Source organism: Coregonus clupeaformis, chromosome 7 (assembly GCF_020615455.1).
Source record: "Coregonus clupeaformis isolate EN_2021a chromosome 7, ASM2061545v1, whole genome shotgun sequence".
NCBI lineage: Eukaryota > Metazoa > Chordata > Actinopteri > Salmoniformes > Salmonidae > Coregonus > Coregonus clupeaformis.
The window spans coordinates 6,657,821-6,711,620 of NC_059198.1; the positions used below are offsets into that span (position 1 = coordinate 6,657,821).

Here is a 53,800-nt window from a genome sequence, read left to right on the forward strand (position 1 = left end):
TTTTTTCTCTGTCTTTGTAGAATTTTGACACATTTTGGGTCACACTAAATCGTGTGCTCTCTACTCCGACAATCCACAGATAAAAGGGGAAACCTAGTTAGTTTCTAGTAATTTATCCTCCTTCAGGCCTTCTGCTTCTGTGGACTTTACATGGCGGTTGGCAACCAACTAAGGTGCATTACCACCACCAACTGGACTGGAGTGTGGACCTCAGTTCATCTTTCAATCACCCACGTGGGTATATGCTCCTAATAACCAATGAGGAGATGGGAGAGGAGGGACTTGCAGCGTGTGAAGCGTAAAAAATATAACCAAATTCGATTTTAGTGCCTAGCTACGCAGACGCTCGTTGACGTGCTCGAAGAGCTTGGATGAAATGATTGAACAACGTGTCAATTTATCGTGCACCTAACGCGAGCAGTGTGGTCAGCATGTCAGCACTCTGATTACAATGAAGAGCATGACGTGCTGCTCTGTTCTGGGCCAGCTGCAGCTTAACTAGGTCTTTCTTTGCAGCACTTTATGTCTGGACAATAATCAAGATAAGATAAAACTAGAGCCTGCAGTTTCACTCAACAGCAATGTGGAAGAATGGAAGCAGAATCTAGTTTACCACTGTACAGTTCTCATTAACTTGCTATACTAAGTTGAGTGTGGCTTTGGTGGCACCCTTCCATCCCTTCCCTGCTCCTTCTGTAATCAAGCTATAGGCCTACTAGCTAGCTACATGGCTTTGTTTTGTGGTGTCCATTGTGTGGCTCTCACTAACTCCTTTGTGTTGTATCCACTCATTCGAGAGGCTGTGTGTGTGTACTGTTCACACAAACTTTACAGTATGTCCAGCCAGGCTTCCAGCTTAGGATGCTCCTCCATTGTTCATTCATTCATTCATTCACTCACACACACACACACACAAACACTCAACATGTACATTGGTATCCACCTGAACTCAACCCTGTTGATGCTGTCCTCTATTGATTTGAACATGTTCTTTACTGAAGCTGGGTTGTGTTCATTAGAGCACACACCATAACAAAACGTGTTGCAACGAAAAAACCGAAACAAGCATTTGATATTGCACAAGTTCAGATAGTATTCTACCTATTTCACTGTGTTTTCTTTTGTTGTGCCTTATGAACATTACACTGTCCTTTCCTGACTTCTTCTCTGTCTGTCTCTCTAGTGGCCTATTTCTCGTATTGTTGTTTGACGATGTTGTCCTCTGTTCTTATTTCCCCAGCGGCCTGGCTGCGTTGGGCCAGGCTGTGAGGTGGTGGTGATCTCTGGGTGGTGGTCTAGGCAGAGAGGCAGAGGCAGGAGGAACCTGCAGTGGAGGAGTGGGTGTGGGTGTGAGGTGATGCCCGTGCCAGGCCATGTCCGGGGGCTGAAGAGGGCCGAGTAGATAGTAGCTAAGCCGCTCTGCTCTGCCCTACAGACACTGGTAGGAGGCAGCCTCAGCAATGGCAAAGGACCCAGGACAGGTGAGGAATGGATGAGGGGGGACGGCACACAGATATACACTCATTGGACAAAACATTATGAACACCTGCTCTATCCATGACATAGACTGACAAGGTGAATCCAGGTGAAAGCTATGATCCCTTATTGATGTCACTTGTTAAATCCACTTCAATCAGTGTAGATGAAGGGGAGGAGACAGGACAAAGAAGGATTTTTAAGTCTTGACACAATTGAAACATGGATTGTGTATGTGTGCCATTCAGAGGGTGAATGGGCAAGACAAAAGATGCAAGTGCCTTTGGCGGGGCATGATTTTAGGTGCCAGTCGCACCAGTTTGTGTCAGGAACTGCAACGCTGCTGGGTTCACGCTCAACAGTTTCCCGTGTGTATCAACAATGGTCCACCACCCAAAGGACATCCAGCCAACTTGACACAACTGTTGGAAGCATTGGAGTCAACAAGGGCCAGCATCCCTGTGGAACTTCTTTTGACACCTTGTAGAGTCCATGCCCTGACAAATTGAGGCTGTTCTGAGGGCAAAAGTGGGGGGTGCAACCCAATATCAGGAAGGTGTTCTTAATGTTATGTACACTCAGTGTAGAGAAAGCGAGAGAGAGAGATACACACACTTGGACGGGTTACAGTACTGTACTACAACATGCAGGGTTAACATCCCCTCCATAAACACACACACTTTGCTTATTTTTGCAAGGGTCATTCCATGGGAAATGAAATGTGTAAGCCTATTTGATCTAACCCCCTTTTGAGAAAAATGTTGAAGTTCACTATGAATAAATTAAATAAATTAGTCATTTAGCAGACGCTCTTATCCAGAGCGACTTACAGGAGCGATTAGGGTTAAGTGCCTTGCTCAAGGGCACATCGACAGATTTTTCACCTAGTCGGCTCAGGGATTAAAACCAGCGACCTTTCGGTTACTGGCACAACGCTCTTAACCACTAAGCTACCTGCCGCCCCACTATCAGTCTGCAACTACCATAAGACGGTCATATCTTCTTTCTTCCCGTCCTAACTGTGATGTAAGACACCTGACTGTGATGTAAGACACCTGACTGTGATGTAAGACATCTTCTTTAACACAGTGTTTCCCAACTCCGGTCCTCGAGTAGCCCCAACAGCACACATTTTTTTGTAGCCCTGGACAGAAACCCCTTATACAATTCATTGAGGGCTTGATGATTAGTTCACAAGTTGAATCAGATATGCTTGTCCGGGGCTACGACAAAAATGTGTGCTGTTGGGGGTACTTGAGGCCTGGAGTTGGGAAACAGATGAGATAATTGTGGACTACATGAAAAAGAAGAGGACCGAGCACGCCCCCATTCTCATCGACGGGGCTGTAGTGGAGCAGGTTGAGAGCTTCAAGTTCCTTGGTGTCCACATCACCAACAAACTAACATGGTCCAAGCACACCAAGACAGTCGTGAAGAAGGCACGACAAAACCTATTCCCCCTAAGGAGACTGAAAAGATTTGGCATGGGTCCTCAGATCCTCAAAATGTTCTACAGCTGCACCATCGAGAGCATCCTGACTGGTTGCATCACTGCCTGGTATGGCAACTGCTCTGCCTCCGACCACAAGGCACTACAGAGGGTAGTGCGTACGGCCCAGTACATCACTGGGGCCAAGCTTCCTGCCATCCAGGACCTCTATACCAGGCGGTGTCAGAGGAAGGCCCTAAAAATGGTCAAAGACTCCAGCCACCCTAGTCATAGACTGTTTTCTCTGCTACCGCACAGCAAGCGGTAGCAGAGCTGTTTATTATCTATGCATAGTCACTTTAATAACTCATGTACATATTACCTCAATTACCTCGACTAACCAGTGCCCCTGCACATTGACTCAGTACCGGTACCCCCTGTATATAGCCTCGCTATTGTTATTTTTACTGCTGCTCTTTAATTATTTCTAACTTTTTTTCGTATTATTTTATATTGTATTTTTATGTGTGATTTTTTGCCCTGTATTCTTTCTTAAAACTGCATTGTTGGTTAAGGGCTTGTAAGTAAGCATTTCACTGTAAGGTCTACACCTGTTGTATTCGGCACATGTGACAAATAACATTTGATTTGATTTGGGAAACACTGATCTAACATAATAGAGTTTAGGTTCGTCAAATAAATCAGTGATGTGACAGGGGGAGTAGAGATGATTTACCTTGTCTGAAATACTTCCCCTGAGGGGCAAGAAGGAATGGCACAGAGGAGGAGAGATATCTTCCACTGTTCTGTGCTAGCCACAACATGCTCTTCCGCACATTCTCTCTCACACATTCCTCGCTGCTGAGTCCTGAGTCTGCCTGAGTCCCAGTCTGTTTGTGCCATCATGCCAACTTCTTGTCACTCATGGCGATGCCAAATGTTTGGCTTGACAATGACAGCAATGGAGTTGGTAAGAGCACAAATCTACCTGAGTCTGAGCTATAGTCCCAGTAAGGAGAGTCAAACTCGTATTCAGCCTTCAGAATCTGCTCATAGAGCTTGGCGTCGTTCTCGTCGTAGAACAGAGGGTATCCACACAAACTGTGGTGAGGCAAGAGCACAGAGGCATTGTGTGAGATGTGACATGTTTGAATTATTTTCAAAATGAATCCTATCTTTCTTTCTCCTTTCTTTGATGTAATCACTGATCTAACATGAGTTTACTGGTGTAAGTGGACAGTAAGGATAACCAAGGCACCATAAGTCTGCGGGGGGTGGCTTGATGGCACAAACAGTCTGGGACTCGGGCTACAGTGGCGAGGAATGTGTGTGAGTATGTGTGTGAGAGAGAGTGTGCGGAAGATTATGTTGTGGACAGAACAGTGGAAGATATCTCTCCTCTTCCTCTGTGCCATACCTTCTTGCCCCTCAGGGGAAATATTTCAGATAAGGTAAATAATCTCAGTCACAACACTAATTTATTTGACTAACCTAACCGCAATTATGTTAGAGCAGTGTTTTCCAACTACGGTCCTCCAGTATCCCCAACAGCACACATTTGTTTTTTAGCCACGGACAAGCACACCTGATTCAACTTGTCAACTAATCATCAAGTCGTCAATGAGTTGAATAAAGATGTTTTTGTACAGGGCTACAACAAAAATGTGTGCTGTTGGCGGTACTCGAGGACTGGAGTTGGGAAACGCTGCAACAGTAATCAGGAGTATTCTGACTTAACTTGTGGAGTTGCCAGGTAACAGCATTTCTATGGAGACCAGCGGCACCACTAATAGGCTGTGTACTGTGAGTGATGGAGGTTCCAACGAATGGGTGAGGGTAGAGATTGTAAGAGGTGGAACTAGGTGATAATTTGATCAGGTGACTTGGGTAAACCAGAGGACAGGCATATTCAGGAATTTCCAACTCCAAACACAGTGAACAAACAGCACTGCCATTCAAACAACAAGTGACTAAGATTAATAGATTAATAGATTAACAACATTCCCATATACAGTGGGGGAAAAAAGTATTTAGTCAGCCACCAATTGTGCAAGTTCTCCCACTTAAAAAGATGAGAGAGGCCTGTAATTTTCATCATAGGTACACGTCAACTATGACAGACAAAATGAGAAAAAAAATCCAGAAAATCACATTGTAGGATTTTTTATGAATTTATTTGCAAATTATGGTCGAAAATAAGTATTTGGTCAATAACAAAAGTTTCTCAATACTTTGTTATATACCCTTTGTTGGCAATGACACAGGTCAAACATTTTCTGTAAGTCTTCACAAGGTTTTCACACACTGTTGCTGGTATTTTGGCCCATTCCTCCATGCAGATCTCCTCTAGAGCAGTGATGTTTTGGGGCTGTCGCTGGGCAACACAGACTTTCAACTCCCTCCAAAGATTTTCTATGGGTTTGAGATCTGGAGACTGGCCCAACCCCCAACTAAACCCCACTGGGTTAAGGGGGCGGCACCGGACTAAGGGGCAGCACCGGACTAAGGGGCAGTAACCGGACTAAGGGGCAGTACCGGACTAAGGGGCAGTACCAGGCTGAATGGCGGATACTGGCTGGACGGCTCTGGTGGCTCCCGGCTGGTCGGCTCTGGCGGATCCCGGCTGGACGGCTCTGGCGGATCCCGCTGGGACGGTTGGCGAGCTGGCGGCACTGGCGGGTCCCGGCTGGCGGCTCTGGCGGGTCCCGCCTGGACGGCTCTGGCGGATCCCGGCTGGACGGCTCTGGCGGATCCCGGCTGGACGGCTCTGGCGATCCCGGCTGGACGGCTCTGGCGGATCCCGGCTGGACGGCTCTGGCGGATCCCGCTGGGACGGCTCTGGCGGATCCCGGCTGGCTGGCTCTGGCGGATCCCGCTGGACGGCTCTGGCGGATCCCGCTGGACGGCTCAGGATCCCGGCTGGACGGCTCTGGCGGATCCCGCTGGACGGTCTCTGGCGGATCCCCGCTGGACGGCTCTGGCGGATCCCGCTGGACGGCTCTGGCGGATCCCGGCTGGACGGCTCTGGCGGATCCCCGGCTGGACGGCTCTGGCGGGTCCCGGCTGGACCGGCACTGGCGGGTCCGGCTGGACGGCTCTGGCGGTCCCGCTGGACGGCTCTGGCGGATCCCGCTGGACGGCTCTGGCGATCCCGGCTGGACGCTCTGGCGGATCCCGGCTGGACGGCTCTGGCGGATCCCGGCTGGACGGCTCTGGCGGATCCCGCTGGCTGGCTTCTGGCGGATCCCGGCTGGACGGCTCTGGCGGATCCCGGCTGGACGGCTCTGGCGGATCCCGCTGGACGGCTCTGGCGGATCCCGCTGGACGGCTCTGGCGGATCCCGGCTGGACGGCTCTGGCGGATCCTGGCTGGACGGCTCTGGCGGATCCTGGCTGGACGGCTCTGGCGGATCCTGGCTGGACGGCTCTGGGCGGATCCTGGCTGGACGGCTCATGGCTGGCTAACGGATCTGGCTGCTCACGGCTGGCTGACGGATCTGGCTGCTCATGGCTGGCTGACGGATCTGGCTGCTCATGGCTGGCTGGACGGATCTGGCTGCTCATGGCTAGCTGACGGATCTGGCTGCTCATGGCTTGCTGACGGATCTGGCTGCTCATGGCTGGCTGACGGTCTGGCTGCTCGTGGCTGGCTGACGGATCTGGCTGCTCATGGCTGGCTGACGGATCTGGCTGCTCGTGGCTGGCTGACGGATCTGGCTGCTCATGGCTGGCTGGACGGATCGGCTGCTCATGGCTGGCGACGGATCTGGCTGCTCATGGCTGGCTGACGGATCTGGCTGCTCATGGCTGGCTGACGGATCTGGCTGCTCATGGCTGACTGACGGATCTGGCTGCTCATGGCTGGCTGATGGTGCTGGCTGGCGGCTAGCGGTGAGCCGGACCCCAGCCTCGGATTGCAGTCATCACCTCCAGCAGGGCGGCTCCCATCCGCATGAGCCGCTTCCTGCCCGTCACGAACCCGAGCCTCCAGTCCAGCATAGGCTGCGTCGGCTCCTGCTGATTCCATAGCAGGTGTATGATTCTGTCTGGCGGAAGGCTCTAGCGGCTCCGGTCTGGCGGACGGCTCTGAAGGAACAGGCCGGGCTGGGCTGGTGACGCACCCCGTAGGATACGTGCTAGGAGCAGGAACAGGCCGTCCGTGCAGGGAACACACACCACTGGCCTTAACTGGGGATCAGGAACGGGCCGGACCGGACTGGTAACACACTTCAGTCTCTCATGCCGTGCGACAACAACTTCCCCTCCCTCTACTCGCCAATGGCTCCCGTAGAATCCGACAGCCTTCTCTCCACATCTCCCTGTGGCAGCCTCCTTCGTTGCCCGGGCGGTGTGTTTGGGATCATTGTCATGCTGAAAGACCCAGCCACGTTTCATCTTCAATGCCCTTGCTGATGGAAGGAGGTTTTCACTCAAAATCTCACGATACATGGCCCCATTCATTCTTTCCTTTACACGGATCAGTCGTCCTGGTCCCTTTGCAGAAAAACAGCCCCAAAGCATGATGTTTCCACCCCCATGCTTCACAGTAGGTATGGTGTTCTTTGGATGCAACTCAGCATTCTTTGTCCTCCAAACACGACGAGTTGAGTTTTTACCAAAAAGTTATATTTTGGTTTCATCTGACCATATGACATTCTCCCAATCCTCTTCTGGATCATCCAAATGCACTCTAGCAAACTTCAGACGGGCCTGGACATGTACTGGCTTAAGCAGGGGGACACGTCTGGCACTGCAGGATTTGAGTCCCTGGCGGCGTAGTGTGTTACTGATGGTAGGCTTTGTTACTTTGGTCCCAGCTCTCTGCAGATCATTCACTAGGTCCCCCCGTGTGGTTCTGGAATTTTTGCTCACTGTTCTTTTTTGCTCATCATTTTGACCCCACGGGGTGAGATCTTGCGTGGAGCCCCAGATCGAGGGAGATTATCAGTGGTCTTGTATGTCTTCCATTTCCTAATAATTGCTCCCACAGTTGATTTCTTCAAACCAAGCTGCTTACCTATTGCAGATTCAGTCTTCCCAGCCTGGTGCAGGTCTACAATTTTGTTTCTAGTGTCCTTTGACAGCTCTTTGTTCTTGGCCATAGTGGAGTTTGGAGTGTGACTGTTTGAGGTTGTGGACAGGTGTCTTTTATACTGATAACAAGTTCAAACAGGTGCCATTAATACAGGTAACGAGTGGAGGACAGAGGAGCCTCTTAAAGAAGAAGTTACAGGTCTGTGAGAGCCAGAAATCTTGCTTGTTTGTAGGTGACCAAATACTTATTTTCCACCATAATTTGCAAATAAATTCATAAAAAATCCTACAATGTGATTTTCTGGAAAAAAAATTAGCAGTTTGTCTGTCATAGTTGACGTGTACCTATGATGGAAATTACAGGCCTCTCTCATCTTTTTAAGTGGGAGAACTTGCACAATTGGTGGCTGACTAAATACTTTTTTTCCCCACTGTATACAAAGATAAATGCACCAAAGGCACGGTCAATATCAGCATTGTATAGCTGGCTCCCATATGTATTTCCTCCTCTCTTTCAATACATTAATCCTGCTTTATGTCTCTAGCCCTGAGGCTGTCTGGTTCTAGTATCACTACTCACTGATGTTTCTGAGCCTGGGGTTGATCTGTATGAGAGGAGGGACCAGGGGAGTTTATCTGAATGTCTGTCATTTGTCTTCATGTTGAGGCTCTGCTACTGTCACAGGACACTGTCTTCATGTTGAGGCTCTGCTACTGTCACAGGACACTGTCTTCATGTTGAGGCTCTGCTACTGTCACAGGACACTGTCTTCATGTTGATGCTCTGCTACTGTCACAGGACACTGTCTTCATGTTGAGGCTCTGCTACTGCCACAGGACACTGTCTTCATGTTGAGGCTCTGCTACTGTCACAGGACACTGTCTTCATGTTGAGGCTCTGCTACTGTCGTCGGCCGGCCAGATAGGATGGTGCTAAAGAGCAAATTGTACTTGAATTTTAATAAACAGATCATAAAAAGTAATTGGGAGCCTGCTGGATGGGATCTGGGACCTGATAAACCGGACAGCCACATCCAACAACAGTCGAAAAACTGTCAAAGGGATACACTAGTAAGAATCTTCTCACGGACCTGGTAAGACAAAAAACATGGCTCAATTCGCAACACTGTATTATATTTCAGATGCTAGCTAGTGGACAGGGCGGGTTAACTAAGTCATTGTAATTGACATAGGCTACATTTCCATGTATCTTTTTCATATTTAGGGGTTTTGTTATTGTCTGAATTATTTTATATTTTTTCTCCTTGAAACGGTCAAATAACTCAAGCATAGATAACTATTGGTAACTATTTTTCTAATTTGGCACACAGGAACTAGAGGCCATGAGTAACTTGGTCAAAAATAATGTCACCGATTGGCCTATAAGGGTCGCTGTTATAAGCCGTCTCACTTAAACCCTCATATCTGTCGCCCCATTTGACCTATAGACTTGAAACTTTGTATGTTGGGGTCTTTCATGCTGAACCAATTGCCACAAGGACCCATAAAGTCCGTCAGGATAGATTTTCCATCAGGATAGATTGGTTAAATCGACCCCAGCAAAAACAATCGGCTTTTCATTTATCTGACTTTCATTTATCTGCATGTCCAGTCCTTATATTAGCCTCACAAAGAAGTGTTTTACAATTTCACATAAACAGTTGCAATCATGAGTTTTATTGACAAATGTCAATAAAAAATAAAGAAATCTGCCAAAGCAAAAACCTGATGAAAATGAATTTAGATTAATGCTGTAAGTACAGAAATTGTTTGCTCAGTGGGAAATTATTATCCAACTAGTCAGTGAAAACGGTGTAGAGTTTGGAGTTTGTTACAGCAACTATGTGAGCTGTAGCTCAAACACACACTGTTTAAAAGGGGTTAGAAGTTCTAACTCACGCCGGTATTAAGAGATGGCTGAGTTATCGATAAATTAGGAAGTTAGATTTTATGTGTCCATTTAAATCCTTTGTAAATCCACTCCACAAATGCATTTTAACTTGAAACATTTTAGGGTCATCAAAAACATTACCATGTCATAGCATAGGTTTGGCATTGATATCTTAAAGGTGGCAATATGTAATTTTTTGGGCGACCCGACCAAATTCAAATAGAAATGTGAGTTATAGAGCTATCATTCTACTTGAAAGCAGTTCTAAGAAAAAACTGACTGTACATGTCCATTTAAACCACTGTAAATCCACTCCACAGTGGCCTATCAACTTGAAACGTATCACTATCATGGATGGTACCTAAGATGAACCACACTGAATTTGGTATTGACATCTCGATTTTATTTGACTATTAACCACTCATTCATTGCATACGTAACGGTAATGCTAAAAATAATCTGCAATCATCTTCTTCTCATTAACCATATGTCAGATTCACTCCAGATTTTGTATTTAGACTCATTACATCAGTCTTTAATGGTTTTGAGAAAAAATTGTTGCTGCATTCAAATATGGCCACATTGTACCTATAGATGCATGTTAGCACATATGCTAATGAAAAACAAAAAAAATACATCTTCTTCTCATGAACAATAAATCAGATTAACACCAGTAAGGCTTGGCACCAACATAGAGCTGGACGGATCACAGGCTCCTCTGCACACAGGGTTATTCACACATCACTGGAAGAACCATCCCAAGCACTTATTAAAGACATCTGCAAAAGTCGATTAGTTGACAACCAACTCAAAACGCAATGCATTCTATGGGGCAAGGACCATGAGGTGGATGTACAAATATGCATTAGGCCTGAGTGCTGCCATATCACAAACCATTACAAAGATATGAGTATCAGACCAGGTATACAAGACACACATTAACTTGAAAGTGGAAAAGGCAGGCTTTAGAATTTTTTATGACATGCGATATAGTGCCGTTTCTTGTGAGTGCTGTGGCAAAGGTGTACTTGAGTCAAAGTGTCCTTTTAAATGGGCAAATGACCACTCAACCGACCACTGGACAGAAGACAAGAGAGGACATCTCAATACTTTATTTTCCTTGAAAACAAAGCACTCCTACTACACTTGGGTATGGTCACTGTGCACTTTGAATCATATAACCATTATATGTCAGTGTGAAAGCATCATAGAAAATTAAGTGGAATTACACTTTGTCCCTAGCCTGAACGTCAGCCCTATGATAGAGCCTATACTGCTAGGCAATCATGGGGCTGAGATGCATGCTACTTTGTACTCTGTTTGTTTTCACAGGTGCAGCTGCAGATGTTTGTCTGTCATGCAGGCTATTTTGATGATTTGATCACCTGGACCCCCCAGCAAAGTGTAATCTTCCGTGTCCCACGAGATGAGGATTTCCTCATCAAGGCGGTAGACACCATCAGCAGATTCTGGGCAAGGCACATTTACCCTTGGCTTGTGTGAACTTCAGCCAATGAGATGGACCAGGGGGTTCAGGTAAAACAAAGTGGTTAAAAGAGTATTCAGTATAAATAGAAAATGTATTAGTCACTTAAAACGTGATTAAGTTTTTATTGAAATTCATTGTTTTGTCTGAATCACATGACAACATAATAAATTATGTCACAATTCATGTTTTGCATTCTCAGGAGATAGAGGCAGAGTCTACAGACAGTGCAGCGTGGAGAGCAGTTCAGTAAGGTAGATACTGGTACATGTATTAAGTCAATCATATCAACACAAATTCATGTGTCTAATGAGCTAACAATAACAGCTGATTTAGCTTAATTGACTTGGTTGACCAGGTATACAAGTTCAGATTTTACTTTCAATTCAGCTTTTGAATTAGGAGGCTGGACACTACCCATTCCCCAACCTGTTCTTGTTGAACACCACACTTGCTGACATATTTATCAAAGCTGCACACATATGTAAAATGTTATCAATTGTGGCCACCTCCCTGTTTTACATTTCATCCCGCAGAATCTTCACAAACTGAAGAGGAAGTGGCCCATCAAGAATATGGAACCTCCCCTTCAAGACGCCGATCACCCGCTCTATAACAAAATGCACATTAATATTCTCATAATATTATTTTGGTTCATGAAATATGTCTTATAGCCTTTCAACATAGTTTTGTCTTTCTGAACTACGACAGCCGACGCTCCGTTCCTGTTCATCCTATAACTATCCTGACTCTTCTCCTCCACTCTGCTGTTCTCGGGTGCATTCAGCAGGATGCAACGTTTTAAAACATTTGTTTGAAAACATTTGGTGTAGCTGCATTCAGTCATTATGGTCCAAGCCATGAGGTCGAAGGAATTGTCCGTAGAGCTCCGAGACAGGATTGTGTTGAGGCACAGATCTGGGGAAGGGTACCAAAACATTTCAGCAGCATTGCAGGTCCCCAAGAACACAGTGGCCTCCATAATTCTTAAATGGAAGAAGTTTGGAACCACCAAGACTCTTCCTAGAGCTGACCGCCCGGCCAAACTGAGCAATCTGGGGAGAAGGGCCTTGGTCGGGGAGGTGACCAAGAACCCGATGGTCACTCTGACAGAGCTCCAGAGTTCCTCTGTGGAGATGGGAGAACCTTCTAGAAGGACAACCATCTCTGCAGCACTCCACCAATCATCACCTTCCAACAGGACAACGACCCTAAGCACACAGCTAAGACAACGCAAGTCTCTGAATGTCCTTGAGTGGCCCAGCCAGAGCCCGGACTTGAACCCGATCGAACATCTCTGGAGAGACCTGAAAATAGCTGTGCAGCGATGCTCCCCATCCAACCTGACAGAACTTGAGAGGATCTGCAGAGAAGAATGGGACAAATTCCCCAAATACAGGTGTGCCAAGCTTGTAGCGTCATACCCAAGAAGACTCGATGCTGTAATCGCTGGCAAAGGTGCTTCAACAAAGTATTGGGTAAAGGGTCTGAATACTTATGTAAATGTGATATTTCATTATATATTTTTGGAAATTTCTGAAAACCTGTTTTTGCTTTGTCATTATTATTATTGTGTGTAGATTGCAGTGGAGGCTGCTGAGGGGAGGACGGCTCATAATAATGGCTGGAACGGAGGGAATGGAATGGCATCAAACCATGTGTTTGATGTATTTGATACCATTCCACCTATTCTGCTCCAGCCTTTATCATGAGGCCGTCCTCCCCAATTAAGGTGAAACCAACTTCCTGTGGTAGATTGATGAGGGGAAAAAACTATTGAATCCATTTTAGAATAAGGCAATAACGTAACAAAGTGATAAAAGTCAAGTGATCTGAATACTTTCCGAATGCACTGTATTTTAGCTGTCATCTTGTAAAAATGTTGGCCAACTTACTTTCACCTTGTGCAGAGCTTCGGATTGGAAACACATGCTGGTAGGTAGGTCTGGCCGGCCGGGTAGGTAGGTCCGGCCAGGTAGGTAGGACCGGTCGGCAAGATAGTAACAGTAGGCCTGCCAGATAGATCCAGTCGGCCGGCTAGATGGGACCAGCCAGCCGGACAGATAGTACCAGTCAGCTGGCCAGATTGGACCAGTTGGCCGGCGTGCCAGATTTGACCGACCGCCCGGCCGCCCAGATAAGACCAGTCGGCCAGATATTAACAGTTGGCCTGCCAGATAGGTCCAGTCGGCCGGCCAGATGGGACTGGTTGGCCGGCAGATGGGATCGGTTAGCCGGCAGATGGGACCAGTCGGCCAGATATTAACAGTTGGCCTGCCAGATAGGTCCAGTCGGCCGGCCAGATTGGACCGGTCGGCCGGCAGACCATATATGGTCGACCGGCAGGCCAAATGGGACCATTCGGCCGGCCAGATAGTACCAGTTGGCCAGCCAGATAGGACCAGTCGGCAGGCCAGATGGGACCAGTCGGCAGGCAGACCAGGTATGGTCGGCCGGCAGGCCAAATGAGACCGTTCGGCCGGCCAGATGGGACCATTCAGCCGTCCAAAAAGTGAATACTGGAACAATATGTCTAAGATAAGAATGTGGGGAATGGTCAGTGGGGCCCTAAAGAATAATCATGTCATATTGTTTATTATTTTGTGATGTCATTAAGAATGGTATCAAGAAAATATTGTAACTTGGAAAGTATACACACTGTATGTGTCAGGTTTTCATCCTTTACGTTGTGTAGAAGATATGAAAACTGATGAGAGTATTTTTGTTTTCTAATGAGATAATTGTTTTTCATATAAGCTTTGCACCAGTAAGTAGCCACACCCCGAGTGAGCTCAGAGATCGTGTCAGCATGATGGAACGCCCCCCTTTTAGTGTATAAAGGATGAGTTAAGAATTAACATAGTAGACCAGAAAGACGTGGAGTGGTCGCTACACGTCTGAAAATGGTTGGAACGTTGAACCTCAACACAAGGTGAAGAAGATCACCTCTCAGACTAGACTCGAACATTGCCAGGCTGCAGCTGTGTGTGTAAGGTGGTTCAAACTCTAACTAACCACACGAGGTGCAGAAGAAAGCTCCCCTCTCAGACAATCACTGGGACAGCTAAGTAGCTGTTCTGGAGAGACTCCACTACAGACCAGGACAACTAAGAAGAAGGACATTGTGACCTCTTGTGGACAAGACTTGAGTCTTACAAGTGACCCACCGGAGACCCAGCCAAACCCTTTTAAAGAAGGCTTAGTCCGACAGAGATAAACGGCGAACGAAGGCATTCAAACTAAATACATTCATGATTTCTTACTCCAAATGGGCGGTGGTTCGTGTGCAAAGTAAATGATTACTGTGAGCGTAGTTTCCAAATGTACGATAAGTGTTGTGTCTCTCTTTCTTTCTCTCTCTTGCTCACTACCCCTCCCTCTTTTGGTAACCAAGCAGTCATGTTGTTGTTAGTCCACAAGGGTTATTCTGTGTTATTAGTTAGTTAGGTAGTAAATAAATTATTAAACCAATTTGCGTAGTGCTGAATCATAAGTAAAGCTTGGGTTCTTGCAGATCCAAGAAGTCTACGACCATTCAGAATGACGACTGATAAGTGGTAATGATTAATACATTGACTGTTTTATACATATTGATAGGTAAAGAGTTTAATTCGGGTAAGGACTGTTATAGAGCAGGCACCTGGATAGGTAGTGCTTCTCACAGGTTTGGTCCCTCTGTGCTTCCTCCTGATCAAAGATGATGCGTACATGTAAACAATGATCTTCTTCGCACACCTAGATTAGATGCTAACTGCGGTCATCTAATTTGCTAAACAGAGATGCTCTTCCACTTCCAGAGATGCTCTTCCAACGTCAGTGTTTGAGTCTGATTATGAGAGAACGGGGGATATAATCCTACAGTATGATTAAGTTATTCATACCTGTAGGGACCGGGAGGTTGATGCCCTTCACTATGGTCAACGCTATGTCACTTCCTGTTAGCGAGGGGATGATCCTTCAGGACAGAAACACAAGGAATCATACGTGGTGGGGGAATGTATGTGTGTGTGTGCTGCTCGGCCCAGTGTATCTATCAGCCTGTGAGCATTGGTATGGATCAGCAAATCAGTTAATCAATAAGTGGATTGATGAAAAGACTGGGCCAGTGTCTCTATGCATCAATCTCTGTCAGGGACAGTCAATGCAGCCATCTGTCTGCCATGGACACACACACGTTTCAGGGAAATCTTTATTTTTCAATGCCTGGAACTGGAAATAGCCATAGGGTTGTCTGGCTGTACTTACCTCACCTAGCACTAGCAGGAACAAACCCCAGGACTGGACTAGATGGCTATATCACAACAACACCACTAGAGGGCCACATCACTGGTCTCTCAATGCACTTGTAACAAGCTGCTGCATGTGTAGAAGGTGAGTTCCTCTATGTGTCATTTGTGACTGGGTATGTTGTGTGAGGTGTGTGTGTGAGGTGTGTGTTGGTAGTGTACCTGCAGGTGTTGAAGGTGTGTTCCTCTGTGTGGTATGGGGGTAACAGGTGTCCTCTACTCTGTGCCTGTTTCACTACCTCCAGGTGTCTCCTACACTCCTCTGCCAGCACCTCCACCCTGTCTCAACAATACACATTCTCACATCAACAGTGTCATTCTGCATGGCTGACCTGTCCTAAGGCAGCACATGTCCACCTGTTTGGTATCCGTTATATAATGCATATATCATTTATCGATGTAAAAGAGGTAATGAAAAGGGTCAGCATTGACCTAGCTGTCTCAGTGACCTCCCCTATGTGAGTGAACCGCTGGCACAGACACTTCTGATGGAGGGAGGAGAGGGACAGACTTAGTTAGGTTACTGTAATAACCAGTGTAATTCAGTGTGTAATAAAGGAAGTGGTATAGTAACCTGTTGTTGCTGTGTGAGGACCTCTATCAGCTAGCGGTACTGGTCTGAGGCCCCAGGAGGCACTGGGAGGGGCTGGGAGTAGACTTGTACCTTGTCTTCTGCACTAGGCACCTACAATGACAACACAGTGATGGACGTGAAAACATAGAGGATGACTTGAAGCGGCTAGAGAGGAGAGGATAAATACCATGATCATGCTGCCAGGAGGCTGCTCCTTCTTACTGGCAGGACAAGTCATGTGACTGAGGCTGGCGTCTGTCTCTGTCTGTTGTTGGAGTGGTTCGTCTGGGTGAGGAGGAGATGGAAACAACCAGTCTGCCTCAGGAGAGAGAGAATTAGTAAGCGACTCCCTCTCTCTCTCTCTCTCTCTCTCCCTCCCTCATTAGCCTGCTCCCATTATAGAGCTCAACCCCTCAGAGAAGAAATGAAAGACGGAGAGTGAGAAGAGAGAAAGAGGGATTTTATTATTTCAAATATACTTTTTTTGTTTGAAGTTCTCTCCCAAGCCTTTATTAATGACCAGACCACTGTCTGAACTAGCAACCCTTAAATAAAACCTTAAATGGAATATATTAACTACATATGGGGGTATTATGCACTGAAATAATGACATTGGTGTTACTGGGGAGAGAGCAGTAATCGGTGGAGTAGTAGTCCGTGATGAAGCACTACTGTAGGTTTCAGTTCCCATTGTGGTGTAATTGAGGACCCACCAGGAGGGGGCAGTATGGAGCTGATGTCCACACACTCTCCTCTCTCAGATGCCTCTTCAACCATCACCTCTAATTTCTGAGAGAAGAAGAAATGGAGGAGGATGAGATGGATGGAGAGAGAGAGAATGAATGAGAGGGTTGAAGGGAGAGAGAGAGAGAGAGAGAGAGAGAGAGAGAGAGAGAGAGAGAGAGAGAGAGAGAGAGAGAGAGAGAGAGAGAGAGAGAGAGAGAGAGAGAGAGAGAGAGAGAGAGAGAGAGAGAGAGAGGAGGAGGAGAAAGAGAGAGAGTGTGGAAGAAAGAGAGAGAAACACACAAACACACACAAACAAGCAAACAAACCATTAAGTTGACTTATGACCCTCATTATTGACTCTATTATATTACATGCTGCTGAGGCCATCTATCAGACTGATTGTTGTGTACTCACACGCACGCACGCACATACACACAAACACACACACACACATGCACACACATACATACAAACACACACACACAAAAGCTTCTGCTAAATGGCAAATACACACATGCACGCACACACACACACACACACACACTTTCCTGAGGAGAGCTGTGAGGGACGTCTGCCCTCGATGACTGGGCAGAATATATTGTACGACTGTGACCCAGATCCCTGGTTGGTTGGTGGGCACAGGGAGGGATGGCAGTAAAGATGCCCATCTTGTTTTGGCTCCGCTGGGCAGAGCAGTGTTTGCCAAGTGGCTGGTTGGTATCATGCTGGTGGCATCTTGGCTGTGTGTCATGTTTGGGCATGTGGTGTGTGATTCACCTTAGTCAGGTGACAGTGAATGAGTGGTGTGTGTGTGTGTGGTACTTTTGCTGTCCGATAGTAACGTCTGGCTAGCTCCATATCTCCGATAGTAACCTCTGGCTAGCTCCATGTCTCCGATAGTAACATCTGGCTAGCTCCATGTCTCCGATAGTAACATCTGGCTAGCTCCATGTCTCCGATAGTAACCTCTGGCTAGCTCCATGTCTCCGATAGTAACGTCTGGCTAGCTCCATGTCTCCGATAGTAACGTCTGGCTAGCTCCATGTCTCCGATAGTAACGTCTGGCTAGCTCCATGTCTCCGATAGTAACGTCTGGCTAGCTCCATGTCTCCGATAGTAACGTCTGGCTAGCTCCATGTCTCCGATAGTAACGTCTGGCTAGCTCCATGTCTCCGATAGTAACGTCTGGCTAGCTCCATGTCTCCGATAGTAACGTCTGGCTAGCTCCATGTCTCCGATAGTAACCTCTGGCTAGCTCCATGTCTCAGATAGTAACCTCTGGCTAGCTCCATGTCTCCGATAGTAACGTCTGGCTAGCTCCATGTCTCCGATAGTAACGTCTGGCTAGCTCCATGTCTCCGATAGTAACGTCTGGCTAGCTCCATGTCTCCGATAGTAACGTCTGGCTAGCTCCATGTCTCCGATAGTAACGTCTGGCTAGCTCCATGTCTCCGATAGTAACATCTGGCTAGCTCCATGTCTCCGATAGTAACATCTGGCTAGCTCCATGTCTCCGATAGTAACGTCTGGCTAGCTCCATGTCTCCGATAGTAACGTCTGGCTAGCTCCATGTCTCCGATAGTAACGTCTGGCTAGCTCCATGTCTCCGATAGTAACGTCTGGCTAGCTCCATGTCTCCGATAGTAACCTCTGGCTAGCTCCATGTCTGCGATAGTAACCTCTGGCTAGCTCCATGTCTCCGATAGTAACCTCTGGCTAGCTCCATGTCTGCGATAGTAACCTCTGGCTAGCTCCATGTCTGCGATAGTAACCTCTGGCTAGCTCCATGTCTCCGATAGTAACCTCTGGCTAGCTCCATGTCTCCGGCCCATTTGGCCTGGACTGCTGCCACTCTTTACTCTCTCTGTCTGCTCAGGACCAAGCCCTGAGGACCTGGATGAACACACACACATCCATATCACAACCATTGTATACTGTAGTAGCCAGTGGAAGAGCATCCATCCCTGATCCACAGTCAATCAACATACAGTGGCTTCCAATATTTATTCCATTATATAATTCATCATCTCCACATTAACACTAAGAGGAAACCACCATGACTTTAAGCAGCAGGAGTGTCTTGACACCCCACAAACCACACCTCCAGTCAGGGTCCGTCCTATAACACACAGGAGTGAGCCCAGGCCGGGATCAATAGCTAATTCACTCTCAGTCTGTGGAGACGAAGGGGACCCACACACAGTGATCAATCACAGCAGACTGAGAGGGCAGATCACATTGTGAAAGCCACGCCTATAAATCTCATTATGAGAAGGCCACGGTTTAATATGATTGGTCATAAAGAACTGACTGTCGGGTTTGGAGATGCAGTAACAACTCAGGTTGGGGTTGTAGTTGGGTGGAGCAGAGAGATGCTGGTGCCAAGTGTGTGTCTGATTCTGGCGCGGGAGTCAGAGAGCTAGGTTTGTGTGTGTGTGTGTGTGTGTGTGTGTGCGTGCGCGCACGTGCGTGTGTGCGTGTCTGTTCAGAGCCCCGCTTTGTCATCTACACAGTATTTACTTAGTTGACAATATGCACTCTTGTACCTGAATGAGTGAGCTCTGGTTGGGTGGGCTTGTCGGTGGGGGGTTGGCTCAACACCCTGCGATGCATTGTCATTGGTTGAGGCAGTAGGTGGAGGCGGGTGATGCCCCTCCTCCTCACCAGTGACTTGTGCTGAGTCTTGACGGACAGGTTTGCTGCGGCCTGTGGCTACATGTGGTGGGATTTCCTCTTCATTGACCATTTTACGGTCGCCAACATGGATCGCAGGGTCTAAAAGACAATAAAAAGATTGTAGGGTCTATAAAAAATGAATGAAAAATGAGCACCATTCACAATATTAAAAACATATATCTTCTGTTATATGGATTATGTTGAATTATGGGCATTCAATTCACATTATGTGATTCGTTTTTATTGATTTATTGGTAAAAATAATAATTCAAGAAAAACACAGGCTCCAGTCTACTGTACAAGACACTCTTTCATAAGTACATTTACATTATGCAACAAAGAAATCACAAGATTCAACCATTCAGAGGTAATGTCTGTAGTTCTGATATGAACCCAGTTCCAATTCAATTACATTCTTTGCATTTGTCTCAGAAAGGCTTGACTTAAAATGCCAGTATATGACAGTGTGCATACATATTTGTGATGATCTATATACAGTATCTATCTATTCGTTCCACCCTCCTCACCTTGTCTACTCTTATGAACCTGTTCTTAACTGCTCTGCCATAACCCATCCTGCAAGGTAACAACCTGTGTTCTCTACTGCTCTGCCCTAACCCATCCTCCAAGGTAACAACCTGTGTTTTCTACTGCTCAGCCCTAACCCATCCTCCAAGGTAACAACCTGTGTTCTCTACTGCTCTGCCCTAACCCATCCTGCAAGGTAACAACCTGTGTTCTCTACTGTTCTGCCCTAACCCATCCTGCAAGGTAACAACCAGTGTTCTCTACTGCTCTGCCCTAACCCATCCTCCAAGGCATCAAGGAGGGTGTCAAGATACATGTCAATCATCTCAATGAGGAGGGGCTCCAGAGGAGACGAGCCAATAGGAGACAGAGGCCAGGAGAGAGCATTGGATTGGTCGACAGACTTGCAAGGTTTTGTACTCCACTCCCACATTATCTCCTTCAACTCTGCCTGGTAAATGGATCACATGATTGCAATTTGATGTTAATGTCAACGGGCGCTTTACATGAAAAAGCATGTTATGTGCACAGATCTCAAGTTAGGATTAGCCACTGCCTGTCGGAGTGGGTCTATGGCTGTGCCTCTTTTTGATCCAGGATGTCTCACCAGACCCTTAGTGACAGTTCCTTACCACAAGCTCTGTGTCTGCTTCTAGATCCCACAGTTCCTCTCTTCCTTCCTCCTCCTCTTCACTGGAATCCTGCATATACAACAGGGCCTGTTCATACTCTTGTCGTACAACAGTGGCTTTAAAGTGCACTTTGAGCCACAGACCTAGGTTGAGAGGAGACACCACCGATACTCAATGACATTTTCTTGATCACACAGGCCTGCATTTGACTGATTTGATATTTGAGAGTCTCATAGCACTTCTTTAAGACAGTGAACAGTATTAGGTCATTAGGTCTCACCTGCCTCACCCTCACCATTCTTTTCATCTGTTGTCTGAACCTCAACATTGACTACAGGCTCCTCCCTCTGCACGTCAACCTGAGAGATGGATGGAAGAGGAGAAAGGATGGATGGGGAAGAAGAGAAGGGTGTGATGGGGTGGAGAAGAAAGGGATGGAGAGTAGGAGAAGAGAGAAGGAGGGATTGACGCCTTTTGCCCATTTGTAATATTACAGAGGACTGAATATTCTATGAAAGATGTTTCATTAGTGCTCCTTACTTATTGGGGGTGGCTGTGCTTGTATGAAACACCCGTTGGACAATATCCTCTTTGTACTGCACACTGTCTCATTTCCATCATAATGACAGACGGAGGCTGCCTCATCATGCCCATTAAAAGGGGCACTACCGTGGGCAAACAGCTGAGTCCATGCTGGGTTACAGTAGATGAAAGTTCCCATAATCACTGGTTCAATATTATTAATTCATCCACTAAGGTTTAAGGTTGTGATTTGGTGACCTACGGTAAAATGATTTTTACCCATCTAAAAAAGGTAGTCAGACACCAAGACTGGAGACTGCATGGAAATAGGGTGAGATGGTGTAAATGCATCCTTGGGGGTGTAGTACACAAATGTAGGAGCTGGATTTGGTGGGTAGCAAACCGCACTCCTCAACACATCATTATGATGACACTGTTAACAAAGGTGTGATGATTGGTCTATACATGCATTTTATTTATTGGTGTAATTACATGTAATTACTCAGTAACTAATAACTCATTTCACACAGACTATAGCCAGTATCAATTCACCAAAACTGATCTTATCAGCATCATCCTACTCATGTTAGCCTAGCTTACCTTTCTATCTCCTCCAGAACCCTGTGTCTGAGGAGGACGGTCCTTCCTGCTGTCACTCATGGTTGACCAGTCATATCAGAATGTACCTGTGATCAAAACATGATGTCAGATATTTGGTTATTCCTAATTTCATTCCCAGACACTTCTGCCCAAAGTTATTCCAAACATTTCATGAAATGGTGGAGCAAATGAATGACTTTCTCTGGAAATGTTATGACTCTCTCTCTTTCTCTCGCTCAGACTCTCTCTGACAATTCATGACTCCTTCATCGACAGCCTACTGTAAATGTTTTGCATTGTAAAAGGCCCTATAGACCACTTGCATAAATGTCAAGGTAAGCCCATTAAGTCTCATGCTGGTGTAGCACCAATCTACTTTACATGTAATTTATCACACCTAGCCAGGTAAGACCATAGTTCACCTTTGTCAAACACACCATGAATACTTTATATTAGGCTAATTTCATTATGTGTCTGCTCTTGTCAACTGTTTGCACCAAATACATTGATGTGAAATACTCACGTCTGTAAAAAATCATAACATTACCATGTCGAGGTGAGGGGAAAGGTGAACGAAAATCAGAAAGTGACTTCCTGCTTCTCACTGTTTCCAATGGTAAGATGAGCCACCAATCAGAGAGACTTCTGAAATGAACATTGTCCTTTATCTCTGCGCTCGTTGCTCAACTGCATGTTGCGGGTCGCATCCGATGATTTATATATACACTGGTTACAGCAGGTGAGTTGAACCTAATATTTTGACACTCAAATGTATACTATCCTATAGCCTCTGTACTTTTTTGCTTAGTTCCAGGACTGAGTGAGGAAGGTGTAAACAGAGCAGGAACGAATGACCTAAATTAGTAAACGAAAGCTGGATCAAGTAGTCATATTTAGCCTAGCTTTCCATTGATCAAATCTTAATTTGGTAGAAATAAATGAGTGTCAGTGTGGTAATGTTAGGCCTGCCCTGTCAATTCTTGGTTAAAGCATCTGTTTAATGTTTAGAGGAACAGTCCATAGACTGGAACAGCCACTGCATCTAGCCAGCCCAGTGAACTACTTCATGTGTGCCATAAAGGTCCAGACTTCTTGTCACAGGCTGTAGAGAGAGGCTTCACTTACAGTATGTTAATGCTGCCATGATGACAGTGGCGACCCCTCATTCAGGGCAGGTGAGAGTTTGCAAACAATGTAAATTATTTTTTATTGAGTTAATAAAGCCGCATAAAAACATGGTTTCTTTATTGAGAAAGGCGGCTCCAAAATGCAGGTGTTTCAGCCTAGCCCAGTGCTTTCTGTAGTGGAGGGGCAGCCAGTGGAATATACAGAGTGTAGGCGTTGGTAATCTTCTCTAGTTGCGCTGTGATTGGCTCAGTGTTCAGTCACTCATGGGGATACTACGTCACCGCAGAATCTACAGGGAGAGCTAGGCAGTTCAAGCCCCCTTGGGTGCTGCCATAGATTTACATTAGAAGTGCCCATCCAAGAAGGCTCAATGTCATTGGCCACAAATGACATCAAATCACGTTATATCTACCGTAGCTTTGATTGGACTGATCATGTTACTTTCAAAATCTTAGCTAGCAAGCTAGACAAGCAGTCATCCTTTCATTGTCTGCTTATATGCCCCCGTTATTTATCCCACATTTCTGACTTGGTGTACAGGGAGAATACTATAAGAATGGCCCATGTTCTGAATTCTGTCGCTGTCCGTTTCAAAAGTGCCGAACAAATAGGCATATTATCCGCCTGAGCTCGCTCATTAATGTCTTAATTAAAATTATGGCTTGCCTCTTATCCACTCATCGTTCCCTTATGCCATAGTTTGTACATCTCAATTGTTATATTGCTTATATACAGTAGGTCTATCTCATTAGTATCTTATTCATCATTTTAGGCAATGTTGGAATGATGCATTTCTTTGTTTTGCTTACTTTGTGTATTATAATTAGCCTGTGTACTTTTCTCCAGGAGGAGGGGATACTATAATGTTGTTGGGTCTGTAACCATGTTTGCCAGGGAAAGTTCAGTAATAGACCCATGTAATTCCAGTTGATATTGCTAGGGTTGTTTTGTTTGCGCAATGCGCTGGCTGTGCTTCGGTATAGGCCTATTCTCTGTAAAAGTGGATCCTCGTGATTGTATTTTCCTTCCTTTTTAGACCACATTGGTCTAATAAATACTTCAAATGGTAGGCTAACCACGTCTCTCTCTCTATCTCTCTCTCTGGTGACTTAAAGAAGAGTAAAGTTAACGTCTCAACATCTTGCTGAATTTATCTGAACTAACACCTATCTGAATTTCTGTCGGTGTCCATTTTGAAAGTGCTTAACGAGGCCTACTTCTTCGCAGCTCGTTTGCTTGCACTTGCTTATACTTAGAGCTTAGTGTTAATGATATAAGAACAAACATTATGAATTTACTGAACATAAATGCAATAATGTTTGTGTATGGTTCAAAAGTCAAAACTCGTGTCGGCATTCATTATTATTGAAGGAGAATGCCGTTTTTATTGAGTTACACAAATCCACAAGGAGTCAGTAGAAACCATATTTATTTAAGCAAGTCAGCCATGTCAGCTATGGTTTTTAAAAGGGCAGTAAATGAGGCTGAATGAACTTTTTCGCTGCAAGATGAGGCTCCGCTGATATCCAGGTGTAGCGGGGGTAAGGATTCACTCCATGGTGCTGAAAAGAAAGCTCCACTCTCTGCACAGCTTTATGTAGGCCCTAACAGTTTGTGGGCACCGTTTGTCACCGTTCTTGTGCAATTAATGTATTGTTTAGTGTTGTGTTGTGTAGTGGCTTTGCTGGCATGCATTTTAAAAAATGATTGAGTTTGCCGCATCAAGATTTACATACTAAAATTGCCACTGCATGATGATATGTATGAATGTAAACAAAAACCTATAAGAAAACTGTTTATAACCATGTAATTAAATACAGTGCCTTCAGAAAGTATTCACACCCCTTGACTTATTCCACATTTTGTTGTGTTACAGCCAGAATTCTAGATGGATTAAATGGATTTTTTTTCTCTCACCCATCTACACACAATACCCCATAATGACAAAGTGAAAACATGTTTTTTTGAAATTATTGAAAATCTATTGAAAATGAAATACAGAAATATCTAATTTACATAAGTATTCACCCCCCTTTGCAATGACACTCCAAATTGAGCTCAAATGCATCCAATTTCCTTTGATAATCCTTGAGATGTGGCTACAACTTGATTGGAGTCAACCTGTGGCCAATTCAATTGTTTGGACATGAATTAGAAAGAAACACACCTGTCTATATAAGGTCCAACCGTTAACATTGCATATCAAAGCAGAAACTATACCATGAAGTCCAAGGAACTGTCCGTAGATCTCCGAAATAGAATTGTGATGAGGCATACAGTACCAGTCAAAAGTTTTGACATACCTACCTACTATTTTCTACATAGTAGAATAATAGTGAAGACATCAAAACGATTAAATAACACATATGGAATCATGTAGTAACCAAAAAAGTGTTAAACAAATCAAATATAAATTTTAGATTTTAGATTCTTTAAAGTAGCCACCCTTTGCCTTGATGACAGCTTTGTACACTCTTGGCATTCTCTCAACCAGCTTCACCTGGAATGCTTTTACAATGGTCTTGGAGGAGTTCCCACATATGCTGAGCACTTGTTGGCTGCTTTTCCTTCACTCCGCGGTCCAACTCATCACAATCCATCTCAATTGGGTCGAGGTCGGGTGATTGTGGAGGCCAGCAATCCATCACTCTCCTTTTTGCTAAAATAGCCCTTACACAGCCTGGAGGTGTGTTGGGTCATTGTCCTGTTGAAAAACAAATGATAGTCCCACTAAGCGCAAACCAGATGGGATGGCGTATCGCTGCAGAATGCTGTGGTAGCTATGCTGATTAAGTGTGCCTTGAATTCTAAATAAATCACTGACAGTGTCACCAGCAAAGCACGTCCACACCATCACACCTCCTCCTCCATGCTTCACGGTGGGAACCACACATGCGGAGATCATCCGTTCACCTACTCTGCGTCTCACAAAGACACAGCGGTTGGAACCAAAAATCTCAAATTTGGACTCATCAGACCAAAGGACAGATTTCCACGGGTCTAATGTCCATTGCTCGTATTTCTTGGCCCAAGTAAGTCTCTTCTTATTATTGGTGTCCTTTAGTAGTGGTTTCTTTGCAGCAATTTGACCATGAAGGCCTGATTCATGTAGTCTCATCTGACCAGTTGATGTTGAGATGTGTCTCTTACTTGAACTCTGTGAAGCATTTATTTGGGCTGCAATTTCTGAAGCTGGTTGAGCCCAGTGAACTACTTCATGTGTGCCATAAAGGTCCAGACTTCTTGTTACAGGCTGTAGAGAGAGGCTTCACTTACAGTATGTTAATGCTGCCATGATGACAGTGGCAACCTGTCATTGAACTTATCCTCTGCAGCAGAGGTAACTCGAGGTCTGATGAGACAAGAATGTAACTCTTTGGCCTGAATGCAAAGCGCTACGTCTGGAGAAAACCAGGCACAGCTCATCACCCGTCTAACACCATCCCTACCGTGAAGCATGGTGGTGGCAGCATCATGCTATCGATGCTTTTCAGCGGCAGGGACTGGGAGACTGGTAAGGATAAAGGGAGGAATAAAGGGACCAATGAATGGAGCCAAATATAGGCAAATCCTTGATGAGAACCTGCTTCAGAGTGCAAACGACCTTAGACTGGGGCGAAGATTTACGTTCCAACAGGCAAATGACCCCAAGCATACAGCCAAAGTAATGTTGAAATGGCTTCAGAACAAGAATGTGAAAGTCCTTGAGTGGCCCAGCGAAAGCCCAGACATGAATCCAATTGAAAATATGTGGAAAGACTTGAAGATTGCTGTTCACTGCTAACTTAACGGAGCTTGAGAAGGAAGAATGGGAGAAATCCCCAAATCCAGATGTGCAAAGCTGATACAGACATACCCAAGACAACTCAAAGCTGTAATCGCTGCCAAAGGTGCTTCTACAACTATTGACTCGGGGGTCTGAATAGTTGTGTAAATTAGATATTTCTGTATTTCATTTTCAATACATTTGCGAACATTTTTAAAAACATGTTTTCACCTTGTCTTTTTGGGGTATTGTGTGTAGATTGGTGAATTCAAGCTGTAACACAACAAAATGTGTTATGAATACTTTCTGAAGGCACAGTATATGTGGTGGTGGACTAGTATGTGTCAACAACAGAAGTGTGGTGGCCTTTGAATCGTCATCTTTTCACTCAGAATAACATAGAGGGTGTTTTCATAACATACCATTTAACTGAAGGCTAAAAACCTACATTTGGTATGAGAGTCACATCCCAGTCTCAGACAGTGGCACTCACAGCAATCATACAGTATGTATTGTTTTCCTCCCAGACGACCACCCCCCCCAGCACACCGGCGGTGAGATGAGCTATGACTTTGCTCTCCTGGCTCTGTGATGTACAGTGAGGGAAAAAAGTATTTGATCCCCTGCTGATTTTGTACGTTTGCCCACTGACAAAGAAATTATCAGTCTATAATTTTAATGGTAGGTTTATTTGAACAGTGAGAGACAGAATAACAACAAAAAAATCCAGAAAAACGCATGTCAAAAATGTTATAAATTGATTTGCATTTTAATGAGGGAAATAAGTATTTGACCCCCTCTCAATCAGAAAGATTTCTGGCTCCCAGGTGTCTTTTATACAGGTAACGAGCTGAGATTAGGAGCACACTCTTAAAGGGAGTGCTCCTAATCTCAGTTTGTAACCTGTATAAAAGACACCTGTCCACAGAAGCAGTCAATCAATCAGATTCCAAACTCTCCAGCATGGCCAAGGCCAAAGAGCTCTCCAAGGATGTCAGGGACAAGATTGTAGACCTACACAAGGCTGGAATGGGCTACAAGACCATCGCCAAGCAGCTTGGTGAGAAGGTGACAACAGTTGGTGCGATTATTCGCAAATGGAAGAAACACAAAATAACTGTCAATCTCCCTCGGCCTGGGGCTCCATGCAAGATCTCACGTCGTGGAGTTGCAATGATCATGAGAACGGTGAGGAATCAGCTCAGAACTACACGAGAGGATCTTGTCAATGATCTCAAGGCAGCTGGGACCATAGTCACCAAGAAAACAATTGGTAACACACTACGCCGTGAAGGACTGAAATCCTGCAGCGCCCGCAAGGTCCCCCTGATCAAGAAAGCACATATACATGCCCGTCTGAAGTTTGCCAATGAACATCTGAATGATTCAGAGGAGAACTGGGTGAAAGTGTTGTGGTCAGATGAGACCAAAATGGAGCTCTTTGGCATCAACTCAACTCGGCGTGTTTGGAGGAGGAGGAATGCTGCCTATGACCCCAAGAACACCATCCCCACCGTCAAACATGGAGGTGGAAACATTATGCTTTGGGGGTGTTTTTCTGCTAAGGGGACAGGACAACTTCACCGCATCAAAGGGATGATGGACGGGGCCATGTACCGTCAAATCTTGGGTGAGAAAATGGGTCGTGGATGGGTATTCCAGCATGACAATGACCCAAAACACACGGCCAAGGTAACAAAGCAGTGGCTCAAGAAGAAGCACATTAAGGTCCTGGAGTGGCCCAGCCAGTCTCCAGACCTTAATCCCATAGAAAATCTGTGGAGGGAGCTGAAGGTTCGAGTTGCCAAACGTCAGGCTCAAAACCTTAATGACTTGTAGAAGATCTGCAAAGAGGAGTGGGATAAAATCCCTCCTGAGATGTGTGCAAACCTGGTGGCCAACTACAAGAAACATCTGACCTCTGTGATTGCCAACAAGGGTTTTGCCACCAAGTACTAAGTCATGTTTTGCAGAGGGGTCAAATACTTATTTCCCTCATTAAAATGCAAATCAATTCATAACATTTTTGACATGCGTTTTTTTGTTGTTATTCTGTTTCTCACTGTTCAAATAAACCTACCATTAAAATTATAGACTGATCATTTCTTTGTCAGTGGGCAAACGTACAAAATCAGCAGGGGATCAAAACTTTTTTCCCTCACTGTAGGTCCCCTGTGCATGTGTAGACTGGGGATGACCAAAGCTCTCGCTCTCGCTCTCTCTCTCTCTCTCTCTCTCTCTCTCTCTCTCTCTCTCTCTCTTCTCTCTCTCTCTCTCTCTCTCTCTCTCTCTCTCTCTCTCTCTCTCTCTCTCTCTCTCTCTCTCTCTCTCTCTCTCTCTCTCTCTCTCTCTCTCTCTCTCTCTCTCTCTCTCTCTCTCTCTCTCTCTCTCTCTCTCTCTCTCTCTCTCTCTCTCTCTCTCTCTCTCTCTCTCTCTCTCTCTCTCTCTCTCTCTCTCTCAGTTCCAATCCCAGTCAGCTCCACTAATTGCTCCTGAGCCCCTGTGGCTGAAGATGCTTCAGATAATGAACAGGGGTCATAGGTCATGGGGGTCAAATAGGACTAGACTGTGTGTGGAGGCAGTCAGCTTTGCAGGTACTCAATAGTCCGAAGTTGCTCTTTCTCTTTTTGTATGCACTGACCTAGAAAGGAGAAGGTCTGTTGTGTGGGCTTACACCATAATGTTTTCAGATGTCTTCTCCTTTTAGATCAGTGCAGATTAAGGAGAGGGGACAAGGAGAGGAAGCCACTCCAGACTATTCTATTGAGATACGCCCTGGACCAGGTTACTTCATTCATTAAAGCCTCCTCAGGCGCCGCCCCTCATTATTTTGCTTATGGTTTGAAGGAGAAGCTCTTATAGAACCCAAAGTCCCCTCAATTGTGTCTGTGATTGGTGGGGATATTTGCCTCTGTTGTTTCATTGGCTTGGAGAGGCTTCTATGGAGTAACCGAAGCGGTTGACATCTATTTTAAGTGACATTACCACAGTGACATCACCTACCCTGGGACCTGAAGTACTGTCACCCCTACCACTTACCACCACAGCGCAGGGTTTTGTGGAATAGCTTTTGACAGTTGCTGCCTCCGAGATGACAGCATTTTACCTACAATAGTGCACTACATTTGACACCCTATTCAGGTCCGTAAGCAGTTGTGTGTTTTAGTTCCTAACATGTTTGATAAGATTAGTTTGGGAACCACTGTACTAACCTCTCTTACTGCTTGCTTCCTCTCTCTCCGTCTCCTGTGCTTCCTCCTGCATGGATTGCAGCCTGCCTCACCCTCACCACTGAGCACCACATCACTGTCTGTCTCAGTAGCCTACTCTTTGTAAAGCAAAGTTATTATGAGAACCTAGTAGCGTATTTTTTGCTCCTGCTGAGGTAGACGTTTAACATTAGCTTCATACTTCATTCTTCTAGCTGGCTAAGTAATACTAGCCAGAGCCCTTCAATGTTACTTCAATCGAAGTCTCTGCTGGCAGCTAGCCACCTGACTGACTGACATATACTGTATATAAGCGACTATTTGTATATACTCCAGAATGTTATGAAGAGTGATCAGATGAATTGCAGTTAATTGCAAAGTTATTTATCGGATCATCAAGAACTTCAAGGAGAGAGGTTCAATTGTTGTGAAGAAGGCTTCAGGGCGCCCAAGACAGTCCAGCAAGCACCAGGACCGTCTCCTAAAGTTGATTCAGCTGCGGGATCTGGGCACCACCAGTGCAGAACGTGCTCAGGAATGGCAGCAGGCAGGTGTGAGTGTATCTGCACGCACTGTGAGGCGAAGACTTTTGGAGGATGGCCTGGTGTAAAGAAGGGCAGAGAGGAAGCCACTTCTCTCCAGGAAAAACATTAGGGACAGACTGATATTCTGCAAAAGGTACAGGGATTGGACTGCTGAGGACTGGGGTAAAGTCATTTTCTCTGATGAATCCCCTTTCTGATTGTTTAGGGCATCCGGAAAAAAGCTTGTCCGGAGAAGACAAGGTGAGCGCTACCATCAGTCCTGTGTCATGCCAACAGTAAAGCATCCAGAGACCATTCATGTGTGGGGTTGCTTCTCAGCCAAGGGAGTGGGCTCACTCACAATTTTGCCTAAGAACACAGCCATGAATAAAGAATGGTTCCAACACATCCTCCGAGAGCAACTTCTCCCAACCATCCAAGAACAGTTTGGTGACAAACAATGCCTTTTCCAGCATGATGGAGCACCTTGCCATAAGGCAAAAGTGATAACTAAGTGGCTCGGGGAACAAAACATAAAAAATGTGGGTCCATGGCCAGGAAACTCCCCAGACCTTAATCCCATTGAGAAGTTGTGGTCGATCCTCAAGAGGCAGGTGGACAAACAAAAACCCACATATTCTGACAAACTCCAAGCATTGATTATGCAAGAATGGGCTGCCATTAGTCAGGATGTGGCCCAGAAGTTAATTGACAGCATGCCAGGGCAGATTGCAGAGGCCTTGAAAAAGAAGGGTCAACACTGCAAATATTGACTCTTTGCATAAACTTAATGTAATTGTCAATAAAAGCCTTTGACACTTATGGAATGCTTGTAATTCAGTATACCATAGTAACATCTGACACAAATATCTAAAAACACTGAAGCAGCAAACTTTGTGAAGACCAATACTTGTGCCATTCTCAAAACTTTTGACCACGACTGTATACTACCGGTCAAAAGTTTTAGAACACCTACTCATTCAATGGTTTTCTTTATTTTTTTACTATTTTCTACATTGTAGAATAATAGTGAAGACAACAAAACTATGAAGTAACACATATGGAATCATGTAGTAACCAAAAACTTGTTCAAGAAATCAAAATATATTTTATATTTGAGATTCTTCAAAAAGCCACCCTTTGCCTTGATGACAGCTTTGCACACTCTTGGCATTCTCTCAACCAGCTTCACCTGGAATGCTTTCCAACAGTTTTGAAGGAGTTCCCACATATGCTGAGCACTCGTTGGCTGCTTTTCCTTCACTCTGCGGTCCAACTCATCCCAAACCATCTGAATTGGGTTGAGGTTGGGGGATTGTGGAGGCCAGGTCATCTGATGCAGCACTCCATCACTCTCCTTCTTGGTAAAATAGCCCTTACACAGCCTGGAGGTGTGTTGGGTCATTGTCCTGTTGAAAAACAAATGATAGTCCCACTAAGCCCAAACCAGATGGGATGGCGTATCACTGCAGAATGCTGTGGTAGCCATGCTGGTTAAGTGTGCCTTGAATTCTAAATAAATCACAGACAGTCTCACCAGCAAAGCACAACCATACCATAACACCTCCTCCTCCATGATTTACGGTGGGAAATACACATCCGGAGATCATCCGTTCACCCACACCTCGTCTCACAAAGACACTGCGGTTGGAACCAAAAATCTCAAATTTGGACTCCAGACCAAAGGACAAATTTCCACCGGTCTAATGTCCATTGCTCGTGTTTCTTGGCCCAAGCAAGTCTCTTCTTATTATTGGTGTCCTTTAGTAGTGGTTTCAAATAAAATCTAATAAAATTTGATTGGCCACATGCGCCGAATACAACAGGGCTAGTTGAGGTAGTTGAGGCAATATGTACATGTGGGTAGAGTTAAAGTGACTATGCATAAATAATTAACAGAGTAGCAGCAGCGTAAAAAGATGGGGGGGGCAGTGCAGTGCAAATAGTCCGGGTAGCCATGATTAGCTGTTCAGGAGTCTTATGGCTTGGGGGTAGAAGCTGTTGAGAAGGTCTTTTGGACCTAGACTTGGCACTCCGGTACCACTTGCCGTGCGGTAGCAGAGAGAACAGTCTATGACTAGGGTGGCTGGAGTCTTTGACAATTTTGAGGGCCTTCCTCTGACACCGCCTGGTATAGAGGTCCTGGATGGCAGGAAGCTTGGCCCCAGTGATGTACTGGGCCATACGCACTACCCTCTGTAGTGCCTTGCGGTCGGAGGCCGAGCAGTTGCCATACCAGGCGGTGATGCAACCAGTCAGGATGCTCTCGATGGTGCAGCTGTAGAATTCTTTGAGGATCTGAGGACCCATGCCCAATCCTTTCAGTCTCCTGAGGAGGAATAGGCTTTGTCGTGCGCTCTTCACGACTGTCTTGGTGTTTGGACCATGATAGTTTGTTGGTGATGTGGACACCAAGGAACTTGAAGCTCTCAACCTGTTCCACTACAGCCCCGTCGATGAGAATGGGGGTGTGCTCAGTCCTCTTTTTTTTCCTGTAGTCCACAATCATCTCCTTTGTCTTGGTCACGTTGAGGGAGAGGTTGTTATCCTGGCACCACACGGCCAGGTCTCTGACCTCCTCCCTATAGGCTGTCTCATCGTTGTCGGTGATCAAGCCTACCACTGTTGTGTTGTCGGCAAACTTAATGATGGTGTTGGAGTCGTGCCTGGCCATGCAGTCATGGGTGAACAGGGAGTACAGGAGGGGACTGAGCACGCACCCCTGAGGGGCCCCCGTGTTGAGGATCAGTGTGGCAGATGGGTTGTTACCTACGCTTACCACCTGGGGGGCGGCCCGTCAGGAAGTCCAGGATCCAGTTGCAGAGGGAGGTGTTTAGTCCCAGAATCCTTAGCTTAGTGATGTGCTTTGAGGGCACTATGGTGTTGAATGCTGAGCTGTATTCAATGAATAGCATTCTCACGTAGGTGTTCCTCTTGTCCAGGTGGGAAAGGGCAGTGTGGAGTGCAATAGAGATTGCATCATCTGTGGATCTGTTGGGGCGGTATGCAAATTGGTTTCTTTGCAGCAATTCGACCATGAAGGCCTGATTCACACAGTGTCCTCTGACCAATTGATGTTGAGATGTGTCTGTTACTTGAACTCTGAAAAGCATTTATTTGGGCTGCAATTTCTGAGGCTGGTAACTCTGATGAACTCTTGGTCTTCCATTCCGGTGATGGTCATCATGAGAGCCAGTTTCATCATAGCGCTTGATGGTTTTTGCAACTGCACTTGAAGAAACTTTTGCACTTGAAGAAATTTTCAAAGTTCTTGAACTTGTCCGTATTGACTGACCTTCATGTCTTAAAGTAATGATGGACTGTCGTTTCTCTTTGCTTATTTGAGCTGTTCCTGCCATAATATGGACTTGGTATTTTACCAAATAGGGCTATCTTCTGTATACCCCCCCTACGTTGTCAAAACACAACTGATTGGCTCTTTTCAGAAGGAAAGAAAGGCACACCTGTTAATTGAGGCACACCTGTTAATTGAAATGCATTCCAGGTGACTACCTCATGAAGCTGATTACGAGAATGCCAAGAGTGTGCAAAGCTGTCATCAAGGCAAAGTGTGGCTATTTGAAGAATCTCAAATATAAAATATATTTGGATTAGTTTAACACTTTATTGGTTACTACATGATTCCATATGTGTTATTTCATAGTTTTGATGTCTTCACTATTATTCTACAATGTAAAAAATAGTAAAAATAAAGAAAAACCCTTGAATGAGTAGGTGTGTCCAAACTTTTGACTGGTACTGTATATACAGCTCTGGAAATAATTAAGAGACCACTGCAAATGTTTCTTAAATCAGCATCTCTACATGTATGATAGCCATTCCATTCCAGTGTCAGTTGAATTCCAAAACAGGCACACCTCATTCTACTGAATTAGGTACTGATTAGGTGATCACCTGAACCAAATGTTATTTAACGAGGAAAAGTATAAAAACCACTGCTGTGGTCATCACTATCCTCTTGCAATAGGACCAGCTGGATAGCAAAAACAGTGCTAATAGTACCTAAAAAGTAATATTAATCAAAAAAGAACTACTGACCATGCCAAAAGAGTTGAAAGGGAAAGTTTTGAGTGAGGAAAAGAAGGGTTCAATTCTGGCTTTACTAGCAGAGGGATACAGTGAGCGTCAGGTTGCTTCCATCCTTAACATTTAAAAGACGGCGGTTCATAAGAACAAGGTCAAGCAGCAGACATTGGGGACTACAAAGCTACAGACCGGCAGAGGGCGAAAACGACTCTCTACCGACCGGGATGACCGCCAACTCATTCGAATGTCACTCAACAACCGTAGGATGACATCAAGTGACCTACAAAAAGAATGGCAAACGGCAGCTGGGGTGAGGTGCACGGCGAGGACGGTTCGAAACAGGCTCCTAGGGGCAGGGCTGAAGTCGTGCAAAGCTAGAAAAAAGCCCTTTATCAATGAGAAGCAAAGAAGAGCCAGGCTGAGGTTTGCAAAAGACCATAAGGATTGGACCGTAGAGGACTGGAGTAAGGTCATCTTCTCTGATGAGTCCAATTTTCAGCTTTGCCCAACACCTGGTTGTCTAATGGTTAGACGGAGACCTGGAGAGGCCTACAAGCCACAGTGTCTCGCACCCACTGTGAAATTTGGTGGAGGATCTGTGATGATCTGGCTGGAATCGGGCAGATTTGTCTTTGTGAAGGACGCATTAATCAAGCCATGTACAAGGTTGTGCTGGAAGAAAACTTGCTTCCTTTTGCTCTGACATTGTTCCCCAACTCTGAGGATTGGTTTTTCCAGCAGGACAATGCGCCATGCCACACAGCCAGGTCAATCAAGGTGTGGATGGAGGACCACCAGATCAAGACCCTGTCATGGCCAGCCCAATCTCCAGACATGAACCCCATTGAAAACTTCTGGAATGTGATCAAGAGGAAGATGGATGGTCACAAGCCATCAAACAAAGCCGAGCTGCTTGAATTCTTGTGCCAGGAGTGGCATAAAGTCACCCAACATTAATGTGAAAGACTGGTGGAGAGCATGCCAAGATGCATGAAAGCTGTGATTGAAAATCAGGGTTATTCCACCAAATATTGATTTCTGAACTCTTCCTAAGTTAAAACATTAGTATTGTGTTGTTTAAAAATTAACATGAACTTATTTTCTTTGCATTATTCGAAGTCTGACAACACTGCATCTTTTTTGTTATTTTGACCAGTTGTCATTTCTGCAAATAAATGCTCTAAATGACAATATTTTTATTTGGAATTTGGGAGAAATGTTGTCAGTAGTTTATAGAATAAAACAAAAATGTTAATTTCACCCAAACACATACCTATAAATAGTAAAACCAGAGAAACTTATATTTTTGGTCTCTTAATTTTTTCCAGAGCTGTACCATGACCCTATTACCTATGTAGTGCACTACTGAAAAGGTGGCTAAAATGATGCCAGCTACAGCACTAGGGTGTCATTTCAGACATAGCCAGAGTGTGCTGTGTTGTTGTGAGCATGGTTAGGGAATCACAGAGCATGTTGCTACATCATGTCACATAAGAGCGCCTTGGTCTGTGACTGACCATGTTGTGGAGCAGTCAGACCCTGGAGGCCATACCTTAATGAGATTCCCTAAAAACACACCACTTTGATACAGCTACGACCGGAAATGACTTTTTCGTAGCAGGTTAGGAGAACTTACGCAGCAGGTTAGGAGAAATAACACAGCAGGTTAGGAGAATTAGGTTAAGGTTAGGAAAAGGGTTAGAGTTAACGAAAATGCTCTCCTAACTTGCTACGAAAAGTCACTTCCGGTTGTAACTGTATCGAAGTGGCATGTTTTTAGGGAGTCCCATACTGTCTGGAGGCTATATAGTCATACTGGAGCTGCCTGGAGGCCATACAGTCAATCAATCAATCCAATTATATTTGTCACATGCGCTGAATACAACAGGTCTAGACTATACTGTGAAATGCTTGCTTAGGAGCCCTTCCCCCAAAAGAGGAATAAAATACCAAGAATTAAGCTATATTCAGGGAGTACCAGAACCATATCCCTGTGCAGGTGTACGAAGTATTTGAGGTAGATACAGTGGGGGGAAAAAAGTATTTAGTCAGCCACCAATTGTGCAAGTTCTCCCACTTAAAAAGATGAGAGAGGCCTGTAATTTTCATCATAGGTACACGTCAAATATGACAGACAAAATGAGAAAAAAAAATCCAGAAAATCACATTGTAGGATTTTTAATGAATTTATTTGCATATTATGGTGGAAAATAAGTATTTGGTCAATAACAAAAGTTTCTCAATACTTTGTTATATACCCTTTGTTGGCAATGACACAGGTCAAACGTTTTCTGTAAGTCTTCACAAGGTTTTCACACACTGTTGCTGGTATTTTGGCCCATTCCTCCATGCAGATCTCCTCTAGAGCAGTGATGTTTTGGGGCTGTCGCTGGGCAACACAGACTTTCAACTCCCTCCAAAGATTTTCTATGGGGTTGAGATCTGGAGACTGGCTAGGCCACTCCAGGACCTTGAAATGCTTCTTACGAAGCCACTCCTTCGTTGCCCGGGCGGTGTGTTTGGGATCATTGTCATGCTGAAAGACCCAGCCACGTTTCATCTTCAATGCCCTTGCTGATGGAAGGAGGTTTTCACACAAAATCTCACGATACATGGCCCCATTCATTCGTTCCTTTACATGGATCAGTCGTCCTGGTCCCTTTGCAGAAAAACAGCCCCAAAGCATGATGTTTCCACCCCCATGCTTCACAGTAGGTATGGTGTTCTTTGGATGCAACTCAGCATTCTTTGTCCTCCAAACACGACGAGTTGAGTTTTTACCAAAAGTTATATTTTGGTTTCATCTGACCATATGACATTCTCCCAATCCTCTTCTGGATCATCCAAATGCACTCTAGCAAACTTCAGACGGGCCTGGACATGTACTGGCTTAAGCAGGGGGACACGTCTGGCACTGCAGGATTTGAGTCGCTGGCGGCGTAGTGTGTTACTGATGGTAGGCTTTGTTACTTTGGTCCCAGCTCTCTGCAGGTCATTCACTAGGTCCCCCCGTGTGGTTCTGGGATTTTTGCTCTTTGGTCTTGGCCATAGTGGAGTTTGGAGTGTGACTGTTTGAGGTTGTGGACAGGTGTCTTTTATACTGATAACAAGTTCAAACAGGTGCCATTAATACAGGTAACGAGTGGAGGACAGAGGAGCTTCTTAAAGAAGAAGTTACAGGTCTGTGAGAGCCAGAAATCTTGCTTGTTTGTAGGTGACCAAATACTTATTTTCCACCTTAATTTGCAAATAAATTCATTAAAAATCCTACAATGTGATTTTCTGCATTTTTTTTCTCTCAATTTGTCTGTCATAGTTGACGTGTACCTATGATGAAAATTACAGGCCTCTCTCATCTTTTGAAGTGGGAGAACTTGCACAATTGGTGGCTGACTAAATACTTTTCCCCCCCACTGTATATACATGAAGACAGGGTAAAGTGACTAGGCATCAGGATAGATAATAATATGAGTAAGATAAAGAACAGAGTAGCAGCAGCATATAATGAGTGTGAAAGTGTGTGTGTATGTGTGTGTATGTACTGTATGTTTGTGTGGCATCGGTACGCGTGTGTTTGTTGTGTGTTTGTGTGCGTATGTACAGTCCTGGTCAAAAGTTTTGAGAATGACACACATATTAATTTTCACAAAGTCTGCTGCCTCAGTTTTTATGATGGCAATTTGCATACAGTGAGGGAAAAAGTATTTGATCCCCTGCTGATTTTGTACGTTTGCCCACTGACAAAGAAATGATCAGTCTATAATTTTAATGGTAGGTTTATTTGAACAATGAGAGACAGAATAACAACAACAAAATCCAGAAAAACGCATGTCAAAAATGTTATAAATTGATTTGCATTTTAATGAGGGAAATAAGTATTTGACCCCCTCTCAATCAGAAAGATTTCTGGCTCCCAGGTGTCTTTTATACAGGTAACGAGCTGAGATTAGGAGCACACTCTTAAAGGGAGTGCTCCTAATCTCAGCTTGTTACCTGTATAAAAGACACATGTCCACAGAAGCAATCAATCAATCAGATTCCAAACTCTCCACCATGGCCAAGACCAAAGAGCTCTCCAAGGATGTCAGGGTCAATATTTTAGACCTACACAAGGCTGGAATGGGCTACAAGACCATCGCGAAGCAGCTTGGTGAGAAGGTGACAACAGTTGGTGCGATTATTCGCAAATGGAAGAAACACAAAAGAACTGTCAATCTCCCTCGGCCTGGGGCTCCATGCAAGATCTCACCTCGTGGAGTTGCAGTGATCATGAGAACGGTGAGGAATCAGCCCAGAACTACACGGGAGGATCTTGTCAATGATCTCAAGGAAGCTGGGACCATAGTCACCAAGAAAACAATTGATAACACACTACGCCGTGAAGGACTGAAATCCTGCAGCACCTGCAAGGTCCCCCTGCTCAAGAAAGCACATATACATGCCCGTCTAAAGTTTGCCAATGAACATCTGAATGATTCAGAGGAGAACTGGGTGAAAGTGTTGTGGTCAGATGAGACCAAAATGGAGCTCTTTGGCATCAACTCAACTCGCCGTGTTTGGAGGAGGAGGAATGCTGCCTATGACCCCAACAACACCATCCCCACCGTCAAACATGGAGGTGGAAACATTATGCTTTGGGGGTGTTTTTCTGCTAAGGGGACAGGACAACTTCACCGCATCAAAGGGACGATGGACGGGCCATGTACCGTCAAATCTTGGGTGAGAACCTCCTTCCTTCAGCCAGGGCATTGAAAATGGGTCGTGGATGGGTATTCCAGCATGACAATGACCCAAAACACACGGCCAAGGCAACAAAGGAGTGGCTCAAGAAGAAGCACATTAAGGTCCTGGAGTGGCCCAGCCAGTCTCCAGACCTTAATCCCATAGAAAATCTGTGGAGGGAGCTGAAGGTTTGAGTTGCCAAACGTCAGCCTCGAAACCTTAATGACTTGGAGAAGATCTACAAAAGAGGAGTGGGACAAAATCCCCACCGAGATGTGTGCAAACCTGGTGGCCAACTACAAGAAACGTCTGACCTCTGTGATTGCCAACAAGGGTTTTGCCACCAAGTACTAAGTCATGTTTTGCAGAGGGGTTAAATACTTATTTCCCTCATTAAAATGCAAATCAATTTATAACATTTTTGACATGCGTTTTTCTGGATTTTTTGTTATTCTGTCTCTCACTGTTCAAATAAACCTACCATTAAAAGTATAGACTGATCATTTCTTTGTCAGTGGGCAAACGTACAAAATCAGCAGGGGATCAAATACTTTTTTCCCTCACTGTATACTCCAGAATGTTATGAAGGGTGATCAGATGAATTGCAATTAATTGCAAAGTCCCTCTTTGCCATGGAAATGAACTTAATACCCAAAAGACATTTCCACTGCATTTCAGCCTTGCCACAAAAGGACCAGCTGACATCATGTCAGTGATTCTCTCATTAACACAGGTGAGAGTGTTGACGAGGACAAGGCTGGAGATCACTCTGTTATGCTGATTGAGTTAGAATAACAGACTGGAAGTTTTAAAAGGAGGGTGGTGCTTGAAATCATTGTTCTTCCTCTGTTAACCATGGTTACCTGCAAGGAAACACGTGCCGTCATCATTGCTTTGCACAAAAAGGGCTTCACAGGGAAGGATATTGCTGCTAGTAAGATTGCACCTAAATCAACCATTTATCGGATCATCAATAACTTCAAGGAGAGAGGTTCAATTGTTGTGAAGAAGGCTTCAGTCCAGCAAGCGCCAGGACCGTCTCCTAAAGTTGATTCAGCTGCGGGATCGGGGCACCACCAGTACAGAGCTTGCTCTGGAATGGCAGCAGGCAGGTGTGAGTGCATCTGAACGCACAGTGAGGCAAATACTTTTGGAGGACGGCCTGGTGTAAAGAAGGGCAGCGAGGAAGCCACTTCTCTCCAGGAAAAACATCAGGGACAGATTGATATTCTGCAAAAGGTACAGGGATTGGACTGCTGAGGACTGGGGTAAAGTCATTTTCTCTGATGAATCCCCTTTCCGATTGTTTGGGGCATCCGGAAAAAAGCTTGTCCGGAGAAGACAAGGTGAGCGCTACCATCAGTCCTGTGTCATGCCAACAGTAAAGCATCCTGAGACCATTCATGTGTGGGGTTGCTTCCCAGCCAAGGGAGTGGGCTCACTTACAATTTTGCCTAAGAACACAGCTATGAATAAAGAATGGGACCAACACATCCTCTGAGAGCATCTTCTCCCAACCATCCAAGAACAGTTTGGTGACGAACAATGCCTTTTCCAGCAAGATGGAGCACCTTGCCATAAGGCAAAAGTGATAACTAAGTGGCTCGGGAACAAAACATCAAAATGTTGGGTCCATGGCCAGGAAACTCCCCAGACCTTAATCCCATTGAGAAGTTGTGGTCAATCCTCAAGAGGCGGGTAGACAAACAAAAACCCACATATTCTGACAAACTCCAAGCATTGATTATGCAAGAATGGGCTGCCATCAGTCAGGATGTGGCCCAGAAGTTAATTGACAGCATGCCAGGGCAGATTGCAGAGGTCTTGAAAAAGAAGGGTCAACACTGCAAATATTGACTCTTTGCATAAACTTAATGTAATTGTCAATAAAAGCCTTTGACACTTATGGAATGCTTGTAATTATATTTCAGTATACCATAGTAACATCTGACACAAATATTTAAAAACACTGAAGCAGCAAACTTTGTGAAGAGCAATACTTTTGTCATTCTCAAAACTTTTGACCACGACTGTAGTGTATGTGAATGTGTGTGGGTTTTTGTAAGAGTGTCAGTTTGGTGTGTTTGAGTGAGTGAGTGAGTGTGTATATAGTGGAGCTGCCTGGAGGAAAAAACATGGCTCTTCTTCTCTCTGTCATCTCTAATCTCCCTCTTTCTATCTCATTTGAGGGAGACTCCCTTTCTTTTTCTCCCCTTTTTATGTCAACTTCTTCTCTCAATTTCTCTATCTATCTGTTTTACAGGGCTGTACTGTAAAAATGACTAATATGTTTGTTTCTTCACTTAAACTCCACGGATGAATTGTGAGTAACTGTTCACCATCACACAAAAAAATAATCACATTAAAAACCAGGTGTAGCATTGATGTCCTTACCCAGACGTTTTTGTGTGCAAATACCGTGAAATCATGACATTTTATGGAATACAACATGAGAAATCTCAGGTTATACATTTTAGGGTGTTTATTAAAAACAAAATATCACCTCTTTGACAAAATCACCACTTTTATACAGGTAATAACTCATCCCTTCAGACAGACAGGCAGACCGATAGAAGGATGTTTTATCAGGGGAAAATTAGGTCAGTCTTGGCCACAGTTGTCATTCATCATCGGGCGAGTCAAAGCATTGAAACCCACCGACAGCGATGAATGTGAACCGGGACCCTGCTCTGTGAGAGTCGGTGAACAGATAGTGCCTTTTCCTTATGACATCATAGTGGATGAAGAGATAGGGCCTTTTCATAGCAACATCACAGCTCACTGAAGGACCTCGTTGGCAGCCATCTTGGTAAGGGCTACTGTATGTACTCTAATCCAGATGAGGTGTGTGTGTGTGTGTGTGTGTGTGTGTGTGTGTGCGTGCATGTGTTCTTTCATGCGTTTGTGTGGGTGTTTTAGTGTTTAGAGTGTATGTGCAAAGATGTGAACTCAAGAGGCAGGGTACACTCAACACTCGATGGTTTCTCTAAGTCACAAACTCACCGACAGCGTTGAATGTTCACTGGGACTTGAATGCTAGAGACAGATTGACCGCCAGACCTGCCGACACCCTACTGGATCATAACCTTTGTTTTACTTTTTGGTTCTACCTTCTGTGTTTAATAGGCGCAAACTAGTAACCTGGTGCGTCTTAATAAATATGGAAAAAATTAATGGGTTAAAATAGACCCCAATATAGAATATAACATAACACATAATAACAAACAATCCTGATTACATACACCTGTACACATAAGCATTGATCAAAAGTGATCAAAAGCATTGATCTGCATTGCTTGCTCTTTGGGGGTTTAGGATGGGTATCTGTATAGCACTTCGTGACAACTGAGGATGTAAAAAGGGCTTTATAAAATACATTTGATTTGACTAAATCAAATACATTTGACTGAACAAAGTACAGTGGGAAATCACAAATCTAATTCGCATATAAAATGACATGTATAGATGACAACTCATAAATCACAATCTATTTAACACACACACTAGACTTGCCTCTTCTTACCTTATGTGTTGGGTATATAGCAGGGTCCTGTTCAGTGTTTGGTCAGAGTCGGTGTTTGGAGGTTGCTGTGCTGCTGTGTAGGTTATAGCATAGTCACTGTGGGGTTGATCATCTGATTGTGGGGGAGGGGAGAGCGAGTTAAGAGTGAGGGGGTCGCCGGGCAGAGAGAAAGTGGGGGGGAAGGAGAGGAGGAATGGTTGGAAGGAGTGGAGGTGGAGGGAGGGAGGGAAGAAGCAGGAGGGAGGCTGTCTGGGAAGGGGGGTGTTGATCGATTCCAGGCTTGGCGTTTCCAGACAGGCTGAATGGTCAGAGGTCACCGGGTCTCATTTCCTATGAAAGAGAGGTTGTGTGTGTGTGTGAGTGTGTCTGTCTGGTTTGGCCATGCGTGTTTGTCTGTCTGCTCCCCCACTCCTCCTGCACGGGGCTGGGCTGGCTGCTCACATAACAAGATCACATGAACATACCGCCGGCAACAAACATCTAAATAGATACAAACACCCATGCACACACCAACTTACACACACAGCTGTATCCTATACATTTATTAATACCCACATTATAAATGTATAATTACCCACAGACATAAACATATATCCAAAACATGTAGGCTATTTATATATTTGCACACATAAACAAACTCACATATTGGTAGGCTACATATATTCAGGGCTTAACAAACTGTTTTAGCCACTTGTCTAACACACACACACACATATTCACACACACATTCACACAGATTTGTTTTACTATCCTTGTGGGGACCAAACAATTGATTTCCATTCAAAATCCTATAGCTCTAACACCTAACCCTAATTGAAATGTCCCCACTTGTCTGAATTGTCCTTGTTTTACTCTCCTTGTGAGCACTTCTGGTCCCGGACTTAGTAAAACCACACAAACTGCAGACAGGGAGAGCATGCTAATTGCGCCCACACAGACAGTGATGGAGTGGGGACACTTAACGCTCCACTGTTAGCACAACTCTCCGGTAACAGCAACCAAAATAAACATTTAGCATTGACCCTCACACACCCTCACACACACACACACGCTGCAAACACACATGCACTTACGTACGTACAAGTCCACACACACAGAGCGCTTAGTGTTTTACTTTGTCTCTGCCTGATATTGCTGAACTGTTATGTCAGGGTCAGTGAATTGGTATGTCTGTGTGTGTGTGTGTGTGCGCGGTGTGTGTGCATTTGTATGTGAATGAGAAGACAGATTACAGCCCTTGATGATGGTCTTGGTCTTGGTCTAAGCATTGTGGTGGCTGGAGCGTGAAGTGAGGAAGAGTGTGGAGAGGGGGGGGTCTGAGAGGAAGGATAGGGTCATGACCAACCCCCCTCCCCACTTCCCCTCCCACCTGGGACTTGAACCCATGACCCTCCGGTGAATGAGTTCAAGGGAGCCACCGCCATTACTGTGAACTGTGTGTGGGGGTGTGTCTGTGTTTGACATTAAGGTTCTGTGTGTTGCATACTTGCATAGTCATTTTCACTAAGACTGTGTGTTTACTTTTGTTAATCTCTGAAATGTAATTCTTAGTGAGTGACCGCCAATATTTTGAATATGCTGCTTGTATGTGAGTTTGTGTGTGTGTGTGTGTGTGTGTGTGTGTGCGCACGCGCGCAACAGTCCCAATTGAAGTGAATGGCAATTGCATTAAAGTATTGATCCAGTCTGGGGCAGGTAGACACAGACTCAGTCACCCAGACGAAGGGGAAGGACCATCACCATTCCCATTACCTCTGACATCTTCATCAATAACCTCACAAAGACACACACACGTTAATGTACTATGCCTAACGCTCCAAAACAGACACACATTCAGCGGCATGGATTCAATTAGTACGATTAAACCGACATGGGTACGACAACAACATGTACTGTCACTACCATTATACTATCATATCACATAGCACACTCTGAGGTATGAATGGAAATCACTCACCACAAATAAATTAACTTGCTGAAACTCATACTATTGTGAGAATGTTCTCCATGCATGCATGACTACATAGATGCTAAATAAAACACTAGCCATGCAAGCCTCCATTAAGCCCCCAGTAGCTGCATCATGCATTAATGTCCAAGCCCACAAACAGCCCATGACACATTTGTCACATCATATTTATGTCTGGTAATAAGAAACTCTTCCATAGAATGACAATGCACTCAGATGTTATATACAGATTCATGAAATATATACTTTATATACAACATTGCAAGCAGGATATAAAAATAGTAAATGACTGTAATGATTTGAGATAAATTGCAGGCAGAATGCACTTACCCTCTGTCCTCCTGTGTCCAGCCCCGACACATGCAGCCAGACACTCTGTACGCCAAGCCCCGTTTCTCTCTCTCTCCCTCGCCCCGCATTCCTCTATCTCTGTCTATCCCTCCCTTTTCCCCCTTATCCTTTACATTCTCTATTCTCCCCGTTTGCAAACTCTGCCCTCTTTCTCTCTCTCGCCCCCCCCAAAAGTGCCTCTCCCTGTTTTGTCTTTTCTTCCTTCCCCTCCCCGGTCTATCACTCTCTTTCTCTCTCTCCTCCTCCACCTCTCCAATGTCTTCTTCCTGCTGCTGTAAACTTAACTGACGACTCTCCGGTGTTTCCGTGCCTGTGTGTGTCTGAGAGAGAGAGAGAGAGAGAGAGAGAGAGAGAGAGAGAGAGAGAGAGAGAGAGAGAGAGAGAGAGAAGTGCAAACCAGGACATGCAGCTTGTGTCAGTTTGAATGAATATTGTGCACGCTCTGCTTCCCCCTCTCCCCCTTTCTGCCCCTCCTCCACCCTGTCTCTCTCTCCCTCTCGTGTGCATGCATACTCTCTCTCCCACCTTCAAAAATGTTCACACTCCAGACAGAGGTTTATATTTATACACATGCCACCCTTAATCCCTGTCATTCCACTATCTTCATTCTTTCTCACACACACACACACACTGTATGTATTAACCCCCTTTGTATAATACTATCATTTAAATGCTGCTCTATTCCTAGTCTTTTCTAACTGAAAGACTATTGACTCACAGGCATGTCATTATTTCTTTGGGAGATATTTGGAGCTATGATGTTTCCTTTTGTAGTCCTACTACTTTGATAAAGAAACTAAAACAAATCTAAATTTAGCCAAGTGAAACAAAAATACTGTTACTCGTGTTTTGTATCTTCCATAGAGTTTGGATGAATGCATCGGTTCAAATATTGTGAATGTAATTTGCATTAATAAAACTTATCAAAGCCAAACACAAATTAAAAATAAGCATGTTGTTGTACGATAAACCTAAAAACAGAACAATTCCCCTGCATTATTGATAAACCTCTCTTCCGATATCATTGTTCCTCTCCTCCTCCTCTGGCTCTCTACCACTCTCTCCAGCATCCTCTCTCCTTCCTTAGTTACATATTGATTAGTTTGTGTGTATGGGGCTGGTGCTGCTGTGGTCATTGAGGTCAGCATGGTGGCCAGACAACCCCCACCCTCTCTCTCTCTCTCCCTCCATCCATCCCCTAGAAGCCAGGCATGCAAATTGCAATCAGCTATAGAATTAAGTGAAAAGGATATAGGACAATAATGGCAACATTCTCCAGAGAGTATTCCTGTACTGGTGAGTGAAGCTTTTCCTTGTTTAATTTAATACAGTGTTTTCAAACCTTGGCCCACGCGGGACCGGCCATGATATTGCAATTCCTTCTTTGTGGACCATTTACATTGAAACAAACACTTGAGAGTTGACTAAATCTGTATAAGATAACTATCTGGTTAGTAAGTAGTAAGTAGTTGAAGTGGCGTGTAGTCATGGATGCCAAGGGAAGCCAGGCTTTCCCCAAAAATTTACCAAAAAAAATAGAAAATAATGTATCTTTCGTCTCTCTGTGTTTCATCATTTTCCTTCAATTCGCAAGAGGCTGAATGTATCTCACCGGAGAAAGCATCCGAGAGAGCGAAACAGCGCCGCTCTGTCTGTGTATGTGTAGGCCATCTATCTGATGCTGTCTGGTCCAAAAGAGTATGACATTGTTGCCGCCCATAGCATTGAATACAAGGGAAGCGAGCAAGAGTTTGGCCTCCCTTGATAAAAAAAAAGTATAAAATAATAGCTAATCAGCGTTGAGCTAAACTGAGTGAGCTCAACTGTGAATGGTCCTGGAGCACCCAAAAATGTTTTCAAGGGAAGCCAGTTTGGATTTGGCGTCACTCCTATCAAATCACACGTCATTGACAGAAAAAACATGAATTGTTGCATCTCGTGTTGTTGTCCTCCGGTGGCTTGCTAGCCAGCTAAAATTGGCCCTTTCCTAAATTAGCAATGGATGGAGATAGGGATTTGGACTTGTGTATTTATTTAATTATCTGTACTGGCCAATGATTATAATGGCGATTCTGATCCAACCATCAATTCATACATTGTGCCCCTGGCCTGAGAAGATGGGAGTTCAATATGTAGCTAGATGTAGAAGGCTGTTAACTAGCTAATGTTGCCCATGAAAGGAAGTTAGGCTAGCGAGCAATTATTTTAGCCAGGTAGCCTAGGACAACAAAAAATTAAAGCGTGTACTGTATGACAGAGTGATAGACCATTTCGTCAACATGAAAGAGAGGAGGATGGCATTGGCGTTTCTCTACAAGTAGGGTGAGTCAACATGTTTTTTCTACTTGTGTAACAGGTCAAAGAATTACAGATTTTTGCAACCGTTCATTTTCTATTTTTTATTTTATTTTGTGAGTTGATTTCACCAAAATATTGTATTGTTCAGCATTTTGTGTAGTTTACAGATATTGGGAGAGTTTAATTGTGTAAGTGCGCCCTCTAGAGTTGGTTTGGTTATATGCGGAGGGAGGTCATGCTTTTCTCAGTCTGCATTGTATTCGGCTGGGAGAGGTACGTGTTCACTTCGGCGTGACATAAACTTGATATACCTGTTAAAACTAAAACGTTTCAGTGCACATAGTAACTTGTATGTATATTATATGATGAGTGTACGTACATTTAATCAAGCTGTGTCGTGAATTTAGACATTTTTGAGAGTTGAGAAATTGCTAACTTAGCTAACCTCGTGTTCTGTTTAGCTGTAAGTTAGCAATCATCATTCTATCCTCTTGTGACGAAGCCCACGTTGTTCTTTTTATGTTAGGCGGATTCTGGTCGAGGGTAGAGTTTTGAACATTTTCTCTCTTTGATGTTGAACAGGTATGTATTCCCTATATCAGGTTAAAAATGTGTTCATTTAAAATGTTTTCATGTATTGATTAGTGTTTAATGGCACTGAAAAGCTCAAATGTGAAGGATTACATGTTGCTTCGTGCATATTACTGTATGTACTACCTATTTGAAAGATGGTTTATGTCATGTTGCACAGTATTATGTAAAGGCTAAAAGCTCAGAGTTTTTGGCAGAGATAACGTGAATATGACACATACATAAGATATACCCCAGATGCAATGTTTATTTTCCAATGATGTTGTATTTTATTCCTTGTATTTTTGAATGTGATTATATTGAGTCTGCATTGTATTCGGCTGGGAGAGGCGGATTCTGGTCGAGGGTAGAGTTTTGAACATTTTCTCTCTTTGATGTTGAACAGATTGAGAGAGTTGTACACAATAAAGTGCCTTCAAGTACGCCAGTGTGTTGTCTTCAGTGCACCGGAACACAACGCAGTAGTCGGCAACGAGCAGAGCGCGCCGGCTACACTTGCATGAACACACACACACACACAAATCAGAACCATGGGCAGCCACATCATATTTAGCTTACGTTGATTGGACTAAATTGTTTTTGGTATCTTTTAGTTGTCACTGTATTAGCATAGGTGATTTGATGTTGAAAAGTTGAAGTTGAAATGGTGCTGGAATAGTGGTGTTTTCTTTGCGACTTGCAGTAACTATCCGTGGTTGTAAATCAATAGTTGTTCTGCGGTCCAAAAATGTTGAAAACATGAACTTGCTTGACCATGCTGTAGGTCATGTAACTGTTTGTTACATGCAATAAGGCCTATGCTTTATGGACTTCACCGGACAGAAGTTGCTATCTGGTTTTGTGATGAAACAAAGGTGTGGTTGAATTTATTCTGCCACTGTGTCTTCTTATTGTCTCGGCCTTTAAGCCTATATATCACGGTCACAAGGCATATGAACTACAGGTTATAGAGCAGGGGTGTCAAACTCATTTTAGCTCAGGGGCCACATGGAGGAAAATCTATTCCCAAGTGGGCCGGACCGGAAAAATCATGGTATATATAACTTAAAAACAACAACTTCAGATTGTTTTCTTTGTTTTAATACGATCAACATACAACATAAAGCTGGAGCCTGAGGACAGTGTGTCCAAAATAGTACAAGCACAACATCACTATTAATCATAAAACACGTCAAGTTTATTTGAAAATTCTAAAGAAAAAGAACACACAAACACACAATGCCTCAGTGATTAACAGAACTGTTTCACAGATCACAGAACTATATCAGGGTGTCATTTCTCAGGCAGAAATGTAGATAAAAATAATGAAATCCTGTTCCCCAAACAAGTGCAAGAACCACAGAGTCAAGAATAGGTTAAATATACAAATAAAATAAAAACAATTAAAAACAATAGCACATCAACATAAAAACATATAAACATAAAGCTGGAGCCTGAGGACAGTGTCCAAAAGCACAACATCACTATTAATCATAAAACACCTCAAGTTATTTGAAAGTTCTGAGGACAAAGAACACACAAACACACAATGCCTCAGTGATTCACAGAAGTATATCACAGATCACAGAACTATATCAGGGTGTCATTTCTCAGGCAGAAATGTAGATAAAAATTATGAAATCCTGTTCCCCAAACAAGTGCAAGAACCACAGAGTCAAGAATAGGTTAAATATACAAATAAAATAAAAACAATTAAAAACAATAGCACATCAACATAAAAACATATAAACATAAAGCTGGAGCCTGAGGACAGTGTCCAAAAGCACAACATCACTATTAATCATAAAACACCTCAAGTTATTTGAAAGTTCTGAGGACAAAGAACACACAAACACACAATGCCTCAGTGATTCACAGAAGTATATCACAGATCACAGAACTATATCAGGGTGTCATTTCTCAGGCAGAAATGCAGATACAAATAATGAAATCCTGTTCCCCAAACAAGTGCAAGAACCACAGAGTCAAGAATATGTTAAATATACAAATAAAATAAAATCAATTAAAAACAATAGCACATCAACATAAAAACATATAAACATAAATCTGAAAGCGTTGCTCAAACTCCCGTAACAGTCCCGTTATTTTATCTTTGAACCGCTTCATGTCTGCCACATGTTGGGTCGCGCACACATTTTTCAGACAGGGGAAGTGAGCTGCATCACCACCGGCAAGTTGCGTCTCCCACAATGACAGCTTCAACTTGAAAGAACGTATGCTGTCATAATACTGCGTGACAACTTTGTTGCGCCCTTGCAGCTGTTTGTTCAAGTTGTCGATGTGCCCTTAAGCAAGGCACTTAACCCTAATTGCTCCTGTAAGTCGCTCTGGATAAGAGCGTCTGCTAAATGACTAAAATGTAAATGTAAATGTTATTCAGGTGCTCTGCACCATCTGTAGCCAGGCTGACAGCGCGGGACCAGTCCACTCCGACCCTGTCCAGCGCGCCGACGAGTGCGGTAAAAATATCAGCTGCATGAAAATGGCCAGTTGTGCAACATCTGTAATGTCCGTGCTTTCATCAATTGCAACCGAAAACGCAATAAATGACTTTACTTTTTGCTTCAACTGGCTGTCCAAATCCACTGAAAGATCGGAAATCCTGTCTGCAACTGTGTTTCTTGTCAGGCTGATATTTGCAAAAGCCTGCCGCTTTTCAGGGCACACAATCTCCGCTGCCTTCATCATGCATGTTTTTACAAATTCACCCTCACTAAATGGTTTTGAAGCCACTGCGATTTCATTAGCAATGAGGTAGCTAGCTTTCACTGCAGCGTCACTGATGTCTCGGCTGTGAGTAAACACAGACTGCTGTTTCTTCAGACCCGCCAACAGTTCATTCACCTTCTCTCATCTCCGCTGTCCTTGAATGTTGTCATATTTGTCGGCATGAAGACTCACATAGTGGCGACGAAGGTTATATTCTTTCAGCACTGCAACATGCTCTGAACACACCAAACATACAGCTTTCCCAATCAATCCCATGAATAAATAGGATGACCATTTTTCTTGGAACACTCTGCACTCTGCGTCCACTTTTCTCTTTTTTGACAGAGACATATTGGGGCAATGAGGGTGCCAAAGCACATAATGTTAAAAGTAGAAGCCGTAATAAATATCGCGGGCAAAACAAAGTAGCTCATTGGCTGCACGTGCTTGACCTACTTGCTCTGCCCCGGTATAAACAGTTTGCTTGCTTATCACAATTGCTATTGCGCCATCCAGTGGATGCAATTGGAACAGCAGTTTATTTTATTGAAAAATTGCAGCGCATTTTTACACTTTACAAACTTTACTTTATTTTTTTTTTCTTCTTTTTTTTTAAATCATCTCGCGGGCCGGATTAAACCCGTTTGCGGGCCTGATCCGGCCCGCGGGCCGGACGTTTGACACCCCTGTTATAGAGCAAACAACACAATTATCACAACACATAAGTTGTAATATGGCTTGTTTTTCTGTCTTCCCCAGTGATTTTACCCACGCACCGCTACTGAGTATTTGAAAGTTGCTAATTAGCTAAAATGCTAAAGTTATCCTAATGAGATTCGAGCATGCAACCTTTGGGTTGCTAGACACTCGTGTTATACGCCCACCCATCCACCCTCCTTTTGGCTTTTGTAACCATACCAAACGTAACATATCATACTAATTTGAGTGTCCCGGATTTTTGTTTACTATGTTATGTCTAGTCTATGAGACCAGCCTGATTGACCAGCAGTGGTCATCTGCTGACAGACCACACAAACTGACAATGACCACACTGACCCCTCTGGTAGAGAGAATGACAATCAGCAGTCAATGGAGAGGGGGATGGGGCTGGGAGTCATGGTCAAAAGTGGGCATAGGGGAAGGATGAGAGGAGGGGAAAGGAGACAGAAGGGAAATGGGAGTGAGAGACAGCTGGGTGGGAAGGATGTAAGAGAATAGATTGGTGATGGATGATTCAGTTTGAATACATTTCGTGCATGTTCTTACCCCCGTTTATGTCTTAGAAAGAGATTGTAGACTGGTATTATCACTGCCTATATTGACTTGACCATAGAAATAGAATCTCATTCTAGTTCTATGGACTTGACACACCTAAACAGTGTATGCGTACCTGCATCCATCCCAAAACAAGACCGTTTGGTTTGAATAATTTGTATTATTCATGAGCATTAGATTTGACAAGGGGTTTTGAACCATTAAGTATTCATCCTTCAACTAAAGCAGTTTTGATCCAGTGACATCCGACCATCCTCCCCAGTGGTTTGTGAATGACATAATTGTTTCACCTTTGACCCCATTAAGGTCAGTCTTTGGTTCCATCCTGGGGTTGGGTTACGAAGAATCTGATCCCCTGGGGTGGAGATCCACAGGGGGGCCAGGTTATCTTCCATGGACCCCCACCCAGGACTCAGCCTCAGGGCAGCCAGAGGCCCTCAGTCACCTGCTGCAACTCTGACTCTGATAACTGCTGCCATTGTTAGTGTGTATGTTTTTCTGAGGATTTGCAAGTAGCCATCACCCAGATGCAATAATGTTGCTGAGCTGTTCAGATATATCACGCACATCTGGCATGCGCTGAGTGAGATGTAGGCTATGTGTATATGGCTAGACCTGTTTGAGAGTCTAGTTCTGTTTGAGTGTGAGACTACTAATCCATCTTGACTAGTGTTGCAGACCTCAATATCTCCCTGTTGTGAATGGCCCCTGATCAGGATGAATGATCCTGTCCTAAAGATCAGATAGCGATCAGCAACTGGAGCCAAAGCAGCTTCAGTGTCAAGACAACAGCAGGATCAAAACAGACATGAACAGAGGCGGAAGAGAGATGCCGTGAGAGAGAAGGGTATGAGAGCGATTCATCTGGAGAGGATTTTTCCACAAAATTAGTTAAGCTCCACAATGATAAGGGAGGTCGGTCAAAGGCAATGCGATTAACAGAATAATTAGTTAGGAAGAAAGGATTCCCATTCTATCTGCCTGATGGGCAGCACAGCAATACACAGCTTCTATAATCCCAGGAAGAGGAGCAAAAACACTGACTTAACTCATGGAGACAAACACTCACAGTTTATGGAAGAAGTCACACAATGAGAATTATCGATCCACGCTACGGTCACAATAGTCTGAGGAGGAAAGTACTGAAAAACAGTCTGGACTGGAAGAATCAAAAATGGCTACCAGTTCAACTTAAATTGAATATCTTGGTATATTCTTCCCTGGATAGTGCCTCTGCTTCCTGCCTAAGATTAAATCATGGGGAGGCATTCAGAGTAAATTATCATCACAAAACTCACAAGTTCATTGCAATAGTACTTTAATTTGACAATACTTCATAAATGATAAATCCAGACCATTTAGAGGAGGCATATTGTTAAAGACATGCTCTGGAACTTTGGCGACTTCTAAGTGTTTTTTTAAACCTCCCGCTTTGGGCTGGATGTGTCAATGTGTAGTTCATACATGCATAATCTATGAGCAGAATTACTGTTTCACCTCAATTAGCCACGAAATCCCTTTTTCTGGAAGCTGTGCAGTGCCATTTTCCCTACATTTTCCCCCATGTGGGCCAGCGTCCTAACAATTTGAGTTCTAGCTAATGAGCTTCAGCCCCTCGCCATTTGAGTGACAGCTAGCAAGATGCACACACAGCAGAGCGAGAGAGAGAGCGCAATGACATGGTGCACATATCTGCACATATGTGACGTAGTACACAATTTTCGGGGACCACTTTTGTCTCGTGAGCACTACTTTCAGAACTACTGGCTAAAAATAATATAAAAAGTACCGGAGAATCCTCTTAAGTTAGTTGAAGTTTGTAGTGTCTG

At 44.4% G+C, this 53,800-nt stretch overlaps 2 long non-coding RNA genes across 2 annotated transcripts; both read right to left on the reverse strand.

Moving 5' to 3' along the window:
- Positions 1–16,681: 16,681 nt before the first annotated feature.
- LOC123491301 lies at positions 16,682–20,867 on the reverse strand. Its single transcript, XR_006661270.1, has 3 exons — positions 20,738–20,867; positions 19,448–19,676; positions 16,682–16,964 (listed from the first exon to the last, which is right to left on the reverse strand). It is a non-coding gene; the product is annotated as an uncharacterized LOC123491301 (long non-coding RNA).
- A 148-nt stretch (positions 20,868–21,015) lies between these two features.
- LOC121570372 lies at positions 21,016–45,374 on the reverse strand. The gene is made up of 4 exons (XR_006001443.2): positions 45,078–45,374; positions 42,779–43,108; positions 21,860–21,945; positions 21,016–21,096 (listed from the first exon to the last, which is right to left on the reverse strand). It is a non-coding gene; the product is annotated as an uncharacterized LOC121570372 (long non-coding RNA).
- Positions 45,375–53,800: the final 8,426 nt, after the last annotated feature.